This window comes from Diadema setosum, chromosome 7 (genome assembly GCF_964275005.1).
Source record: "Diadema setosum chromosome 7, eeDiaSeto1, whole genome shotgun sequence".
Classification (NCBI taxonomy): domain Eukaryota; kingdom Metazoa; phylum Echinodermata; class Echinoidea; order Diadematoida; family Diadematidae; genus Diadema; species Diadema setosum.
In genome coordinates this window covers 6224286-6296374 of record NC_092691.1, presented here as the reverse complement: position 1 = coordinate 6296374, position 72089 = coordinate 6224286, and the positions used below count along the sequence as shown (strand labels likewise).

The window sequence follows — 72089 nt, the reverse complement described above, 5'->3', positions numbered from 1 at the left end:
TGATTGCCTATCACTTGACCTTAGAATGTTCTTACTGTTCAAATTTGAAGCAATTCGGATGGAAAATAACACATTAATTCAAATATTCATAATGCATTGTGTAGGAAAATCTTGATTCTGAGAAAGAGGTCATCCAAGGTCAGTGACCTTTTTCAAACTTTGGTGTGCGCTTTTAACCATTTTATAGGTCGTACATATAAAAACGCATGCAGTCTTAATGATGCCACTTAAAATCCCTAAATCACAGCCACTCACAAATATTCTGAGATGTAGCTTTAAATGTTCTTACACCAATTAACCAAGCATAAAATGTGATGAAAAACAACAAGACCACATGTTCATGTGCATTAAAAGCCTCTAGAAATGCATGCCTCACCTTCATCTTCTGCACACACTTCCTCGGTAGCCATGGCACAGAATCATTTCTCCTCCCTCTTTTTCTTTGCCTCTGATTGTTGTGCCTGTTTGGCTGTCTTGATCCTCTGCGTGTAATTTCCTGAAAAAAATTAGAAGCATGCTCACCTGCTGGAAAATGCAATCTCGTAGAGATTTAGGTCCTTGAATGCAATTGTGTTGTCGACTATCACTGCATCATAGACTGCTACTTTAAGCCTCTCTCTTCCTACCTTAATGTTTGTTTTGGGCAATGTTGCAAGATCAAGCTGTAGAAACCTTTGTTTGTGTTTTGTGTTCCCCCATGAGCACAGCTAGGCTTCTAGCAATTTGTCTTTTGTCAGATTTTCATAGACCGACTTGATGGTGTCACATGTACATGTGCATATTGTTGCGTATTGGGATCGGATATATTTAAAAAGGTGTGTGAAGGAGTCCACGTGACACAGTGAATATATTTTGAAGTATCGCATTTATTGGAGGGATAACTTCTGCTTGTTCTGTCGCTTCAAGTGTTGAATCTCCAGTAAGTCTTGATGATCCTTGGCATGCTTCCAGAGCCTCTGCCTTCTATGGTGTTTGTATGAACTGTTTTGCGTTCTCCAGTCTGAAGGTCTTTGTAGACCTGGGTGAACGCATACTTGTGTTCCACTGAGAAGTGATGATAGCCCCTGTCATTTAGAGACTGGATACACCTGCCATCCGTCTGTGAATATGTTCATTCCCTTGGCAACATGTCGTTGGATGATAGGAATGAGGGTTATCCTCGTCGTGGTTGTCAACGAGATAGAGAATGAGTAGGTGAGATGACCTTTCCACGATCCCAAATATCCACACCTTTTGTCCACGAGGGTCCCCTTTGTGGTATTTGCATTGCCTGCCAAACATGCTTTTGATCTTGCCTTCGCTGAGAACATCTCTTAATCGTCGTGGTAGAGGTCATCGACAAATTTGCGGCACATGTCCCTCATGAAATTTGCCCAGTCCAAGGCTGTGTTCTTGTTGTCCATACCCGCTGCTATGGCACATCGGTGTAGAGAGGAGCCCAGCAATCACTCCCGGATGAATACCAAAATCTCCCTCACATCGAAATGACTTCCCTCGAAGACGAAGTACTGGTGGGCCGAATATGTCTTCTTGTGTTGCCATGTGATGGATCCACAGCACCTCCAGATGTACCCTCCCTGTTTGACTTTATTGTGCACTTTCTTGCAGGGACACTTGCAGAGAAGGCATCTCACAGAAGATGCAATCAAACTATTCTTCACCAGCCAGGTGTAGAGGACAGAGTCGTTTTGGTCCAACAAACGGAAAGAGCTGAACAGATTTTTTTAGTGTAATCGAAAGTACACTCGAAAGTGACCAGCAAGAGTTACTCCATTACTCCGTTACTCCATGAGCTGCCAAACTCAAATGACTAGATCTATACTGAATATGAACAGGATTTTTTTTTTTTTCTGGGGGGTGGGATATTCAACATCTAGCCAATCTCCTTCAAGATACTCACCTGTCCTTGAAATTGTAAAAACTTATTAGCATAATAACAAAGGCAGAACGTAGAAATATACTCTTGTTTGGGGGGTGGGGATATTCAACATCTAGCCAATCTCCTTCAAGATACTCACCTGTCCTTAAAATTGTAAAAACTTATTAGCATGATAACAAAGGCAGAAAGTAGAATATATACTCTTGCCCCACCAACGGATATTCCATTTTGTTACAAGGGTATAAACATACACTTAGCACTTACCAATCAGTCTTAAATACTAGTAATAACAAGGACGTCCATCCAGGTACTTGTATCGTTGATTAGAAATGTTCCATGCATAGATTGATAGATTTATCAATCTCAACTAGGACACTTGGTTCTCCGATCTGTTGTTGATGGTTCTTGAAATACTGGACGCAGACAGCAAGTAAAGACTGCTTCCCCTGCAGAAATTGTTTGAGATGCCAATTTCCTTCATGATTGTGTCCTGAGACAACCTTTGAGCACAACCACAGTTGCTCGACAATGTGTTTGCAAAGGCGACTTACCTGCCAGAGTTGAAGGCGCTGTCAATGGCGCTGATGTCTCTCCCCTCTACTGCCTTGGTGTTTGCTCGTGGGATTTGAAGTGATGTTTTTGTCATTTTTTGCACGGAGTTTGTGTCTGAATCATCAGATGGCAAAGCTGCAGCCAAGGGAATATGGAGCTCCATGTGCCCTTGGCTGTAGCTTCGCCATGCCATGCCCATGCCATGGTCACGAGACATCCCTCGATCGTGGCATAGACTATGCAATGCATGCCATGGCATGGGGCCTGATAACTTCACACAGCGCGGCGCTGTCGCGAACATGATTTTTGCCGTTAACTAAAAAAACAACAACAAACAAACAAAAATCAAGGTACATCTAGTCGTAGATTATTTTGATTAGATTTTTAAAAAAAAAAAATCTTACCGCCAGACTTGAGCACCTTGATGGCATATGGTTGATGCAGTCTTCTTATTGATCTTCAAGTGCACCCGCACGATGTAGACCAGTTCTTGCTCGAACTTGAAGTCAACGTTGTTGAGCTCACTCCTTCTCGCAGCGGGGTATTCGAGATTTATTGTCTCTGCAATATCCACACCATCATCACCAAAATCTGCGATTGCAAATTTCTGTTCCCTTGAGTTTGGCATTGTGTATCAATTTGCGACAGAAGCTAAAACAATGAAAATTTTACGGAAAGATACTATAGCTAGCTAGCGGCGCATTAGCATGCAGAGCTAGAGTGCTGAGCATGCAAACTGATCGAACATTTGGTATCAAATTGAAGAGTGCACATTAGCATTCAAATTGACATAGGTTTTTAACCCTGTTAAGCATTTTATGATGCAGTCGTATGTTAAAGAGGCAACCCACCCCTCATAATGTAATATCCAGCAGACACAGGAAGTTATTGGCTTTGGTTCGTGGTGCTGGAACTTGTGCCCTTTTCTCATTCCACAAAGTATGCCCTTTCTATGTGCTAATGAATATTTCAAATTTTTTATACAATAAACAATACCCAATGTTTCAGATGAATGGAAAACATATTTTTTGATTATTGTAATTCAATAAACACAATAGACCAGTACTTTTTATTTTTTTAATAAACATGCTAACAAAGATCGTGATTTTTCTTCCTGATCATGGAATCTCTGGGGTGGCCAATCCATGATTTTCAGGACTTGTTTGTCTTCTTTTTTCTTCAGGTAGTCTTTGCATAGTCTTGAGGAAGGTTTTGGGTCATTGTCCTGCTGGAAGGGCCGTGTGGCTTTAAGGAAACCACTTCTCAAAGAAAAAAAAACCATAAGAAAAGGCTTGCTTGGGCACTGAAGCACAAAGACTGGTCTTTGAAGCAGTGGCAGAAGGTTCTTTGGTCTGACTAGTCAAAGTTCGACTACTGCTCACTTGCCACGTTGGCTATTTCCAGTGCATCTTCTCCTATGATGTGGAGGAAAGTACATGTTTGCACTTTCTACCCTTTCTTGTCCAAACCACTCGATGTGTGGTACAACTCAAACTTCTGCTTTCACCTCTTCCAGTTCTACGCAACATTTTCCTTGCAGTGACAAGGCATCTTGTACCTTCATACCATCCATGACTAGCAATTACAGCTTTTCACTCCTGACACCGTGTAATGTCCTTGGTAGTGCTGTAAAAGAGAGAGAGACTTCAGGCTTGACTGTATGTGATGATGACTTAATTGCAAGTGAGACCACTTCTGGAAATAGCCAAAGTGGCAAGTGAGCAGTAGTTCTTGAAGGGACTTAAAACTGTAATGAGACCAGCTATAAGACTAGTACTCCATATTACAACTTTGTATGTTCAGATGTCCAGTATCAATAAGCCAGGCTTTGGCCACATACCCAGTACTGTAAAGTACATTCTAAGTCCCTTCAAGGACTACTGCTCACTTGCCACGTTGGCTGTTTCGAGAAGTGGTCTCACACACGATAAAGTCATCATCACATACAGTCAAGCTTGTGCATGAAGTCTCTCTCTCCAGTGTTATACACGGTATGTAGACCTTGCCTTACTGTTTACTATGGTAGCTAGCATGCTATGCAATGTATACCGGTAGTTCTTGTTCTGAGGTCCACAATTGTCTCACCACAGGATTAGTTTCTTGACGTCTCTGTTATGATGGTGTAAATGATGCTTGCGACGTCTTCTGCATTCCTACCTGCAATTGCGTCATGCCAAACAACATAAATTTTCCCCTTTCTTTTCCCAATTCTGGCAAAAGTTTCATTGAAAACAACTAGTCGACTATAGTGAACAAAGCCTCTTTTGTAAAGGGCATTCTAGGTAGTAGCAGTACCTTGTGCATATCCATTGCAAAACACATGGTGTCTTTGGGGAAATCCTGTGACAATAGTGAGGCCAAAAGTAAGTATGATGAAGACATGTGACATGTCTTCATCATACTTACTCTTGGCCTCACTAGCCTTTCGTTTGTGTCGAGTAAAGGATTGTTCTTCAGGTGGGGTTGGATCTTCTTTGTTTTTGTGACTTTCGGTTCCATGACACTTGCTCCGGCGACAATTGCTCCCATGAAATATCTGCATGCTAAGCAAAACCTAAATTCTACCCACAAACATAGCCCTAACCCTAATCCTAATCCTCACATCAAACTAAACCTAAAACTCTATTACAACCATAACCTTAACCCTAGGCCGTAGGAGAAAACAAGACCAGAGTAATTGTTGCAGGAGCAAATGTCATGTCACCGTGATTTTCACATTCTGAGCACTGCTCTTCTGTGGGCATACGTAGATGCTGATATATGCATCTCGCAAACAGTCTGTCTATTGGTCTCTCTCCTACGAAAGTTTGGGTGTTCTTCGTTGAACAGAGCATACATCTTAGTCACTTTGAGTTCCCAGGGCGAATAGCAAACATTGGGAGCATGTTCTCTCCGATAGTGGCTAATATCTTGGTGGAACGAGTTGATCCTACTTGCGCTTAAAGAATACAGTGTACCACTTATCGTAGGATCATATTTACAAGTAATTAACATAACGTCCCTAACCTGAGATAGGAAAGAATAAAGGATCTCTTACCTCATTATCCTAATATTCGTTCTGCTCGCAGCATTGCAGAATACCAATCACTATTAGGAGCGAGAGCTGTCCTAGGATCCTTACAGAATATCAACCCAGGAGGTTGAGCAGCTTCGTTATCTACTTTAGTGGCATTGATTTTACTGCCCTCATTCTCAATTGTTGGCAGCTCAGCCTCTGTGTTTTCTGGATTGGAGTCCATAAAACAGTGGTGCAGACAATAATTGCAAAAATAATAAAATGTAACAGTTTAAATACATTGTCTGTAAGGTGAAAAGGCTTGTTTTTGGATCATTACTATGTCATCGGCCTTTTTAGCGTGCATGCATGTACGTACATTGTATAGCGTTCGTGAACATACCCGATCATGCTTGGCAAGCTTTGCCACCCAGTATTAGCTGATTAAAAAAAAAGAAGAAATATCCTTTTTTACATATGAATGTTTTAACCAGATGGAAAATATATGTTTCTGCATAAAGATTTGTTTAAAATACAGTGTGGACCAGCCGATCGAGGAATCACTCCATGTATGATATTAGCTGGTTGTTTGTTGGAGGTGCATTACTAATTGGCTTCACATTTCTGTGGCAGAAATAATGTCTTCGTTGCAGGCTCAGGGAAAGTTTCAAGCAATTCTGGTTGACCAGGACTGTGAAATGCTGACAGATTATCACTCAACTTACCAGATTATCACCCAGTTTGTTTATGAATGTGTGCCCTAGTTACTGCCCACACAACACAGGACCAATACATATCACACATGTTCAAAAGTATACTCGTGCTACTGTGGCTCAGCTGATTGATCACACTAAATTTTGTTGTGAAAATAAAACAAATAGTCTGATTGGCTCATGGAGTTTATGGTAATATTGTTATGTTTTATTGGTTGTCCGATCCATAAGCCAATCACAGAAGAGTTTTCACACATGCAGCTACATGTGTAGCATCACCCATTACAGAGCAGCTGTCGGTCAAATTTGGGACCAATCTCGTGGGCCCAAGCATCCCAATGGCAGAATCAGACTGATGAGATCAGCTCGTGACACATACAGGCCCAAATTCACGAAGGTGGTACAAATTTAGAACATTGTTTACGCAAATTTCTTCTGTGTAAACATGATTGACAGATAGCGTACGCCAACGGACGTCCAGTAACAAATGCGTGTTGATACGCGCATGTCAAAGGTGGCCTATTTCATGCTTATTTTACACCATGGTCTTGGTTTAAACCACTTTGATTTTGGGCCATAGGGTTTAAGGAAGAGAGACAATAGGCCTACAAACAGGGCATTACTTGTTTTGTGCAGGAAAATATTTAAATGAACTGAATGAATTAAATGGTGATATTAGGGCTCTTTTATGAGTAGATCACGCAGTTAAGCAATCATCTTGAACACGGTAAAGATGTCATCATTGCAACTGATTGACAAATTGCTCTTCATTGACATAAATAAGTACATGTACTGAATTAACCAGCATTTAGTAGTAGCCACAATAGAAGAAATCATGGGCAAACATACTCTGGCAGGAAAGTCATCATTAATTGAGACTAAGTAAATTTGGTGTATGTGCAAACATTTTCTTTCTGTAAAGTGTAACCCATTTACATGTACTGCAGGCAGTATGTGTATGTACCACAGTGCACTATAACGAACACGGCTATAACAAAATTACGGTTATAATGAAATAAAAATTCAGGCTGCAACATTATGCGCTCTATGTATTTTTATTGTTTATTTGTTCAGTCACAACGAAATTTCGATATAACGAAAGGAAATTGCTGGTCCTGAGGACTTCGTTATAACAGGAGTCCATTGTATGTACATTGCACCACAGAAGAGCTAATATTGGGGAAAATTACAGTGAATGTACACGTATGTGTACACTTGTGCAATATGTAATAGCACTGTACACATATTATGCTGTTTGGTCTATCTCTTCATTAAAGTACAGCAGCTAGGAGACTTGACTGGTAAGTGCTATAATGATCTACATATGTAAAGCTACAAATCTAGATTTGCTTGTGTCATTTGTGTAATTGCTGAACTATAGCAATTGCTATCACTTTTAATTTTCAAACTGAGTTCTTAGAATAAACTACTAAAATCTTAAATAAAAAAAGTTTTAAATGTTTTTCAGTTGGTGTGTCGGAATACTTGTGAATGTCTTGTGGCTATGTTTGTTAGTGCCTGTAATGTATGTGATGGCGACTGTACACTTCGGCCCGAATTCACGAAGGTGGTACAAATGAAACCATGGTTTAAACCATGGACAAAAATCATGGAGTGCCAAGTGTCGCATGGAATATTTCATTACGAAATCAGTTATTTCGTTGATGAAATGATTATTTTGTAACGAAATGACAACATTTTATAAACATAATGAACATTTTGTCCACAAAATGATAATTTCGTTAATGAAACGGTCATTTTGTCGACGAAGTGACAATTTTTGTAACGAAATAATTATTCCGTGTGACACTTGGCGCTCTATGGTTTTTGTCCATGGTTTAAACCATGGTTTCATTTGTACCACCTTCGTGAATTCAGCCTTCGTGTTAGCTACACTGTACAATGTATTAATGAAGCAAAATCTGCAGAGGAGAATGTTCATGGTATTAGAAAGAGAGAGAGATAGAGAGAGATAGACAGCATGTATTAGCGCATTCTCTGAATCACTCATTCACATGTGTGCACACAAATGTGCACTCACACAAGCACAAACAAAGGAGGTTGGTGGTCAAAATTATGACACTAATGATAATACAGTATTCATCGCATAATCGGGACAGGTTGGGAGTAGCAAACACGGCCCCTTTAAGCGGGGTGCCCGATTTCGCGATGAGCACTTACCATACACTAACGGCATACGACATGTACATGTAGTGCGCGCACACACACACACACACACACACACACACGCACACATGCATACTGACGTACTGTATATGTACATGAATACACAACCACGCTACCCCTCGGCGCGACCCTCTAGCTCTCCCATTCTCGCAATGATGTAGAGTAATCGCAACCGGGTTCTTCTTCTGTCACCTCTCTTCAAACACAAAATATGTGGATTAAAAGCTAGCACTTTCTTAAACATTCGTTGAATTCTTGGACACGTAGGGCGTTCCGTATAAATACATATCCACAACCATGGGAAATGATTACCCAAAACTGATGTGGGAACGTCAATGAAAAGTCCTTCAATCATTCAATCATCACGGCTTGATTGTTTACTTGCCGCGATCACTGCACTGTACATGTGTTGTCAATATGTAGCGATCTAGCTCGCCATATATACACATGTACAGAGAAGCGAAGGCGGGCAGCGAGCTGAAATGTACGTGTACTGGATGGACGGAGGTCAAAACAAACCGGACCGAAGCTTGCTTTGTAAGTTCGATGTAAACGACAACTGATAGGGAATCTTTGAAATATTGTTGTGGTATTTTGGTAGATTTTTTGTGTAAAATATCAACAAAATCAAAGATCGCTTGAAGAAAAATTGTCCCGTTTATCAGAGGTCCCCGCCCGATTATCCAGTGAAAATAACATGCATTGGAAATGTTTCTGGGAAGCGTATGTCATTTAAGCGAGGTTCCCGATTATCAGATGCCCGATTATGCGATGAATCCTGTATTACAGTGACATACGTGATACTGCTGGGGAGACAAAACCTCGTACCTGTATCCCCCAAAATGTCAAATTTTCAGAAAAACAGAACAACAAGGCAGCCAAAGCAGTTTAACAAAGGGGATCACTTTAAATTTCTTTTGACATGACATGGTGGCTTCATTTTTTAGGGTAAGGCAACTATGGTTTGGACAGGACATCACTCAATTGATTATCTGTCATCTAGATAAAATAAAGTGATTTTCACCAAAGTATGATTTACTGTAAAAAGTTTTTCTCACCAAGTGAGGATAAATGAGAACTGTAATTGCAGCAAAATCACTCTCTGATAACAGTTATACAATACTTACAATGACAGAACATGGAAACATTGTGTATAAACATCTGACATATACATGTATTGGGATTGATTCTGATAATTGTCTCCAAAATGTGGAGAGTGGACTCTACTAATATTGCAGTCATCACTGTCATTTTAAGGACATTTACAATAGCTACATTTAAAGGACAAGTTCACCTTAGTATGCAAGCGGATTGAGTGAATGCAGCAATATCAGTAGGACACATCAGTGAAAGTTTGATGAAAATTGGACAGTTTGTTCAAAAGTTAGGAATTTGTAAAGTTTCATACAGTCACTGCTAGATGAGAAGAAAACTACACTTTGTAGTGTCACATACTTCAATGATTTTAAGAAAATATAAAGAGAATTCCACAAAATTTCGTTGAAAAAAAGTACAGATTCCCTCCCCTTGTCTTGTTACTAATGTATATCAAGGGTAATGTTTCCCTTGCCTTCTGTAAGAGGAGAGTCTAGTGCTCCTTTACTATGCAGGAAGAGCGCAAATATGTTGAATTTTCTTTATTTCATTCTCCACAAACTATCGTCTTCTTGTCCAGCGATGGCGGCACTGAAACTTCAAACATTTATAACTTGTAGGCCGATTGTTCGATTTTCCTCAAACTTTCATTGATGTGTTCTACTAATATTGTTGCATTCACTCAATTCATATCGAGGTGAACTTGTCCTTTAAAGTGCATTTCAGTATTAATACATGAAGTTTACCATGGTGCAATAAAATGCTTAATCTTTAAAATCTTCCCACACCAGAGGAAATAACTGGATAGTCTTTGGAGCCACACCTATCGTGCTAAATTGAAAATAATACTGATAATGATAATGGGGGGGGGGGGGGGAATACAATAATCCTTTCATGGTCATACTAACCCATACTTCAGTTGTGAATGAAAACAAAAATGGAGATACTAAAAGTAAAAAGTAAACACTGTTTTATTTGAAATACACATGTGGGATGGCATACATTTTACAAAATTCAGTACATGATTATGATGAAGTCACTTCACACAAAAATAAATGTTTTCATATTTTTAATAGAAGATGTACATATATGTGTATCAAGAAACATTGGAAAAGAATAAAATACAGTCAACCTCGCCTAAAGTCGAATGTATTTGGACTGAGGAAATAGTTTCGACTTATGAGGGGTTAAAATCAGTAGAATACGATGTATAAGGAGGAGGCTCGAAAATTCAACTTAGGCAATTATTTGACTTAAAGGTAGGGAATCCCATTTGCATGCCTTAAATGAAGAGTTGTATAAACACAGTGGTATGTTGAAGAGAGTATCATTTAAGAAACTCCCATAAAGTATTGAAAGTGGAAGGTAACATTTAGTACATTTTTATTGACCGTTAGATTTTGAATTGATTTTTTTTCGGGGCTCACCGCAAATTCCAGTACATTACTAGGCTACCTTTGCAGACCCATGCACTGCATGTGTGCCCATCATGTATATTTTGTGAATAAAGTTCATCAAAACTTACAAACATTTCTATATACATTCTTGCCACACACTCTATATGTTATTACATCAGCTCTTATACTTTTAGATTTGTGTTTATAGATAAAAAATACAGAAGACTGCAACAAAAAGGTGTAAGTGTGGCTGACACACAGAACTACTGAGTAGTTGAGTTTTATGCATTATTCAAATTGTAGATAACTGTTGACTTCCAAATTTCTAAGCAGTGGTCTAAACAAGTCCCCTGAGGTTCATATTTAATGTTTTGCTGCATTTTGGGAGTTCTGTAAAAGGTATCCCCTACCTTTAAGCAAGGTAGACTGTATTCCAATCCGACACTTACAAAAAATGTATTAAACAATTATATTGAAATAGGATATGCTACATAGTATTAAATTGCATAACACTTTGCAAAATAGACCCAGTTATGTTACTTTAACTATACATAATTACTCCAGAATCTCAGTGGGGGAGACAGAACAAAGTAAAGATTGAATGCAATTTTTTTTTCCCCTGTTGACTTTAAAATATTACAAATGAGATTTCTTAATATAAAAAGAGTAGGGGCATGCATTGGTTTGGATCACAATGGATTAAGTTGTGACACTCCGTTGAACATTTACGCTAAAGTTCCATCACTGCATCTTCTTTGTGTGGAATTGTGCTGTATTTGCAATTGTCTCATATTGAATTCCAGAGAAGACAGCTTGCACAACACCCGATTCACATTAAACTAGTACTAGTAAAATTCTACCACAGATCAAAAGAATATGTATTTGTGAATCTAGCGAATGCATTGACAAACTGAAATGTGCTTGCAACTAAAAGTGGAAACACATTAAGATAATAATTCTTATGAGAACTTCTTGTCTTTTGTATTGCAAGATCACGAGACGAAGCACTCATACAGATGATTACAAAAAATCTCTCTTAATCATCTTATTGAATAGTGATTGTAAAGTTTTGAGTTACAAACCTTTCAGAAGCTCAATTGTAAAACACCTCCATATCTCGATTTGCTTATTGAGATTCTAGCATCAGGATTAGAATAGGTTGCTTTCAAGGGCAAGGAATATCTTGGTTACAATCACAATTCTTCTATTGCAGAGATTATAATGATGACAAAAGAGATTTTTCTACCATCAGATCTGTAAGAGGACGTGTCATCCAAAATTCAGCAGATACAATGTATCATCATGTAATGCCTGCAGATGCCATTTGTTCTTGTTTTTGTTTTTTGAAAATCACACCATAACAGGCATTGACATGCAAGAAACAGTGAACAAAAAATGTTTTTTGTTTTTGTTTATTTTTGTTTTTGTTTTTTCAGAAAGATCATTTCACACAGAAAATCAACAAGTGATAGAACCAAGTTAGGAAACACAAAATATTGCTACAATGAGTGCAGGGGCAAAGCAGAGTAGAAAAAAAAAAAAATTGGAGGGAAGAAAAAGAGCAAAGACATGGGGGGGGGGGGGCTTCATTTTACATTCCTGAACACAGTCCATTTTGCATTGCATACTATTCAGCTGGAACTGGAATCCAAATTAAAGACAATATTTCAGTTAATCTATCGGCACTGTTACACATACATACACACATTCTCACAGAGAGATCCAAGATTTCAAGATTACTTTTTTAGTATGATCACTGAAGAAGCAGTATATGATTTTTTCTATTTTAAGTTAGCCATACTACAAGAAAAATCCCACCTCAGAAAAAGACTTACAAACAAATGTAATGCCCATAAGTATACAAATCTAATCGTCCACTATAAAAGTAATATCCCTAGCATTGAGTCTAATAAGTGAAATATGGAACTACAACATATTTGAAAATAAAATATGCTTTACCCGGTACTCTTCCACCTCATCTCGATCATATACAGCTCGTAGTAGCTCTCACATAGACTTGGAAAGGAAGAGTGATTCCGATGCAATCTACATAATGCAATTTCATAACTCATTCCCATATTTCTTTCAAAGAAAGGCCCCTGACTATGTGTACACTGTCACTCTGGACTGTTTTGTTTTGAAGCAGCACCATATGACAAAAAGGCGAGTACAACATGTATAATCACGGAGCTCGGTATAACTTCTGAAACATCCACACTGCACAAAGCTTTCCATGAAACTTGCTTTTCCTCAGAAGCTAGCTAATTAGTCTTTGACATGGCTCCATATTCATACATGTAATTCATATTTTCACTGTGCCACAACCTGGACTGATTAAAAACTTGCATGCACAAATACAATGTATTACACACCAGCACAGAAAAGGGGCACGTGTGACTAATACAGAAATAACAACTATGATGTACTTTTAATTACTCCTTTTAATCACTAAAAACAAACAAAATTCATGGTGGGTATCTAATATTGTAAACTTTGTGCTTCGTTTTCATGCTCTGAAAACTTTACTTATCGCCAAGTTTTGATTCAAGATTACATTATGTTAGATATTTGATATGTGCAAGCACAACTCGAGTACTGGTATCAAAAATATGTCCAAGAATCACAATTATCTTGACTCTTCTGTACTCACAAAGCTAAATACATGTAATGCAATTCAAAATCAAAAGGTGATCAACCAGCCAGCAGCCAATGGAAACAGCAGAAAAATAAAAATAAGATGAGCCCCTTCCAACAATCCACCTATCCCTTACATCAATCTGCATAGACCCAAATTTTACGATTACGAAAAAAACAAACAAACAACCATAGCAAGCCAATACTGTAAAAGTGGAAATTTTCGCGGTGTTGAAATTTTCGCGCATTTCGCGCAACCAGAAACTAGCGCGAAAATAAAAACGCGAATATTTTTGCTTGCCATACGTTCCTGTGCGTGATGTCTTAATTCCGCGGAATTAAAAACACGCGAAACTCTTCTGACCCGGCCTAGCGCGAAAAATTAGTCGCGCGAAAATATCCACTTTTACTGTAATCCAACCAAACTCCAGTTCCCACTTCCAAGGAGCACTTGTATACATTGCCCTGCACATGCCATGTGGTCATATACAGTTTTTTGGTGCCATTTTTTTAACTTATTCTATTTGCATTGAAAACATGCAGACAGACTCTAAAAATGATAAACATATCCTCTTGCATGACTTATTTCATTCATGTTTGGTCTACCCAACAGCATTCTCCACTACCCACACCAGAAGATGCAATATTGATTTCTATGAATTATTCCCTAGAATCCTTCTGCTGAAAATAAATGTGGGTAAGATGATTACACACTGTAGAAACCTCATATTTCGCAAGTCTAATTTTTCATGAATCAGGACTTGAGGATTTGAGTGGTTAAAGGTGCATGGTCCCAGTGTTTTAGTCAAATGCGTACGCGGGCGCACGGCGCAAGTTTCCTATAGAGACCTACGCTATTGACTCCTCTTTAGCGCTTATGCTTTGGCCCACTTTCCCGCGAGTCCGAAGAAGTCCGATTCACTGTAGTCAGTGGTTGGATCACAGTTCGGCTCATGATTCGGCTGAGGGGGATGACAGCTTTAGCAAACTTCTTTTGTGATGTCATAATAAAAAGCACATATGCACGCACCCTGGCATTACTACAGACTGCGCGATGCGCAGAGAAGACAACAAAGGCAAAGTTACTTAGCAACACCTACGCACTTTATTCTTGATGACAGCTCCTAGCTCAACTTCGGTAATCTTCGTATCAATGCAAACGGTGATCGGCAGTATCATCAACAGCACCCTCTACACTACCGGGACTATGCCCCTTTAAACTTAAGATAGCGAAACTGAGCAATGAACAGAGAAATGTATGTCTGCAGTATGTCAGTATCACATGCAGTACTTGCAAATTCTGAAATAGAGGGTTCTCCGATGATCAATCCTGTATTATCTATTATTTTCTAATATGATATTCAATAGACCCCATTTGTACAGACTACCACTTGTCATAAAGATTAGCAACTAAAGATGAATAAAAAATCTGATAACTGCTACATAGAACCGACTCTATTTTTTTTTTTTTTTTATAGCAGAGCAGACAAGCGAATAGAATTCCATGGATTTGATGAGTGCGCAACACAAAGCTCAAAACTGTTCCAAGTATAATAGACCAGCATATTTTTAAAATTTACCATCTGAGGAAAATGAAAAACAAAAAAAAATAATACGTTAATATACAAAATTCAAAAGATATATAGATTAGTATACAAATGCGTGAATAGAGAATATAGAAATTTGTAGACATATACATGCACATATCAGACGGCTGTGTAAAAATGTGAAGATTTCTGTATTCCCTGAGACAAACTGATACACACTTTAATTTGTTGTGGGTGGATTGGAACTGTAAAAAAAAAAAAAAAAGAGAAAACAAAAATGACAAAACAATGCCTCCTGTGACACTTTGTGGTGGAGACCTTAACAACCCAAAATACGGTAACCCCAAAATTTGGAAGGACACTTGTCACATAAATGCACCAATGGTTAAGACTCTGTGGTTGAAAGTCACTGAACACCTGTACTGTGAGATTATACGATATACACATACATATTTACAGACATTGAAACAAAGCTAAAAATACACATGATTGAAGATAATCTTGCTGACAATAATGATGGTGATTCCAGACCTTCCAACCTTTCTGACTGAAAAATAGGGATGATTTGGTTCAGAAGTAGAAAAGAAAGAGCAGCTCCCATAGGAGTGTGTAGTAAACTTATCAAGAAAAATAGGAAACTTCTGTTGAAACAAGAGCTGGGAATGGTCAAAATTCAGATTCTTTCCTCCAAATTGAGTATGGATGGGAGGTCCTGTCAGTGATTCAAACAATGTGAAACAAAGGAACAGTATAATTTTCACATCTTGTGATAATTTCTTGATGATCACAGATGAGTAGTTATCCAAACTTTGATATTAGAGACAGTTTCTCACAAATAGAAAAATTAAAAATGAAACAGAAAGAAAGGAAAAGTATTTCTCTACAAGCATAGCTTACAGACTGAACAACATCTAATCACAAAGCTCCTTAATTTAGTATCAGAAATTACTCCTCTGTTGTTGCAGTTTTTTTTTCTTTGACCAGCAGCCTATGTCCAAGTGCTCCACACAAAGAATTTTTAAGGCTATAGCTGTTCAAGTACCACAACACAACAAAAACAATGCAGTAAATTCTTCTTTATACCTTTCTTGTCACAAATTGAGAATAAGAACATTTGAATGCTTAATGGTATACGTATACGCGTATAGTGTAGACATAAATAGTACCAACTTAACTGACGGCAGCATGATGACTCAACACAGCAGCTTTTCTTCACTAAAGTTGAAATGATATTTGACTTTGGAAAGACAACTTTATCACAGCATGCATCGATCAATCACCCTGTTCCACCTGGGATTTTTCCTCTATTTTTTCCCCTTCTTTTTGAGCAATTTCGACATTTATAGGATGCAGGCAGTGTTCTTCATCTTGCCAAAACAGTCCAAAAGACAATACTGTAAAAGTACTATTTTTTTGCTTGACAGCGACATCAGGGCATGCACAATAATGATATATGCCCTTCATCACACCGTCTTAAAATCTGAACCACAACCACTGTACTGCCCGTGCCCATTCATGCTGATGGAATTTGACACGAAATAGCAGCATACTTTTTGACTGCGTTCTGTTAGGAATACTACCATTCCCAAGGACGACCCTGGAGCTATAAACTCTTCTGATGACAGAAAGTGAATTATAACCAGGGTGAGGTCTTCATAGTTTGTACGCTCCACGCCCTATTCTGTCCATCAAGTCGGGGTCCATGGCAGCGTAGGTGGCTTTCGCCTTATCCACCACGTACAGCCGGTCGGCTATGTCACCTGGGTTGAAACCCTGGCTCACGAGGGCTCTCTTCTTGTGCTTGAAAGTTGTCGTGATGTCCATCTCGGACATGATGCGGACGAACTTGGGACAGGCGTAGTCTGGCAGGTGGTTGATGGCGTGGTCATAGAGTTGTTTGGGGTTGAAGTCTTCCCCATCCTGGAGGACGATGGCTGCCATGCCAGCCCTTCCTTCACACCCTACATGAAAAGAAATGAAAAGGACCAAGCTGGTAAGGCTCTTGATTAAAACACCTGCAATCACTAGCAATGAATATTCTACTGCAACTTCAAAGACATAATAATTATACAAGTCTACTGACACTTGCACATACTCGTCTTTGAAGTTAATCGCTTTGGCAGCCAAGTACAAAATGTCGCTTAAAACAAATTACAATCAAGAGGTGTTGCAGTGGTATGAATTAGTCATGAGTATTTCCATGATAACTAAACAGTTCTTTTTATGAAGGGACTTAATGAAAAAAAAAAGGCATGCTGCACTTATAGACCGTTTCAATTTCGATGACCTATTCACCTACCGCCGCTAGCGGCGCTATAACGGCCGCCATTACTGGGGGCCAACGGGGTCTCCCAGCGAGCTAGCTACCCAGCGAGTTGCACTTGCAGCTAGCAGCCCAGCGTACCCATCGCGCATAGTTAGCCGGGCGCGGCCGCATGCACCGCCGGCGGCCGCTGGGTCGGCGACCGCCGCGCTAAAATTGTGATTGTTTTACTCACTGTGGAAAAGTCATTCAGCGGCATTTAATGCCTTTCTTTTGGACAAATTGAGTAATTCAGACATATCGATCTAAAATGAAAGCTTCAAAGGATCAGAAAAAAAAACCCACATATTGTGCAGTTGTTTGGGTGCACAAATAACAGGCGAAAAACCGGAAATGGAAGCTGCACGTCAGTGTGTGAAATTCAGACACCACTGACGCATGATGAATATATACACTTACGTGAAACACAGCGGTATAAAGAATGCACAGATTTTCGAAACAAACTTTGGCCTATGCCTAATAGATTCTCTATTTAATATAGAGTAAATCACTGCATATTCATATTCGTAAAATAAAGTTGTTCATTTTAGAAGAAAAGTTCAGATGAAAGATTTTGATAATTCATTAATTATTATATTTTTTTTTTAACGCTTGGTGCAATACTTACAAAAGTTAGAATACACTTCCTGGCTACTATTATACTATATGACATTTCATTTCAAAGCCTACACTACAGCCAAATGAATGTTTCAAGATGTGTAAAAAAAAAATCTTATACTGTAATTTTTAACTTCTTCACTAAACGTTCAGCATTAAATTGACCATATTCAATTTGGGCCTGGAACTCTGAATTTGATTAAGTTTTGATAAAGTGATACTTATAGATTTTAAACTGCTATGAATGGTGGCAAACATCCGTTTCATAAGCATAATTCATATTAAGAAAGTTTGATTTGAAAATCACTTTTGTAGATTATAATTTTAGGCGTTAGCTCGATGTTAAATGCAAGGTTACTTTGACCTTAAACAGTAGAATTTTTGGTTGTTGACATCAGGCGACGTAAATTAACTTCTTAAGTTTATACGGCTTAGAAACGCCTAGATTTGCCTTCAGTTTGGTTTACTTAGTTAGACTTGCCGGAAGTTTATTTAGTGACAACCGAAAATGATATAGGATGTAGCTTGGATCTAGAAGTCAATAGGTCTAGACGGGTCTAGATCTAGTCTGGACTGTTGGCTAGAATTCTAAACAAGATCTAAAAAACGTTAGACAGACTCTACCCCGCTGGTCCGAGAAAAGCCTAACACTGATATTATTAGTTGCTTTGATAGCGCCATATCTACTATCTAGCTCAATTTTCTGATTCATTATTTGTATTTAATTATATCAGTTAACTGCTCAACAGTCTAGGCTTACTATCTAGACGTCTGTCTGCGCCTAGCCATAGTTCTCCCCAGGTGTTTTTATCCTCTTACACAAATGTGAATAGATCTATAAGGGGCTTACACGCAAGTACCCAGGTCATCGCAAAAGAAATAGAGTCTACAAACACTCACGGATGGTACCGATATTTACCTTGAAGTTCAACTTTGGGCTACAGCCGTATATGCCATCTACCCATTCGCTCATAGTCAGTATAAGTTGTTTAATTTTATTAATTAGCTAACGAAAAAAAAAGTAGACTTTATAGTTGTCACAAATCCAGATGCGTCGATCGCTGCCAGCGCCACAGATAGGTAGCTGGCCGGCTGGCGCCGGGTGGTAAAAGCACTGGCTGCCGCTGGCACCCTTGCCACGCACGCACGGCGCTTGCCGACCCGGCCTGGTTGGCCCCCAGTTATGGCGTCGCCTTAAGAGGGCGCACTTCCATGAACAGTCACTTGAATCGGTCTATACATGTAGCTAAACAACTCACCATCTTTTGACTTTACTGTCCTCACTATGCACACTTTTCTGGTGATAAATTTGGACTCACTGACTTTAACTGTTATAACAACTTTTCTTCTTTCATTATGAACCTGTTCCTCCAGAAATTCTCCAACTGAAGAACCTAGTCAATGCCCCAAACAATAATCTTTATGCCCCTGGTACACATCATGCCTGACGAACTCTGTACCACATCCTACCTGACTCCTTACTTGACCACCCTGGAATATATCATACATGACAGAGGCAGTACAACCTCCCAACTGACGACACCATACTTGACTAATCTGGTACACATTAAGCGGTACACATTAAGCTAGACTCACTCAATTCCTGTCTTCAAAGAAAATGTACTTATTCACATAGATATTTCTTTATTTCTTCTCCTCCACTTTAATATAAAATAACATTTTATGACAAATCAGACTTCAAACCTATTCAGATTTCATTTGAATAACCAAGGACTACCAGGGTATCTCTCCTCTCACTTGACAATATGGGTATGCATCACACTTAACCCTTTGATAATGGGGCGCCATGCCAGCCATGTAGTAAGTTTTACAGAAAATGCAATGTCTTGGAGACAACAAATTAAAGGGATGGTACAGTATTGGTGGAGCTGAGAATTGGGCTTTTAAGTTTTTGCAAGATACCAAGAAAGCACTTATGAAGTAGTACAGGGCATACCATTTTAAGAGGAATTCAAAGTTTATTTGATGAAAATCGGGTTTGGAATGACTGAAACATCAAAAAACAAAGTAAAACAAAGCGATCTTAATAAAGTGTGGGACCCACACTTTATTGGAATTGCTCTGTTTTGGATATCTCAGCCATTTCATAACCAATTTTCATCAAATAAACATTTAATTCCTCATGGAATTACATGCTCTTTCATATTTCATATCAAGAGGTTTCTCATTATCTCACCCAAAAATCATGGAAACCTGAAATTAGGTCTCAACGAAAACTATACGATCCCTTTAACTATAAAAAAATGCAAAATTTCAAACAAAATGGATGACACTCTGCAATCGTTACAAGATTTTACAGCAATACTAGTACTTTATACAGGTCATTCATGTTTTATTTTGACTATTCAATTACATAATACGACCAGCATACGGTACCTTTCTTGACTATTACCTGGGACTTTCATTCTGTATAGTGCTCACTTGACTAACCCAGCACTTCCAACTCGCTCATCATGCGACTATCCTAGTACTACATGTACCTCCTTTTGCTGTCTCTCATGAACAGATCTGGGACTCTCGGTACCACATACCCTTCACCTGACTAACACACACGGTGATCTTGACAACTGACACCTCACTTGACTAACCTGGTACTTCCACCCCGTACACATTGCACTCCATTACGGCAGGCAGTCTGCTCATCGCGTTGGAGACTTCAGTCGTTGAAACATTCTCTCCTTTCCACCTGTGTCAAGCAGAAGGACAGGAAGCAGGAGGGCGACAGAAAGTCAGATGGATAGATGGATACAACAAGGGCAATATAATGTACATAAATCTTTTTGGTTCTGATTTTCCTTGGATATGCTACACTTTGTACAATATAGTGTACAAATGTGGTCAATTTACCCATTGCTTTTTTAATGCAATATCAATTACGTCCATATGACTTACACTATAGTTTCCACTTAATTACCTTTATCAAACATAACAGTTCACTCACAAATGTAAATATTTGAAATATCTTGCATTCATATAATCATGGTAATTACATGTTTATGATTGCATACAATTTTGTTGGAAATGAAAAAAAAATAATGAAATGCCATACAATTTAATTCAATTTTAAAAATGCTTGTTAATGTGGAAAAAAGGGAAGTGTACATGTATGATTTACAATGTACAATTGTACCTCAGCTTTTCACAATGTGTACTTCAACAATATTACTTGAGAGAATGATTGTAATGCACAATTTGTATTTCTGTGGACATTTTAAGCCGTTGCAGATGAGTCGGGAGTATACTCGGGCAAGTGTCTATGGTAAATGCGTGTTGTAGCAAAATAAGCCCATCTTCATCGGGTTAATATTGAAATAAATGCCTGTACATACACTAGAGAAATAACATAAGATGAAAAGGTAAATTGACAAGAAATAAAAAAAGGAGGCTAAATTAGAATAACATTGAGTCAGGACGAGGCTTCAATCACAATGTGTATCGTGACAGCTTTGATTGCTTTGTACACATAATGCTCACAAAGTGGAAACTGAAATCTGTGCAAGGACAGATTCACAACTTCTGGCACTCTATACTCATTCAAATGTGTTATCACTTCCTGCATACATTTGTACTTCCTGCCAACTACATACGGGTCGCATGAACGGTTGTTGGGGTGGCAACATTGGAATGTCTGTTCCTGTTTGCACGGGCCTTCCAATACATTTGATGACATTCAGAGTTTTGTGCAATATCAAAACTCGAGACTCGCTGTATTCACAATGGCAACAAGGACAAACTGACCACAAGAATGACTTTGAGTACTGCGGATCATCTAACCGGTCACGGACCCAGCCTGTTTGCCACGGCTTGGCTGGCCTAAAAACAACTGCAGAGAGCACTGCCTTGCAGTAAATGCAATAATTGCAACTCATCTAACCTTGCATAATCAGGAAAGTTCACATGCTCTAGATTCATCTAGATTTATCATTAAAAACAAAACAAAACAGATAAGATTGTTGTGGAGGGGTACATTTGATCTTTTTCAACCTTTGCTTTTATCAGTACTGAAGAACTGAATCAATTCATTTCTCAAACATTGTTCCAAAGTCAATACACACTATCAAAAAACAAAACAAAACAAAACAAACAGTAAAAAGTGCACTCACCAACATTTGAAATGCACAATTGTCAGTGGAATCTATTTGCTGCAGAAGCACTACATGTATAAAGGGTCTATGCCTATTGAGGCTCTAACTCATACCAAGCAACAACAACAAAAAAAAAACAAACAAACAAAAAACTTCCCTTATTTTGCTCTGGCTCTGATACCCCCATTTACAGTAAGGTTGTTTTTGCCATCCTATACTTTATTGAACAATGAGATACCAACCCCATCCAACCCTCACAGTGTACAAGTTTACCTACGACCATTTGAACAAAGGCATCAGCAGTGTCCGATCTCTAGGATAGAGAGCCATTCAGAATTGTCTGTGCCATTCAGCCGTTTAGCAGTGAAGCATGTGAAGTATTCACAAGGTTCCACGGTGTATTTGGTAGTTGTTTGCAGGTCAAAACCTTGACCATCTTTTCTCAATAAAACTTCAGTGCATTTTCCCGTGATTTTAATTCATTGATTGAGAATGAAAGCAACGAACGACTGAGAAAAGCATATGAAGTATTCACAAGATTCTATACCCGGTAGTGTATTTGATATTTGTTTGCAGGGCAAAACCTTGACCATCTTTTCTCAATAAAACTAAAGTGTTATTTTCATCCTGATTCGAGCTGATTGAGAATGAAAGGTTTCACATGATCTACATATAATATTGATACAATGGACCAATATCACTGAACCATGAGACAACCTACTGATATGATGGACCCATATCAATACAAACCACATGATAAACTATCAATACAATGGTCCTATGAAGGACTGAACCTAGTGATAAGATACTACAGTGGTGGAGGTGGGGGGTTGGTATACAAATGATGCACAGGATAGAGTGCGTTAGTGGAGGCGTATAGTGCAGTCGAGGGTATTTACAATTGTGAAACATGCACGAGGCAAAGCCGAGTGCAAGTTGCACTACATTGTAAATACCCAAGAGTGAGCTACGCCTCCACTAATGCCACGAAATAATCCTGTGCATCATTTGTTTTATAAAATGGGTCGAAAATTCGAAAACTAACAGCATTTTCCAGCGTTTTTCACGTACCTTTGTGGGTCAAGATGTCAGAAGATGTTCGTCCCAAACATTTACGCACGTTGCACTCGGAAATCCCGCACATACAGTATAAGTATGATGGGGGGTTGGGTTTCCGGACACTTAATTTCCTGCATGAAAACTTACTTATTTTACATAGAATATGCACCCTTTACCTTAAAGACTTGATATAGACTCCTCATATAGGCCTACTAGACAACATACTCTGAAAACGGCGTGAGAATTAACCTGCTAAATCGTTGGATTTTGCCCTTCAAAGTGACTCCATGTACGCGTCCGGTCCCACAACGCTTGGTCTACTGTACTGTACAAAGTGTACGTATATAAGAGTATACAGTGTACGTATGCCACACGTTATGCACAAGAGAAAGAAAGGCTGGCCGGCCGGCAGCCTGGAGAAGTTGTTTACAGGATTGACAGCGCGTACTGTATGTATGCATGCAATTCAAAGGAGCCGCCACGCGCACAGACGATCGGCAATAGGATTTAACCACGGTGAATTTAACATGCAGTGCGATGGGACTAGAATAACCAAAGCACACGTGACTCATTTCAGCGCTTCCTATTGGCTACATTCTTGAACCCATTTTATAATAGTTATTATCTTTGAAAGAAAATGTCAGTGCTATAACATTACTACTAACACGTAACACCTACAGGTACACTAGTTAGCTGTACAGTTTATGTGAGTGAGTCCCCCCCCCCCCCCCCCCCATCACCTCCTGTGTTTTGGGGTCTTTAGTTTTGCTACATCATTAAGTATAGCTTTATGGAACCGCATGAGTTTAAAACACATCATTCGTGCCTGAGAGTAGGTCAATAAAATCTATAAAAATACAGCAATTCTCCACAAATGCTGATGTAAGGGTAAGACCTCACTGATCTCTCTGTAAAAAAATTAGAGGCAATCCTGGGAATAGTCTTATTTTCTTGCTATCCTTCGCTGTTGGGTTGCAATGAACCCCATCCCAAATCTCCTGAGCTATCAAAATAAAATATGGCAAGACTGTGCAGAGACTAAGCAACAATGACTCCAATAGATCAAAGGCACCGACTTGACTCCATATGGGGAATCAAGCAGCAGTAATGAGAGGAATTTATTGAGAGGGAACGGCAGTCACGTGCAGCAGAAAGAGTTTGAACAATCACCAGGCAAACAATCCCTTTCAATGGGACCACTCGGGATAAGATAAGAGGTCTGCATGCTGGTAGGAAATGTTCAGTACATGATGGGCAGAATTGAATCACACTTCAGCATGAGCGTAACATGTTCCAGAGTTCGATGCACCTTCACCTTGTCTAAAGTTTAGATTGTTGACAGTCTGGAGTTCTGTGACCTACACTGTGATCATGCCATATTTGCTGGAATATTAACAAATAAAAAAAAAAAAATGCCTTGCGAAGTACAAAGTTCTGCACACACAGAAGTCCTACAACAGAGACCCCACTCACATCCACAAAACAATGCTTACAGTATGAAATGCTGGCTCGAGTACGAATGAGACCAAGAAAATAATATTATGAACTGATAAGGGCTGTTAAGCAACAATGTCAAGGCCGATCAACTGCATTATACAATGTACTGTAAATGGTTTCTGTAGTCTCTGCAGAAAGGCATTCATCTAGTGCAATGAATGTTAGTAGCATGAAACAGCAAGGAACATTCAAACAGACACTGTTTGACATTTGTTAAAAAGCTATTATATGATATATTCATGATATAGACTATATCAATGGCAGGAGGGTAGTCTTAAAAGACTAATAAAGTGATAATAAAAGTAATTGGCTGAGGTGACGATTCAGCTTTTAACTTTTTGCGAGATACTTAGAAATCGTTTTATAAAATGTTCAAGCGCAAAAAATTCTCCAAAGGAATTCAATTTGTTTTGTTTCTGTTTTTGGATACCTCAACTATTTCAAAACCAATTTTCATCAAAACATTGAATTCCTCTTTGAATGATGTGCATTGTCAAATTTCATAAGATGTTTCTCATTATCTTAAAAAAAAAAATCATCAAAAACACAGGAAACATGAAGTCCCATCTCAACTGAAACTGTACCATCCTTTTAAGAGGCATAGATACATAATAAAAGACAACAACATACTCTGGGCTTTTGCTTTACTGCTTTCCTCAATACACTTGCAAAATTATGGCACCTCTTTCATCTCACTGATTATGTAAGTGCCTTTTTACTTGCACAAAATTTTGCCTTCCGATGATATCTAACTGATGACTGTATGCAAGTATGACAGTAAAGAGAATGGATACGAAAAGATATTGTAAAAGTGGAATTTTTTGCGCAGGTAATTTTTCACGCTCCACCTCGTAAGATGAATTTCTCTTGTTTTTAATTCCTCAAAATCAAAACATGCGGTTTTTCACGTGTAACATTTTTTTTTTTTTTTTGCACTAGCCTCTTGTAACGTGAAATGAGCAAAACATTTCCTTTTAAACAGCAGCCAATTTTCATAGCTTAGGCCAACATGGTCTTTAGTCGAGAGAGGAAAGCTCTGGGCAGGAGTTTCACCTGAAGGTGTCCCCCAAGCGGTCCTTGAAGTAGACGTAGCCATCCACGCCAAACATCATGAGGTCACCGCTGTTGAAGTAAAGGTCACCAGGCTTGCAGACATCGCGGACCAGCTTGTTCTCTGTCTGCTTCGCGGCCCCGCGGTAGCCCAGAAACTTGTTGAGCTTGTCCTGTTTGAAGAGCAGAAGTCCCACCTCACCTACAATGTAGGAATAGAGTGGATGGAGTAGAAAGCATTAAACAGTAACCTTTTACAGGTCACTGCCATGACTTGATTCCCCACAAGGAGACTTACAAACACAGTTACGGGGGCGATAAACTAACATTCACATCACATTCTTTGTGTGGGTCAAGGCAGAGATATAACCATGGATGCTGCTTTGTTTAAATTGTTGGACACTGCTTTTATGTTGAAGGACCCTAGTCATTTTTTGCTTGAGGCAAGTTCTATGAGTATGATCGTCTTTGCTTAAACATAACAGTGTCAATGACAGCTTCATGTATAGGGCTCCAATGTAGATTTGCCATAGTATAAAAGGAAGACTACAATAATCACTTGAATATAGGTTGTACATATTATGAGTATGCCTGGCAACGCTGTACAATACATAGGATTGCACTTTTGAAGATACAATATCATCCTCCTAGAGAAGAGCCTGTAAATTGACGCAGTTGTCATAGAAACAGGAGGGTAAAAATACCATCAATTTTCTATTCAAGGATCCTATCATTGATTTCACATGTGATTAGCTTGTCCGTGCTGTCTCGGAGGGATTGCAGCATAAGGACAACTGCTGTGAAATCAATTGCACAACCATTCTCAGGCACCATTCCAGATGGCATATTGTACATGTAACTAAAAACTGGCCTCTTGTTTGGTCATTATATTTATGGTGGATATCATATTTCTTGATTTTGTGAAAATATCCAGCTAGCACTCTTTTCAGTAGCAGCATGTTGGAATAAGATGCTTCAATAGTAAAGTACGTTGTGCACAGTAGACATGTAGGAGACCTCACTATTAAAAATCTTTCAGGATGTGCACTTGAATATAAAAGGTGGGTACAGTAGGTACAGAGAATGTAGGCAGGCATGTACAGAGTGTACATCCCTGGAAACATACTAAAATACTGGTTTTGACATAAAATGCAACTGTACTCAGCTGAAAAAAAAGATAGAAATGTTGCTTCATGTATGGCTAAATCGTTTCGGAGAGCAAGTATTTGGGAATTTGAGCATTTTATTTGAACTTTGACCCTTACCACTCGATCCCATGATCTACATTTTTCTTCAAATAATCACTAGCTGGTAATATCTAATTTTCATGCTAATACTTAGAGCTATTTTCAAACTATAGGGAAAAACAGTAGTATTCTTAAACATTGCCACTTCACCTTTAACCCCATGGCCCGAATCTTTCCAAACAGAATCACTGTGTAATTAAGCATGTTTACCTAGTTTCATGAAGGCATGGAGAAAACAGTACAATTTCACCATCAAATAATACCTCCAATTTTAGACTTTAAACCTGACTTTTGATCTTTGACCTTTGACCCCATGACCCAATAATTTTCAAGAGAGTCATTGTCAGGCACTACATGCATACATGCTTAACTACGTACTATTAAACGTTTTATGAACATACCTTGAGCCATTTTCAGGTTTTAAAACTTATTAAAGCAGGTTCACTTTGACCTTGCCTCAAAACTCCCCCCCCCCAAAAAAAACAAACAAACAAACAAAAAAAACAAAAAAATCTCTCTCTATCTGGTAATACGTGTACTCACTAAAGTTCTGTTAAAATACCTTCGGCTTCAGGCATTGCAGAAATATGGGGGATATGGGGTGAAATTTACAGAACTTGACCTAAACCTCGACCCTTGACCTTGAGAATATGCACCCAAAAAGTTGATAGGCACAGCCTATCTAGCCACTCATCCATACATTGTATATATGCTAAGTTTCCTTTGGATACCTAAAACAGTTCTTCAGTTACGCTCTCCACAAAATCGATTACAGACAGACGGAAGGACTGAAGGATGGATGAACAGGACAACCAACAAAAAACATAATGCCTCTGGCAACACTTAGTGGCAGCGGCATGAAAAAACATTGATGTACACTACAAACATTATGCACAACTTAGATTAATCACTTACGGATATACCGGGACCCTGCCCTTAGGCTATATGTTTTTATTGGAAAAACATGATGGCTTGAATCATGTGATGTATTAAATTATACAGGAAAACATCAATCTGGAAGTGGATTCTCTTGTGTTGGAAGTTTGTAGTGAGATAATTTGAGAGATTACGCCTCATGAACCTACATTGTACACTCTACAGCAAGACAGTATGGGATAGGCAATGTGTCTACTATTATCATTTGCATTGATTCTAAATCCTCCTCTTTGACAAAAAGGCCACAGGATTTGAAAAAAAAAAATACTAGTGAGAAGATAGTGTAGGAGACAGCACATCTTAACACTGTCTGGTTCATCAACATACATATGTCATTAGATGTGGCAGGAAGGTAAAACCATTTATCAAACACACACAGAAAATAAAATCCAGGGAAAGCATTCCATCTCATAACTTACTAACACCCACAACGGATTTAAGACGACACATATCCTGACTGGGTAAATTGCATGTTCTGAGAATTGAGCACTAGTCCCTGTGCACCATCTGTTTCTACTGCAGTCAGGGACTTGCCACCAATTTAATACCCTTCAGTGCTGTTGGTATGGCCTCCTCTGAATTTCCTATCCACTGGTATCACTTCATCTAGAGTTCACAGGAATGTGACCTTGAACGATATGTTCACACAACGTCTGTACTCTTTTCAAATTTTAAATTTGTACAACATGTAAGGCCAAGTAAAAAAAGAAACCAGTTTCTCGATCGTCCTTGCGCGCATCGATTTTGGCCGCCGCATCAATTTTTTTACTATTTACTATTTTCAAAATGGCGCTGAAAATACCAAGAAATTCATAATTCTCGTTCCAGCCCGCTCCCCGCCCGCATCGATTTTCAGTTGCCGAATCGACTTTTTTGATATTTACTATTTTTTCGGCCGCCGAAAAAAGAAATTGACAATAATATTCACCTACCAATGGTGATGTCTCATTTCTAATTACGCCTTACGTCCTCTACTTAGCTGTAATACAGCTGTAGCTTCTGTAGTGCGTATGTAATAACGCATGCATTTCACACTGCTCCACAAAGCAGTCGAACTGTAGTTGGATGGGCGGGCCGCGGGCGGGCCTGGGCTGTGATGTACAGCGCACTCGGTACGTCGTGAACGCGATAGCGGCAACATTTTTGCGAACAATCGCTGATATTCCACGCGTATTTCCCGCACTGTTCGTATTTTTCCCCGTTTCTCATATTTTAGGCGGATGAATTGTACTGTACAAATGCTTGTGAGGATTGTACGGAGTTTGTATACATTTTCCTGTCATTGTGACTATGTGCATGTGCGTGCAGTGTCGGAAGGTACGGTAATGCAGTGGCCGTGCCGCACCGTTTATTGGCAAAGTGTGCGTGTCTGTAGCTGTGTAGAGGCCCGTACACTCTGCTCTGTAACGTTGCATCTGACGGCGATGTATTGTTATATTTTGAAGATAAAATGAATGCGCTTTTCCAGCAAATGTAGAATTATTAAATGGGTGTACCTACAAAATAAACAACTTTTCCACGGATTCTGGTTTGTCTCGTATTTCTGCGAGATACTTTTCTTTACAATGTAAATTCACGGACACGGCCGTGAGTCGCATCATCTGTAGTGTGCTATACAATCATTCATCATCCAAATGATGAGTGATTATCAAATGTCTTTTTAGAACATGAAGAAACATCTTTAAATGTTTAATGCTATAATGCCATATCAGTATCATTTTGACACACATCTGCAATTGTACAACCCAGTTTCCAGTTGAATGTGCTACAATTGTACTGTGAAGAAATGCAGATACATACCAGCTGTGTGGACACAAAAAGTCACAAACACCAATGATAAATAAAGCAGTGTTTTGAATATCATGGAATTTATTTCAGTCGTACATTTGTTGAAAGACGTATTTTATACCTGTTTCAATTAATAGCACAATACATCAGAATTGCAAGTACACTGGTATCAGAAATGCCATTACAACACTAATACCAGTTTTAAGATGGTCATTTTCCCTTGACATCTGTAGTGGAAAGAAAAAGCAAATGTATTTCTGCATGCATGAAGTTTCATTTCAAGTATGGTTTGTTTGAAAATGCACAGAGTGCAGGCAAGACATACACTTGGGACCTGGTCTCTCATAACACAGCTACCAGAGTGATATTTCATTTCATAAATTGGATATAGAAAATAGTAAAACCCTCTCTCGTTACCTTTCTCAGAATTACCGGACGAGAAACACATATTACTTTCATTTTGACAATCCTCGAAAAAATAGTAAGATATCAAATAGTAAGGACCTCCCTCATCGCCTTGCTCAAAAAACCCGGACGAGAAACTACTTTCATTTTTTACTTGGCCTAATTTCAAACTACAACGCATGTCTACATGACACCCAATCTTAAAGACTGAATTTTTTGAGTGAGAGTCCCACTTGCTGATTTAACCACAGTACAGAACCTGAAGAAATTCATGCATGCAGCAGTAGCAATAAACCCAATAATGCGGGACAACACAGTAGCGTACAACACGCACTCGAGGTTGACTCAGATGCGGAGGGGCACTAGGGCTCACAAAGAGGTCATGCTAACTTTTGAGTTTGTTGATTATCATGTCCAGAAGATGCTACACTACAAGCCCGGACTCCCGAGTCTCGTGGAACCCTATAAAGGTGTCTTATGATTCTAATCAACTACTGTATACGCCATATATTTAGCGAGTCTAAATTTTTGTGAATCAGGACTTCCCAACGATTTAACGAGTGGTTAAATTCGTGATACTGGAGTTTGTACTGTATGTTACATTCATAGTGGGATTACATGTAGAGTGAATATTTTTGTGAGTCTTTAATTTTGCGAATAGCACCTGACTCGCAAAATTTGCGAAAATAAAAACCATGCAAAATATTCGGTGTATACAGTAATCTGTAGAATTGCTTTAGCGGACTAAAATATGAGCTCATTGTCAAAGAATGAAACTTGGAGCTAATCTCTAAGTTTAGAAATGTTGTGTGAACATAACCAATGACTGGCTGGGATTATCAACAGCTTCTGGGTGCAAGCGTAGGACAACGGACACGTTTCATAAAAACAACATGTGATTACAGGAACAGCTGCGTACCATGTGTAATCAACAGAGATAGCACTACAAAATCTGACTGGTATTGTCTGTCACACCTACCTCTACTACACATTTACACAAATACACTCATCACTCTACACTGCAACCTATAGCCACTATCTTGCTTCCCATCCCCCCCCCCCCCCCACACAAGTTGAACGTAATGTAACTGATACTACAAAAACAATACACATCCTGGTCCATCATATGAGTCAAGCGGAAAGCATGCAGCAGAAGCAGGACATTTGGCTCAATCATATAGGAAAAAAGAAAGAAGACAAACGATGTGCCTAGATATGTTGCTATGGCGACTAGTAGGCCTCCTGTATAGTACATGGTATCATTCTCCTACTACATGTACAACTGCAGGTCTACAGTGCATCTTGCCATTGTGAGAAGACACATTCACATCATTGGCAAATGATCACTACCTACAATGTACCTACCTTGCTTGACCTACACTGTCTGTATGACCCTGACTTTTTACAGAGCACCCACTATTGATAAGTGCAGCTTTGTCCACTCACACGTATATTTACAAAGTATAAATTATGCCCCGGTTTCCTCTGGATTATAACTCGAACAGTTCTTGGGTTTACGTAGTCCACAAAATTTATTAAGGACAGATGGAAAGAAGGACAGACAAACGGACAACTGGAAAACATTATGCCTCAGGCTAGATTTTGTGGTAGAGGCATAAACATGAAACAGAGCAGGGAAAAAAAATCAAAACAGAAAAGTCTGATTTTATATCATTCTTTTTATTACAAAGTATCTCCTTGTTTTCTACAATGTACACATATGTACACATATCTCATAGTGGCATTCCATTCAAATGCAAATTTTCCTCCGCCTTTATGACTGTTGACCATCTACAAGTGTACTTCCATCGGCAACATGTGTGAGGAAAGGCTGGTATGTTTTCCATTGAGGAACCCCAATTGTCACTGTAATATTTGGAAGACATGGTATCCAAACAAAGGGAGACAGAATTTTGCTACTTCATGAATAAGCTAGAACCAGTATTAAACATTTTTTTTTTTGAGAATGAGCTCCCTCCACTCCCCCCCCCCCCCCAAGAAGGAAACAGCAGTTTGCTCATTGCATGTTATTTGGCACTTTGTTATACGCTGTTATTTTCGCATAGATATTTTTGCGAATGAGGAGGTCACAGACATTTGCGGGAGATGTTGTTTTCACGAATTGACACAAAAAACTGTGATTCGCGGAATTTGAGAATACTATTAAACCCTCATGAAAATAACAGCCCGTAACAGTAAATCTCTGATTTCAGTTTGTGAGAACACTATATAAACATGCCTCTTCATGGCCTAAATCCCATACTTTTTCCTGTACGTACAAGAATTATCGGTTTCAAGATGACAACGAACATAATATGAAGTGTGTGTATGTGTGTGTGTGAACAGACTTCCTACTGAGCATCCTCTGTAAATCAAAGCAGAATCATATCAAAAGGAATGTTCTGTCCTTGAGACAGCTAATTTACTCACCCCTCGGAACTGGAATGCACCGACCATCTGCTCCACGGACAGGCTGTGCTGTGGCAAAATCACACTCCACTATAACACAGTTACCAGCCAGCTTCTGCAAGGAAGAAAGGATGAAATACTCTAAACATTTAATTTCTCATGCAAAGCACACAGTCCTTTGACTTGTTACTGACATAAAGGGTGATATCATTCCCCCTGCTTTCTGAAAAAGGTACACTGTAAGTCAATTACTCTTTTACTTTGCTTGAACAAAATGTGATTTTGTGGAACAAACTTCATTGAAAAAAAAACAAACAATTGTTTGCAGTAACATCATGATGTATTGTAGTGTTCTTATCCACAGATGGTGGCATCAAAACTTTAGAAATTCATTTACACTTGAAAAGATTGTCTGATTTTCCTCAAACTTCACTGATCATGTGTTGTACTATTCATATTGCTGCATTTACTCAGTCCATTTGGGAAAGTTCATTTGGGGAAACTTCCCCTTTAAGAGAGCAGGAAGAGAAAACATGACCCTACAAACCTACATAGAGAAATCAATAATATTTTATCAAGGTCCAATCCCATGGAATATAAACTAAAAAACCCAATGTCTATGCAGTAGTTTAGAAGTAACTCTAGATGCACTTCTGTAAATAGTACCCTGGTTTTGAATCTATATTCTGCCAGTACTCAACTCTTTTCCTTCTTTAACCCGTTATTTGTACCATGTGTATTCTAGAAATCTTGTACCCCTAGTTTAAGTTGGGAAAGTCTTGGGTACATTTACTTTGGGCCCTTTTCCAATCATGCCTGACAGTCTTTTATTGGTCCCCACAATGAATATGTTCATACTATGACTTGAAACAGTAATGGTTATTGTTTTTAATGTAGGAATAAATGCAATGAAATAAAAAATTAATGATTTCCAACATGTCTTTAGGGTCTACAGTCTCTAAGCTGCAGCCATTCTCGTACCTCTGCGAGCCAGGAGTACCTGCCGACCGACCCCACTTTCCCGTCCGTATTGATGAAGCCGCCAGAAGCCTCCGTCGCCGTGTACCACTCCACGATCCTCTGAATGTTGAACCGCCTCCTGAACTCCTCCCAGATGTCTGAGCCGAGACCGTTGCCGTAAGCCAGCCGCAGCATGTGGTCATACTGCCCATCGTTTGCTTTCTATGGATTAAGAGTTTGCCAAAATTTTCTCAATTTCTTCGTTGAACCTATTTTGTAAAGTCTAGGGGGATAGCTACAGAAATTATCACCTAGTCATCGACTAACAGTAACAACTCAAAATTTCAAATTTGTGATTTACATTTGACAGAAATTTACAGGAAGTTTTGAAATTCACGCACGAAGTCACAAAGAAAATTCACAAAGTAAAGTCACAAATTTACAACAAAGAAATTCAGGGTGAAAAAGAAACAGAAACTCTGAAATCTTCTTATAAAATATTGCACTGGAATTTTTAGCAATTAAGAGTCTTTCCAAACCAAGCAAACAATCATGTAGAAACAAAAGAGGGCTTACAATTGTACCTGAAAGATTTCTTTCCTTTTTTTTATTCTACCTCATGAAACAAGAAGAATATAATAGAAATACATAATACAGAAATATACACTGTAGGAGCTACGCATTGTAAATGTGTGTTCCATTAAAAATCAACAAAGTTCATTGCCACCATAATAATCCCTGCACCTGCTAAGATAAAAAAAAAAAATACAACAGTGGTTTAAATTGATTTAAACACAAACATAAAGTCTGCATACCAAACTTTGTAGCAAATACAGTGTAGTAGTATCTTTAGAAGTTCACACGAACTTTTATTCCATGCATATCACTCATAAGATCAGCGGATATCACAAAAATAGTTACGCTTTATTATGTATTATACGCTTAATTGGTACACTGTATGCTGATGGATGGTACAAGGTGATGTACAAAAGTACATGTATGCAGGTCAAATTTTGGATGAAAGGTTGTGCAAGTAGACTTTGCATGTGTTGAACTTGTGCGGATGGGTAACAAGAACATCAATGCTACTTTATATCAATGTCAGTTTAATGTTCACATCTGTTATCTCATGATGTAATTTCTGTCAACACTTATCAATCTATCAGTGTTCAGTCTATGTAAATGCATATCTATATTGTAATGGAAACAAACCTTTGCATGACCTCAATGGAGTATGATGCCCTGTGTACACACATTTATCAAACTAATGTGGTACAAGGGAACATGGTACAGTGCAAGCCCTTTGTACAGTTTGAAAGCCTTAAAGGGACTGTACAGTACTGGTTGAGGTGGGGATTCAGGTTTATAACATTCCTAAGTGGGATAATGAATAACCTCTCCTGAAATATGAAAGAGCATGTAATTTTAAGAAGGATTCAACATTTATTTGATGAAAATTGGTTTTCAAATGACTGAGATATCAAAAAAGTGATATTAATAAAAGGCGACAGGCCAGGCCTTTTGTTAGGATCTTTTTGTTTCACCTTGTTTTTGGATATCTCAGCCATTTCAAAACCGATTTTTATCAAATAAACTTTTGATACCCCTTTAGAATTGCATGCTCTTTGACATCTCATAGAGTGGTTTCTGAATATCTCGCTAAACGTTAAAAGCTAAATCCTCACCTCAACCAGAACTGTACACACCCTTTACTGTTAATACAAAGCAGGTGTTATACGTCAACTGTGCCATTTCCATGTGAATGTATGTTATGTAAATGTTATTGTCACTTTCATTTGGCTTAACAGATAATAATACATGATAGATAATAACAAGAATAAATCACTGACTATATTAAAAAGAACACACAAACCACAGCAAGCAATGTGGTTTTGCTGAAAAGAGTTTCAAAAGGGATCATTACAACTCAAGTGAAATAGACTTTAGCTTTCATACAGAAAAAAAGAAATAATCTCAAGAATTTATCTTACCTCGGGTTGAGCAAGGAGATACCTGCAGAGCTCTCCGATGTACAGGAAGACTGTAGCCTTGTGCTTGTGGACGTCATCCCAAAAACGTGAGGCAGAGAACTTTGGGGCCAGTGCAACAGTGCATCCTGGGAAGGATATGAATTTGAACATCTATCACTAAGCATCCTTTTTTCCCTGACACAAAAACTACAATTACCGGTAAAAAAAAAAAAATTAAATAGAAGACATCAAATGCTCAATATGAAGTTAATACAAGGTTGCAATCATTTTGCAGTACGGATTCTCCGTGGAAAGCTGCAGCTAATGCATTATGAATAGAAATGAATACGTCTAAAGCAATAACATAAAATCTACCTCATATATTCACACTAAGTATGCTTTTTAATACTGTACTACTACTTTTATATAATGTGTACAAATGACAACTATCACTTCTTCACACACTTTCATCTGAGATCCTCAAAAAAGTTTCATTTCAAGTCTACTTGAATTTAATCTGTTTAAAGTCAGCTTGTCCTCAAAAGGCTGAAGAACATCAACTTTCAACAGCACATAACTTCTTTAGTTCCTCTTCTACATTTTTTAAAAAAATTCAATTTAGTCAATTATTTTATTTATTTATTTTTTTTCTTGCTGCAGTTCAGTATATTTCCAGTTGCCTGAGCAATACAAATAGAGCAGTCTGGTGATTGTCACGCACTGACCGTGAAAATTGATGGTGTGATAACTCTGCATTGATAGCATATTCTATTCTATTCTGGTGATTTGGAAATCATAACGGTGAACTTGCGATGAGTGTGCGATAGGGGGCTGCCATTGAAGTGCAACTGAGACCACTAAAGTTTGCTTACAAGTGCTCATGACAACTTTGAAATCAAGAGCTACTGCCTTCAAATATTCTGCTTTTAGTATTTGTAATATAATGTCACACAATTTTCCAAACAGTGATATGATTATATGGAATACATGTAGCGTGGTTAGACATAGATGATTTTAAAAAAATTCATATTTTATACAAAAACTCCATTTCCAACAAAATTAAATACCATAACTAACAATGTGAATACCTTTATTGCAGTACTTTTGCTCTGCTTGTGATTTAGACATTAAACCATTTGATCATCAATATTGTGCACTCTTTATCAGCTTTTCACTAGTTCTAAAAAAAAAATAATAAAAAAAATCTTGTTCAGAGTTATAGGAACATCCAGGATATCTGCCAGTAGCCTTCCATTCTGATCAACATTAGCCAAACACAAATTTTCAAGCATAGCTCACCTGCCAAAATGCCTACTAAGCTGGGATGTACCTTTTCTAATGCCCTATCCTTGACCCCGACGTAGGACATAAAGTTTAGTGGTACCTGAGAGGATTTAAAACATTATGACTGCCCATTCCAAATGTTACAGCATACTATTTCGATCAAGGGTACACAATACTACCAGCACGATCATGATCACATGTTTGAAAATAGTTATAACTGAACTCAAGTCACTCTTCAAGATGTTGGCTTCTGGTCTGTATTAAATTTTACACTTCATGGTGGACTTGGCAGCACAGCTTTCTTTCTTTTTTCTTTCTTTTTTTTTTTGCCTCCACACTCTCTCTCTTTTCCATGACATTTCCATTCTCACATTGAACTATACCTGCAAAAATTTTCTTCAGCATTTTTATTTCTTGCCTATATTTTAGCCAGCCTCAAAGGGACCACTTGGCATCATGACTTGTGATGCACACCAGTTTACTTCTCATAGGTCTACCTATATAGCATGTATGACAAATAGTGAAATTGCACTACAAAAGTACACTGTATTTCTGCATGTTCAGTGTGTACATTTTAATTTCACCAATGAAGTAGTTTTGAACAAAGATTTCGAGGGGTGAAACTTCCCGAGGTACAAAATGCCACAGGTAAATATATTAAAGGTTGAAAATGCCATTGAAATGTTAACAATATCACTTCTAGGTAAAATGTCAGTGCTTTAATCATAAAAATGCCAGAGGATGAATACCCTCACAGCTGAATAAAAAAGATTGGAGAGATACTGATGACAGAAAAGTGCTACAATGTTGGCATAAAAACAAGGTTGATATTAAATGTTCAGTTTTCTATGACTAACCCCTTGCATTTCATATCCAGCACCCTGTGAAATATGGTGCAATCTCCCCTCATCCCACCCCCAAAAAGTGGGAGATTCTGAGAAACACCCTACTGGTCTCTTTAAATCTCTTAAACTTCACATTCTTCTTTAGAGAATGTTCTTTATAATACAGCATGTGTGTATTGTCTCACATCAAATCACATAACAAGTGATTTAGTTGCATGACATACTTTGCAATCCAAACAAAAATTTTACGTTTACAAACTACTTTCAAGAGCTTTGCACCAAAAATAACTTTTTGACTCCTTGCAGAAAGCTCAATTCCTTTGCAAACAAAGCCTGGTAGAATGGAAGAATAAATACAACACATCATTTTATCATGTTCAATGCCATGTAAATGCTGACAACAGCCGGTCTGAAAGTAAGACTCTATTTTCTTAAAAAGCTACATGTAGTATACCATGAAATCTTTATTAGCTCCACAATAATGGGCTGAAATGTTCCATAAGCATAAACCCTTATTAAAGATACGTTACAGAAGGCCGCCTTTGCAATGAAGTATGTTGGTAGAGAAGATAAACACTGTGAAAAAGTGCTCAGTCAGGTTCAACAAAGCCCAGCCAATACCACATCCCACACCTTAATCATAAAAGTGTTTTCCATTGAGAATATATGTGTGTAGACACCGGCTCGATCTGCCAACAACATAGAGTATGTGTAGCTATGCTAAATCACCTATCACTATGAAACAGTAATGAGTATTATAATTACATGCAGTAATCCATACAGTCAGAACTGCAATACAGTCTCTTAGATTAGATTATTTAACAAATGTAAACAGAGAAAAACTGACCAAAAATGAATTTATTATTGGAAAAATGAGCACAGAAAATGGGATTCCATCCCGATGGAATGCCATTTTCTTTGCTCATTTTTCCAAAATAGATGATAGATTATTGTCTGTTCAGAGACAATCTTAATAGCAACTGTTTGGTCTGAGCGAAAACATCCATATTGATGAAAACTGTCTAACGGTCAGGTCAGAACCGTTGGGGGGGGGGGGGGGGGGAGGGCTAATGTGACCAACTTGTCATTGGGTGTCAATTTGTCAATTTGGGTGTCACTGGTCGAGGTGAGGATTTAGCTTTTAACGTTTTGCGAGATATTCAGAAACCACTCTCTGAGATGTCAAAGAGCATGCAATTCTAAGGGGTATCAAAAGTTCATTTGATGAAAATCAGTTTTGAAATCGCTGAGATATCCAAAAACAAGGTGAGACAAAGAGATCCTAATAAAAGGTGTGGCCTGTCGCCTTTTATTATTATCACTTTTTTTATATCTTGGCCATTTGAAAACCAATTTTCATCAAATAAACATTAAATCATTGTATTCCTTAAAATTACATGCTCTGTCATATTTCATGAGACTTAGAGAGGTTTCTCATTATCTCACTTAGGAATGTGCAAAACATGAATCCCCACCTCAACCAGTACTGTACAGTCCCTGTAATACCTCTCACACAAATTTTTTTTCACACGCCCCTTTCAAGGTAGTCAATCGGGTGATCACTGGGAGATTCAATGGGTAATCAAATGGGGAACACCCGCGATAAATTTCTTTCATACCAGTACTCGTGAGTGAGCTTCCGCTTGTATTTCTCTTGCCCGCTCGTCTGCAGTGCAAGAATGTACACATTATGGCGTTACATGCGAAAAGCGGTCCTCAAGACGCCATTGGTATGCTGATCTTGCTTTTCATCCGAGAGTTTCCCCACAATGCGGGTGCCCCCATGAGATCTCGGGGACACCTGCACGTTTACAGAGCTACCAAGTCTCACGCATTCTGCGTGAGACTCAAGCATTTAGGGCCTGTCTCACGATCTCATGCAGGGCACCCATTTTTCTCACGCATCGGGTGAAGTCTGCAATTTGTGCCAAAAATAAGGAGCATAGCTCAAAGGATTCAAGTGATAGTTGCAATTGAAGGTATATTTCCCTTTTGTCTTTCAAAGTTAGTAAAAAATAGTCACTTAAGTATGCACCAGATTGCATCATTAAGAGCTAATAATTCAAAAAAGCTCCATACCATGGGAGGGGTGACACCCTCGAGCGCCGAAACGCCGAGTAATGAAAATCTCACTCATAAAAACTTTTTGAACTTGACATCTCTGCGTTTACCAGGAACAGTTCAACAAGGGTGTGCTTTCTGAAAAGTTGTGTGGCATTTACTCAAGTATTTACAAATGATGCCTTTCATGCTACAGCATCATCCAAAGGATCGTGGGTAAGCTCGGGTGAAATATATGCCGAGTGTGACGGAGGCATATTAAGGCATGGACCTGGGTAGGGATTTGGTAGCACACTAACAGTTTTGTTTGCCCAGTCAACCACCATGATCCCCTAAAACAAACACGCATTAACTACTGAGCAAGCCTCCCCTTGACTATAAAGCCACCAGTTATTATATCTGACTAGTGCCACATTATCAGTAATCAATCTGGGCATGCTACAATGTATATAAAATGTAAGATTCCCGCTTGACATGAGGGGATAAAATGACATTAAAAGCTCATTTATATCAGAGTCTACCTTATAATGCAATACATGTGGCATTTCATTGAGTGTGAATGACTGACTGCCTGCATGTTCTAAAATAAAAACATGAAAACATGATTGTTTGCACACTTGATTCTGGTCAATAAACAGCATTACAAATCATTGATATAGGCTCTGGAAAACAATATCACTGTGATAGCTAGATTTGAATTCCATTCAACACTCCAGTTGACTTTGAACAAAAGATAAAACAACATCAAGCTATTCAACATAATAGCTTGAAATCCTAATCAGACATGATGTAAAAAAGTTCTCGAATTTTTCCTCTGTTCTTTGAAAAAAAAATCAATAAATTGGCTGCCACCACACATACAAATTAGAATCCCCAAGCAAGCATGTCATTACCTGACTATATCACTGATTTTTATAAAGACACATTAATTCAAAATCATGCTTTAGTTGAGAATCTAGCAACTTTAAACCTATTTCTGACAGTGTACCTTTTAATAGCTTCTCAGTTATCACAGCTAGGTAATTGCAACATAATTTAAAAAAAAAAAAGTTGCGAAGGATAAAACTTTCACATTCATTTTCATTTCATGTCAAAGAGCAACTTTTGGGGAGATTTGCATTGAGATGATATCATCACATCATCTACGGTTATGTAAAATTAGATGCAGTTTGCTACTAAAATCACCATTTCTTGAAAACATGTGAACTTAAAAAAAAAAAAATCTACCTTTTCTCTATGCATGTATGGCAAATTTGATGGAGCTTTCACAGCTTAGTGGTCTGACACGAACATGGCATCCAACTTGTAGAGCTTGTTATTTATGAGATGACACAAAATCAAAGTTTTGAATTGAAATGCAAAATGAGACAAATGAGGATTTCTTGCAAAATATTGTACAGTCTGTGTGCTGTTGGCTTGGCAGTCTGCCACTATGCAAATGATGCAAATACATTTTAGCTTAGTTGCAGGGAGGCATTAGGATTATTATTGAATAAGAAGTCACCTGACACACCCACAAAAACGCGACTTTCTAGCTGCATTGAACATTCTCATTGCATTTACATTCACAAGAAACAAATGCACTGAGGGAAAAAAGACACAATCTGGTCCAAAAACTTTATGGCAAAGTTCCAGGTAGTTTTTTGGCATGCATACATAGTACAGACCAATTGCATAGTTGCCTATCAGGAACAGGGAGGGGCTGTATGTTGGGGGATTGTGTGACAGTTAAAGGGGACCTCTGGAAGATTTTCAAACTTTTACATTTGAACAACTATTTTGCAAATAAGTTTTACTGAGTACAAAGTTTCAGAATTTATAGCAGTTGCCTACATGTAGTTTGAGAAATAACAATGTTTTCATAATCTATAACAAACTGCACAATGAACAAGGATGATGACATGGCAGCCTCACCATAAGAATGCATGAGTTGGGGCTCAAGGAAGCAGAACAAATAAAGAAGTCATGCATCTTTAGATTCTACACTTTATAAAGTGAACTTGTTAAGCGAGAAGTATTGTAATGGAATTACACTGCTAGATTTCTGAAATATAATGTGAGCCTCCCTTGTCATCAACAATATTCAGTGTAATTGGTTTAACAATTTTCAGAGTATTGGTTTCTCTGCTCAAGGACCACAATAAATTCCACAAATCTATTGATTTATGTACTACTACATGATGTGAAATTATGAAAATCATCTGGAATGCCCCAATCACTTCTACAAAGGTACCATGATATCAATTTGAATGCTTTCATTTCTCAGTCCTTGATGTTGCTCTATAGATTGCAGGGGAGGGGATGTGACCTCGGATCTCACATATAGATGGCAGGGGAGGGGATGTGACCTCGGATCTCAGAGGTCGGCCACACAAGGGTTTGATTACAATCATGGGAGGTATCTAATATCAAGATAAATCCATTACCAAGGCTACTACTGACCCAACTCCAAATCTTAATAGGAAACTGTGAGTGGGTCCAGACTTGCAGGTTCAAGGGCTCCAGAGCTTTATGATGACAGTGTCTACGATCTGCACTTGAAGCATAGATGTTTACTGTTTTAAAACATGATATTTTCGCGAATTGGAGCCGACATCCTTTTTTTGTGGCATGAAATCTTCGCGAGTTGGCTCTAACAGTCAATGCATATAGTGTAGACAAGAACATTTGCGTGCATGTTAATTTCGCGAATCTTGACTCTTGCAAAATTCGCGAAATTAAAATGCACACGAAAATTCCTCTTTTTACAGTAAATGTGAAGTTTTGTTTGCACATTACACACATCAGGGAAGTGGTCCCTCCCTGCACACACCTGCCAAGGAGGTATAATTATGTCACACACCCTCGTTGCACATACATTGTACTTTCACATGATTATTCAATAAAATACTAATTATTTATAGATGCTGCACAGACCTCAGCTTTGAACTGGCTAATCAAGTGCTTCTTTAATAAAAACACATACAGTCATGTACATGTATGAATGTATGCAACGACAATTGATTGACATTGTGACAAATGTCTATCACTTGGGGGGGGGGGGGGGTGGGCGGGCAGGCACATGAATCGCCAGACTGCACATGCCTGTCAAACAATGACAGAAGTGTGATACCTGGCACCTGTGTGTGCAGCAATAGCACGGCAAGTGGGATTTTAAAAAAGTGAGCATTTCTTTGCTCACCGTTCACAAACACTGCACAGGCAAATTATCGTGATGGTTTCCCCTAAAATTCAAGCTTGATTAATTTGTGCCTCGTGATGCACATCGCAAGAGTTGACAATTCAAAAGAGGTCCCCACAAGAGACTTGGCAACGGTTTTTGCATGCCACTGCAAAACTTGATTTTCAAAGACCGTAAACATCAAGCTGTGTGAATGGGACTACAGAACGTCCGTGACTTAAATCTTCAAAACATCCTTATACCCTTGAAAGCCTAGGAACTTCCTTCACACACCATTTCAAGGAATCACTTTGTGGTTATTAGTCACCCATTTAAGGAGCTTTAATACCGACGTAACTGGTAATCAGGGATAATCCACAGGCAATTCTGAACTGATGCTTTGACATTTCTTCTTTGCTTGTAATTACCCAAGATCAAATTTACGAAAGCCAAATCAGGAAATGCGATCTGTGTAGGCTACATGTGTATAAACAGATTACAAGTGAGCAAAATGTTTCGTAAATCTTTGAAAGACGATGAGTGAATGCTTGAATCACAATTGGGACCCACAGCAGAGTGAGAGGTATGAAGTACACTGTACCTTACTGCAAATATCAACCAAATGTATGCTAATATTTCTGCAAGCTGTACTTTTCCTGAACATATCAATGGACTTGTGAAATACATTCTACAGAGGAGGTGTGTGTGTGTGTGTGTGTGTGTGTGCGTGAAGGTGTATATCACACACAAAGGAGTACTTGGGGATTACAGGTTTGCATGAAATGTAATAAAAGTGTAATACATTGTAAGTGTATGTTGTACATCTAATTCAGTTTCTGGCTAGATCAAAATTAACAAAACCAAGAAAAGAAACCACATACAGGAAAGGATAAATCTACAGGAAGAGAGCTGAAAAGAAGAACTCAACAACTACAAACTGATATGATGCCAATGATTTTCCACAAAACTGTCTGAAAGTGACTTTATGTATGGGTTCAACACAAAGAAGAATTCAATGCATCCTTAGATGCTAACCTTACAAATGTAAAAAGCAAATTAGTATCTATAGACAGTAATGGAGTAGGCCTACTCTGATGGCTGAAAAGGTAAAGTGAAAAGGTATTTTGCTTTTCCTGCATCACAAATGCATAGTAATACAATAAAAAAAAATAAAAAAACACCCAGAATTGTCCCACGAAACAGGCATTTTTTTTTTCTGAAAAAACAAAACAAAACAAGGCAAGTGCCAAATTGTGTCTCACCCATTCGCTTAGAAGAAATTAATGTTTTTCTAACTCCTGGAAGTTCATTGACCCGCCAATGACCTCTGACCTCGTGATGGCCTTCAACTCCCCAAGGGACATCTACCATCCAAGTTTGGTCACAAACGGACAGAGGGATCAAAAGTTCTGAGCCATAATCGAAACGCGCTGTAAAAACATAACATTGGGCCCTAAAAGTTTGTTGACCCCTGTCTGTGACCTTTGACCTTGTGATGGCCTTCAACTCCCCAAGGGACATCTACCATCCAAGTTTGGTCACAAACGGACATTGTTATACACCAAAAGTTATGAGCCATAATCCAAACGCGCCGTAAAAACCTAACATTGGGCCCACAAGTTCTTTGACCTCTGCCTGTGACCTTTGACCTTGAGGTAACCTTCATGTTTGGTAAAATGTGTAACCATTCTTCCCTCCAAGTTTGACTGAAATTGAAGTCCTCAGAAGAGAGTTATTCAAGTATTTGTAGCATCACGAACAGACGACGGATGGAGGCACAGATGCTGCAGGCGATCCCTATAGTCTCCCCACACCACTGGTGGGCTCGATAAAAAATGGGACAGGTGGCATTTCTGTGCATCTCTGGCTGCTATTCAGATCACATACCTGCATTGATTGCACTCAAGACACCATTGATGAGACCAGAGGAATGGTAGAGCGGTAGGCAGACATAGAGGACGTCGTCTGGGCGCAGGCCACCAATGATGTTCCACACCTGATAGGCCATCATGGACGTCCGGTGGGGCACCTGGACCGCCTTAGGCAAGCCTGGAGGGTAGTGAGTGAAATTTAGCAGGAAAGATTGAGGAAGAGCTTCGAACAGTGAACATTAAGCACACATGATAACATACTTTATAATATTAAAGGAATATGTTGCAATAGATCACAAGACTCGCTCCGTATAGGAAGGAATGAAAACTATTACAGTCAAACTCGGATACCTCGAATTCGTCGGGACAGAAGAAAATGGTTCGACGTACGCGAATTTCGAGGTACGCGTACGTCGAATTTTCTTCGACTTATCCGATGTTTATCGATTTTCGACGTTTATCGATGTTCAACATGGTGTCTGTTATAGTGCCTACTGATGTTTGCATGCTTGTCAATTTGAATTGAATCAACTTTTATATGAATGAATTGAGTGAAAATCGGAAATGAAATCAAAATTTCAGAAATAAAGATTTTGGTGGCCCGATCGCGCCACCAAAAAAAAAAAAAAAAAAAAAAAAGAATCGGATGTTTGCCTTTACTTTTGAAAATGAACAGCGGTAACAATCGGCTACGTAAGATGCTAAAATAAATGCCAGGGGTTTGCGTTTAATAGTGGAAATGAATGACGGTAATATTCGACTCGGTATGATACTAAAATAAATGTCGGATGTTTGCTCATACTTTTGGAAATGAATAACGATAAGACTCAGCTCCGTATGATGCTAAAACTAATGTTAGATATTTGATTTTGCGTTCGGAAATGAATAAGGATAACATTTGGCTCCGGAAGATGCTGAAATAAATGTCGAATTTTTGCTATGACGTTTGGAAATGAAAAACAATAACATTCAACTCCGTACGATGGTTGAATAAATGTTGGATATTTCCTTATACTTTCGAAAGTAAATAGCAATATCATTCAGCTCCGGAAGATGCTAAAATAGATGTCAGATGATCGTTTTTATGTTCGGAAGAAAATAGCAGTAATATTCTGCTCCATCATGTCCATATGATGCTAAAATAACTGTCTGATGTTTGCTTTTAAATTTCGAAATGAATAACAGTAACATTCAGCTGCGTTTAATGGTAAAATTAATGTTTGATGTTTGCTTTGACGTTCGGAAAAGAGTAACAATAATACTCAACTCCTGACAATGATGAAATAAATGCTGGATGTTTGCATTTACGTTCGAAAGTAAATTGCAATAACATTTAGCTCCGGAAGATGCTAAAATAAATGTTGAATATTTGCTTTGATGTTCTGAAGTGAATAACAATAACATTCAACTCCGTACGCTGATAAAATAAATGCCGGATGTGTGCTTTTACGTTCGAAAGTAAATGTCAATAGCATTCAGCTCCGGAAGATGCTAAAATACATGTCGAATGATTGCTTTTACGTTTGGCATGTTTGGAAGTGAACAGCAGTAACATTCTGCCCCATACGATGATAAAAAAATATTGGATATTTGCTACGGTACATTTCGAAATAAATATCAGTAACATTCAGCCATACGTTTCATGGTCCAAAATGTCTGATGTCTGCCTTGACGTTCAAAAATGAAAAACAGTAACATTCGGCTCCGTGCGATGATAAAATAATTGTCAGATGATTCATTTCACTTTCGGAAGTGGACAGCAGTAACATTCGGCTCCGTTCGATAATGAAATAAATGTCGGATGTTTGAAATGAATAACGGTAATATTCTGCTCCGTACGATGCAAAAATGAATAACAGATTGTTGCTTTAACATTTGGAAATGATTAATGGTATTAATCCGCTCAGTTAGATGCTAAGACAAATAGCGGATGCTTGCTTTCACGTTTGGAAATGGATTAGGATAGTATTCAGCTCCGTAAGATTCTAAAATGAATGTCGGTTGTTTGCTTTTACATTTAAAAATGAATAACGGTAACTTTCGGCTTTTTACAATGCTAAAACAAATGTCGGATGCTAACAAATGTCAGCAAATGCTCCCATTTTCTCATTTCAAACGTAAGTTTTGACCTCCTCAATATAATGGGCAACAACTTTTTAAATAATCTCTATGCCTATTTGTCAAATCTTTAACCACAGAGTAAGATGATTGAATTTTCTATTCATTTGTTTTGGACATGGGCATCTGTATCACTTCAATAATGCTTAATATTGATTTGTCTATGTTTAGTAGGACCGATTTAGTTTTTCTAATGTTTTTCCTGATTTTTTTTGTTTTTTTTTTGTTACCAGATTTTACTTTCGACCACCAGAAAATAAAAATCAATGATATTGGTGGCCCGATAAAACTTAGTGCGGAGCCCTGTGTATTCTATTCTTCATTGTGATCGGCCTATACTTCCAGATTTTCATAATCGCATTGCTGGAAAAAAAAAAAGTTTCAGTGCTTGCGTTCTCGGGGAAGTAAACTTCGTGAAAGGCAAAAAAAAAAAATAGTTTAAAAAAAGGCACTACGAGGGAGATTGATGTTTTGACAGTGGAGCGTGATTAATGGCAAAGATATAATTGTCAACGTAAGCAGGTGTGCCCCGACGGTTGAGAAATCTACGCGCACGGTATGACTGTCTCGATCAAAAATCAAAACACAGTGGTTAAAGAAAAGCAAATGATGGGGCAGCGCGTAGTGCTATCGTAAAGCACTCCATTGGCACGGGTGCTATGTGCATACCATGTACGTGTGTTGGTAGGTGTTGGGGATTTTCCTTGTCAGCTGTGTATCGGGTATTTCTTCTTGGGCACGCGATTGTTCTGGTCTCAGAATATTTACAATTGAGTGTGAAAACATTTTTGTGACATGTCTTCGCTGTCCACGCGCGCTTAATCGGAGATGCTGAGTGATGTTTGCAATTTCGATTCGAGCAACATGCTTGGAAAAACAATAAGTTAATTAAGATCGGGACATTAGATTTCCCTTCGAGGTAACCGAACTTCGAGTTATCTTTTTCGAGCTACGCGAATTTTAATACACGGAAACTTCATCGGAACAATCGGGACTTTCATTTTGCCCCCGAGGTAATATTCGGCTTATCCGACGTCGAGGTATCCGAGTTTGACTGTACATGTAGATCCATTGAAAAATGCATTAGATGAGAAGAACACACCAGTACACAAATACAGTAACATAACTAAACAGGTTTCCTCTGCTATACAACTGAGAACATAAACAATACCTCATGGGATGTAATTTGAGATTATCAATCATAAAATCACAGAGATTTTGGGAGTGTATTAATACATTGTATGTATGCCACCAACAAAAGCAATGTAATAGTCTAAGTTTTGAAGGTACCAGCATCACAGTATTTTCATCACAATCATGGAATCATTTTGTGCATTGCACCACAATTTACATACCACAGCATTTTAACAAAAACAAATGCCAGTGTGTCACATGCAGTGGCCTTTTTAAATCCATAGCAGACACATATCTGTGTCAAGCTGTACAATTTTTGACCTACATAGAATTTAATGACAGAACATTGCATGGTAGATGCCAGTGAAGGACATTGAGCACCGGAACACCTGAATTGCAGCAATATGACCAAACATCCATGGGATATGAATGGATTTTAATAAAATGTGTAATCACATAATAAAGTATTCTAAAGTGAATAACGTCTATGTGTGGAATAATACAAATGTTTGCATATCGATATTGCCTGGAATCTCTTTTGCTTTTAGCCTTCACCTTGTTTTCTCTGAGGCTCTCACGAATACAAAGTGAAACAATTATTCCACAGTCTCAAAACAGATATCACAGAAAACTAAAAAAGACAAGTTTGTGTAACGATGAATATTCTCAACCCTCAACATTGCTTTACACAAGTGCCCTTGTACAGTATTTTGAAAGAAAACAACATAGTGTCTCTCAAATGCTATTCAACACTGCTTGAAACCAAATCAAGTTGAGAGAGATACACCCACATCACAGGCCACCATGGTACTTCTCCCATTTATTGTGATGGTGGTGTTTACAGAAGACTTTGTCACAATGCAACACCTATTTTTCATCAAAATAACTATGTCAAGGTGGGCCTTAAGTGCTTGGAAAATTTTGATTTTTTTTTTTTTCCTTCTCTGAAAACGGTGTTTAAAGGGTATGGTTTGTGATGCATGTGACAGCTATTAAAGAGATGAATTCAGTGATTACTCTTCGACTTTTAGGATATTTAATATGTTTATCGGCTTCAAGGAAAATTCATGTACCTCCATGAGATCATCTATTATGGTCACAAGACTACAGGTGTTGAACTAGTATTAAAAATCAGTATTTTACCATGTGTGACAAGCCAATCATAGTTTGCATATTATTCAAATTTATTGATTTTTCACTCTTACATAAACTGTTAAATCAATTCCTGGGCTTTTACTGATACAATAGCTCTTCTTATGCACACACAGTGTATTTGTGCAAACCTCAGATGACGAAGGGGGAGGGGGTCTTATACATTGTACTGCGTATTCTATCAAAAGCTCTAGGATTTATAAACAGACATGTTGTAATTTAAGAGAGTTGACTCCCGCAATACTCGTCATACATGACTTGTATGCTTGTTTGGACCAAACCACCATTTTAAAGGCATAATGCTATTAAAGTATAGCTAAGTAAACAGTACAATTGTAGTTATGATAAAAATGTTTCCACACTAAACCGTCTACAGTAATGGTTAAATGAGAAAAATAGTGATACACATTGTACATCCATTGTACAAATGTACACACAAACTGTATCTCCTTTCATACTTCAGGCTTTATTGCAAAAATTTCAATGTGGTACCCAAGGACGTTTTGTGATAGAACTGACCTACAATGTACACATGTGCATCAAAAGTGATATCTTGAACATATTTTAAATCACTTCTCCCAAAGGTAAACAGGACCTTTAAGCGGACAGCTGACTAATACCACGAGAACATTGAACATTTCAACATCTCAACACTGGTGTCTCGCTGGTTTCACTGTCAAACTGCTTTGTTACTTCAGGCCTACCTTACAAAACACACCTGCAATTACACTGTATGAACTTTTGCTCTGATACCATCACTGTATTCTCTTTGTAGCACAACACACAAGGGTAATCGGCATGCAGCAATACAAACATGCTACGGACAATTGTAGGTGAAGAAACTTTCAGCCACTTGTGTCACTTTATTTGGCTCCCTTTGACATTCAGGGAGTGATCACATGACAGTAACTAACCTAGTTATTCTTCACTGTTTGCCTGTAGCCCATGCACTCCATTGTTAAAATGTGCAGTGCCGGCGGAAAGTGGCAGAGAGTGGGAGGAAATCTCTTACACAAGGCATAATACGTCACCTGGGACAGTTTGTCCAAACATTCAACAACAGAAGAAACAAACATACAGACACACACACAAACACAAATACACTTTGTACATAAAGGTACACACACATGGTATTTACATTTTAAAGGCAAGCACACAGAACACACAAATCAAAGCAACACATTCAGTCAAGGTTGGCAGAAAATTGATGGACTAGACAAACTGACTGACATTTGGACAGATGGATGTCATAGACAGACAGATAACCAGAGAAAACATGTTTCCATACATCATGCAAGGTTTGAACAGGGAGGTGGTTTAATTCCCACCTCCCTGGTTTGAAGTTACTCTACGACAATCAAACACACAAAGAATGATATATTCATTGGTAGAGAATGATATTGGTAGAGAATGATATATTCATTGGTAGAGCATGCTCTTTTTAATTTGTACGAGGTGAAATTACTCCCACATTTTCCTGACTTTGCCCCACATTCAGTCAAAATACTGCAACTAGAAATGTCGCTTTGGCGACTGGTATGCCTCCGCCATAATGCATGATTTTCCCAATAGGTCTAGTATAGTACATGTGGACACTGTGTGATTACATTTTCACAAAATTGGCAAAATATTGGAATGACAAGTTTGTCACAAATGTGTTGAATGTTCACCTTCCTTGACGTAGGTTTAATTGGATGAATAGGAGAGCATGTATCTAGGGATTTAAGGACTTTAACTTGACTTTGAACCATTCATACATTTAGGCATTGAGTAATTTTCAAGGTACAGGTGTGGAGAAAAAGTGCAATTTCTGAATTGAATAGTAAATTGTTACCATTTTCATCTGGCCCTTGACCCTAAAATTCATGAGATAATTACTTTCAGGTAGAACATGCATAATATGTACTAAGTTTCAAGGTAACTTGAGCCACTTCCGAGATATGGAGGAAAAAGTTAGTTCAGCACTTTCAATTGATCTTTGACATTTTGACCTTTGAGGCAAAAAGAGAAAAAAAAAAAAACTTTCCAGAGAATTTCTATTAGGTTACACACGCATACACCAAGTGTAAAAAAATAATCCTGCTAGCATTGCATAAATATGAGGGTAATAGTAAAATTTTGAAGTCTTGCACTTGACCTTTGACACCTGACCTTTGACCCCATGAACCCTACATTCTCTAGATAATCACTTCCAGTCAGTACATGTATATACTATGTTCCATAAAGATACCTTGAACAATTTTCCAAGGTACAGAGAAAAAAAAAGAAGTTTTAATATTTCTACTTGACCTTTTGACCTTTGACCTTTGACCTCATGACCCAAACTTTCACCAGAGAATCTTAATTGGGTAATACATGTATACACTAAGTTCCAAGAAAATATCTTCAGGCATTCAATAGATATGGTGGAAATAGTGAAATTTTATGTATTTGACCCTGACTTTTTGACCTTTGACCTTTGACCTCATGACCCAAACTTTCACCAGAGAATCTTAATTGGATAATACATGTATACACTAAGTTTCAAGAAAATATCTTCAGGCATTCACTAGATATGGTGGAAATAGTGAAATTTTATGTATTTGACCCTGACCTTTTGACCTTTGACCTTTGACCTCATGACCCAAACTTTCACCAGAGAATCTTGATTGGGTAATACATGTATACACTAAGTTTCAAGAAAATATCTTCAGGCATTCAATAGATATGGTGGAAATAGTGAAATTTTATGTATTTGACCTTGACCTTTGACCTTTGACCTTGAGCATGTGCACCCAAAAGTTGATAGGCACAACTTCACCCCCTAATACACATACATGCCAAGTTTCATTAGGATACCTCAACAGGTTTCGATAGTTACCTTGTCCACAAAATTTATTACGGACGGACGGAAGGACGGACGGACGGACGGACGGACGGAAGGACGGACGGACGGACGGACGGACGGAAGGACGGACGGACGGACGGACGGACAACCCGAAAACATAATGCCTCCGGCACCACTTCGTGGCGGAGGCATAAAAACACCATGCCCTTTTTGCTACTATTCTACTCATTTTAATATCAAATTTGATGAATCACTAGGAAAAGTTCAATATTGATTTATCACAAGTACAGAAAGTAAAAAATCAGTCCAGAAAGTTTTTGTCTGTATAAAATTGTTATCAAAAATATTCCTCAGTACCCATCCCAGATTGTCTGTCGTGGATCTTGCTTTAGGGCATTGAAGGCTCTCAGAGAATTGAGGGAGGAATGCGTTAACAGGCGACACTGGGGCAGAACTTCTACCTCGTGTGTGCCTACTGATCTTGAAATCTATTGCTCTTTCTGATCCCATCATAGCTTGTACATCCCCAAAACTAAGAGACTTAACCCTAAAAAGACTGGGGGGGGGGGGGGTGGGGCCTAAAAGGCCCCCCCTCGACATTTCGCGCGATAACTCTGCAACGCGCAATGCTCTCGCCGCGATGCTCTATGACTTTTTTCTTTCGAGTTTCCCGCACATTTTGACACCAAATTTGTTACGCCCGGGGGTACGGTTCTGAAGTTACATAACTTTTTGTACATGCACGTGAGGCCGAAAATGGCTCAAAAATGTGATTTTGTGTACAAAGTCAATGCAAATTGAGTTTTTTCACATGGTTCATATAAATATGCTTATTTTTACTCTCAATGGCTAAAATTAATTTGTTTTAGGAGTATTATGCTTCAAAAAGTGTCTGCCACAAATTTTGTTAAAAAAAAACAACAAAAACAAAAGGTCGAAAAAACAAAGAAATACATAAGAAATTAATAAAACAATAAAATAAATAAGAAATTGATTTTGATACCGAGTTTTTTTTCAAGTACATTTGCTAAGAATGCCACAAAGAATAATTAGACCAAAAATGAGCACTTTTGGAGCTTTATTTACTGATTTAGATCAAAGAGTCTGATTTCTCGCATAAATCAGCACAATTAATCAAAATAAAATAAAAGAAGACTATTTCGTAAAATTAAAATATACGATCTTGTAGATTACATCGCACACTACCATTGTGCAAATTTCTGCGGCAATCGCGCGATCCACGGCCGAGATCTTAAGGGGGGGCCCTTTAGGCCCCCCCCCCCCCCCCAGTCTTTCGAGCTACCAAAATAGCCCAGTCTTTTTAGGGTTAAAAGGGATGGCTAGTACACAGTAACTGATCAGTGGGAATCAGTGGGAATGCTGGGGATGATTGTTCCAATCCTTGTGGGATTCATTTAAGAGTACATTACATATCTTTATTGTTGTGTGAAAATTATTTGCTTCAGAATAGTCTCATATTCAAGTACCGGTAATGTGCAGAATAAATGTTTCCAGGTTAGCATGCCTGTACAGTGACGGGGCATTAAACTGCACATTACTTGAATATGAGACCGTTCTGAAGCAAAAAATTTTCACACAACAATAGATATAATGTACTCTTAAATGAATCTGACAAGGATTGGAACAATCATCCCCCAGAATTCCCACTGATTTCCACTGATCAGTTACTAGACATCCCCTAAAGGCAGTTCACTCCTGGCAGCTAACAATGAGAAGGGGAAGGATGCTCATTGTGTTATAAAATACACACCTGATAAGATTTCGTTGTTAGCATTGGTCCAGTACATGCCTGTTTGCATTATCATGACCATTTTCACCTTTGGCCATTCCAAACAGGTGAAGTGTGTAACAAGTGGAACTTGCCATATGTAGCAACAATTTTTTTTTCTTCTTTTGGATTGACCCACTGGAATGCAAATTATAAAGACTACAAGTGTATGTCCAATCTACAGGGGTCAGAGAGTAATTCTGAGACATGAGGTGATTCTCACAAACATCCTACGAAGCTTGCACTATGTGTTTGTTCTTTTTAGTCTACCACATTATGCAATGAGCATATAAGTGAAAAATTCCAAGAGTCACTTTTATACTCACACCCAACTGACAAAGCCTAATCATTTGTCCATTTTGTTGATCAATATCATCATCACTTTTCACTTTAAGTGTTAACTTCAACCATGGTCTACCTGTGGAATTAAAGGGATGGTAAGTTTTGGTATTCGAAAGATGGGGCTTCTGCCGGTATACAACTTTTTTTGTGAGATTGAATGAGAAACTCTAATCAATCTTATGAGATATGAAAGAGCATACTATACTACGAGGAATTCAAAGTTTATTTGATGAAAATTGATTTTGAAATGGCTAAGATATCCAAAAACAAGGAGGCCTAATAAAAGGTGGGACGCACCTTTTATTAGGGCCACTTTATTTTACCTTGTTTTTGGATACCTAAGCCATTTCAAAACCGATTTTCATTGAATCTTTGAATACCTTTCAGGGGCGGAGCCAGGAATTCTGTAAAGGGGGGGGGGGGGGACAAAATTTTTGCTGCTATTTCCTGGTTTCAACTCATATTATCCTTTTTATTCCTTTTGTTTTACCAACAAATAAAGAGGGGGCGCATACCCTTTGTGCCCCCTCCCCACCTGGATCTGCCTGCTCTTCTATATAAAGTGGTTACTAATTATCTTGAAAAAGTTAAGATTTGAATCTCCCACCTCAACAAGCACTACACCAAATATATGAAGCAACAAGTCCAAATTGCATTTTCTCTGCAACATAAAACTTCACTGAGTTAAATCGATCACCAAGTTTGTCAAAATCTTACCGGTGGTTCCAGAGGTAAAGATGAGGGAAGAGATATCTTGAGGGGTGACTTTTGGTAACTGGTCCGAAGGGAGGGGGTTCCCTGGTACCTGACTGGTGTCCATGGTGGACACTCTGTCCGGGAGCACATGACCATTAGGGGTGTCACCGAGGACCCAGACCGTGACCTCAAGCTGCTGAAGGTCAGGCAGAAGCTCTGCTATCACATCCAGAAAAGCTGAGAAAAAAGAAGATACATACATGTACACATGCATTATCAAGGCAATGTTCTCATCAGATTACATTATAAGTAAAGCTGATCAATTGTCATATCTACAACACAAGGAGTTTACATTATAAAAAATGCGATGTGAGTGTCATTCTACATCACATCTACGCATTGGATTTGTAGGTTGACTGCAATTGAATGAGATGAAATAAGATGTACTACATCAACATGAACACGCTGAAGTGTGCGATTTACTTTCTTATGAAAAGAACATATATCCAAAACTTGTTACAGAAACATACACTTTACACTGCAGGTTTTTCAGTAATGGTTGAATCAAGGTAATAGAGCAATTCTTTAACTTTTGGATACATAGATTTTACCTTTCTAAGTTTTCCCAAACCTTGATATGTTTCACTAAGGACAAAGTTTCTGCACTCACTCAGTCAAATTTGTGACCCTTTTTCATTTAAGGTAGAATATTGGAATATGTATATAAAAAAAAAAAAAAAAAAAACATATTTACATTAGTTTATGAAAAATGAAAGGTCTCCCTGCAATTTAGCAACATTACATACAATTTTTGTGTATCCCGCTACTGAACCATCCATTAAAAAATCACAGATACAATTATCACACACAGTGGTGGAGCTAGGACTAGGAGGGTCAAAGTCTGACACTGTAGTGACAGCAGGTCTTGTCGCGATGTCGAGTCTAAAGGTAAAAGTTATGAAATTATAAAGTAAAGGTGGCATTATCGCGAAATAGGTCCACACTCCATTCACCGCCATTCATTTTGTCATAGCAGGGGACTTCTTTCAACCTCCACAGACTTTGCACATAGTGGAGGCGCACACGCAGAACGAGGGGATATCACGATTTGCCCGTAAAGGTTAAACTTAAAGCATAAAATAATAATGTAATAGTTAAGTAAATTATAGATTAATACAATATGATGTAGACTCTAATGTTACTAGTAGTTTCTAGACCCATGACCAGACCATCCCATATTGGCCATTACATGTAAATTTACCTTTCGATGTTATCAAAACTTTCACATTGCTGATTTTGATGCAGTGAAGCAAGCTCTGTGATTTTAGATTGTGATTGAGAAGACTAGTACTGATGCCCAACTTTGCAAATCCAAGCCACAGAAACACAAACATCGGTTCGTTTCGTAATAAAATCGCCGCAGTATCTCCATGCTGCAAGTCCGTGTGTGTTTTCACCCAGCGGGAGACCCGATTCGACTCTGCCTCGACCTCGGCGTACGTGTAGCGCTCGTCTTGGTACAAAACGCACGTGCGACTTGGATGTTCGACAACTCCATCGTGAAGGGCAACTAGTACAGTTCTGTTCCTGCTCGCATTTATTCGGTAGGTTAGTAACGCCTTCGCGAGTCCAGACAGATCCTTGAAATCCTTGATAAAGGTGGCAATGGACTTTCTCTTTATCCCAGCAACAATAAGACTTAAAACGAGCGCAGAAGCCCCGAGGACTTCCCAATGTCCCATGGTGAAGATGTGCCACGACGCGACACGAATGACTTGACTCCGCCCGTTCTTGACACGCGCTCAGCATGCAGGTAACGTCTAAAAGACACAGATATATAGTTCTGTGCTAAAAGATCTACTGCGTCTGTGAGTGTGTGTACATAAAAAAGAAGCCTCCCAACTTTATGGTTTCCAGTGGCTAGGCAGGTTGATCGCCAACAGTGGATTACTTGAAGCCAGAAAAGCAGATGCTTATCATGGAGACGAATACAACTCTGGAAGCACAACGACTGACGGCATCAACAACAGAAAAGAGACATGCTGTGTAACAGTATCATGAGACAGCCAAAATCAATCTGTCGTCCCCGCCCCCACCCAGACGCTCCGGCATGCCCTCCGTTTGCCTACAATCGTTTGATGAATGAGAAAATACTACGGATACACGTCACGGTCGGTCAGCTGTAACGTTAGAGTACTAAAATCTGTGTCGTCGGCCACATCAACCAACTGCGCACGTTCACACAGTACAAGTTCATCGTAATCAACGGGATGCTACTACACTGTACTTTCTCGTAACACCTTCTACACTTTACTGACTGGTTGACATGTGAAGGTTATAAAATTGTGAACTGCCCTATCAATAGTTATTCTACCGCACAGTTAAATCGTTGGTTATTATTTCATTTTATTTATTCCTCAGCAGACGGAGAATCAGGTTACTTTTTTTTTTCAATATTGGGCTTTGAAATGAAGACTATCCCATGTAAACACCGTGAGCCGATCTTTTGAGTTTTCGATGGTAGAAGTGCGTGTTATGAAACAGGTCGCGAACTTGTAGTCTAGATTCACAACCGTTTTGCTGACGGACTTCGAACTCGTAGTACGGTGTGAAGATAAGTGTTTACATAAAATACCTGGTTCGGATTGAGGCGAGGTCTGATCTTTCCGGGTCGATGTGTCGGCCCGTCACAAGTTTTGATTTTGCTTTTCAATTCAGTTCATTTCAAGTCGTTTGTTCATCTTATTTTCTGACAAAACAGTATGACAGTATTGAATTTTACAATACAGTACAAGAATAACCAATCATATTTGTGAAAATAAAAAAAGAGAAATTGAATGAAAAGCCAAAAGGCCTTGTAGAGTATTTAAGTTCCCTATATCAATACCATGTACGTGTATAATATGCACTCCGCTTCACAGCGGAATTTTTATATTGTAGGCCTATTGGATGTTTTGTGATACAACTGACCTTATACACATGTGCATGCATGTGATAACTTGAACACTTTTTCAATCACTGCTCCCAGTGGTAAAAAACACCTTCCCCTTCCAGAGGAATGACATTATGTATACCTATAATGACTAAGGATTTGCAACAACCCAAAAAGTCATAAAGGACAATTCCACTTCTTTATGGAAAGCGCACACTCCCTCAACTTGTTCATGCCATAATAATATTCATGTTAAGGGTATTCCCCTGTTTTCTGAAGTAGGAATTAAAGTCAAGACATTTTTGTGTTCTCTATACTGTACGAAAATGATATTATGATTTTTCTTCATAAGTTCTTTATATATATCGTTGTCCATACATGATGTCAAAGAGTGTGAATAGTCTTCTCTTCCGGCGATGGCCGCATCACCAAAACTTTCAAAATTAAAAACCTTTGAATGGATTTTCCACTAACTTTGCTAATAATTATGTTGTATTAGGCCTATATACCGCATTCCTTTAATATTTATGTATCTGGGTTACAATATACTTTTAAGTCAAATGAAAAAAAAAATGTTGTTAATATAATAGGCCTCCTATGCATATAGTATTCAAACTGGTTAGTCGTTGTCTCAAGTTAATATAATCTACGTCCATCTAGGATAGATTTGAAAACGAGGAGACAAAATACCTAGGCCTATTGAAAAAAAAAGGAAATGATTCGGCGTTCCTGTCTTATAACCCCAATTTCACTCCACTTTTAATTCGACTTAAATGAATAGAGAATTAAAGTCTGATGAGACAAACAGAATGACAGAAGATTCTTTGAACTGCATGAACCTGAAATATTTAAAGGACAAGTTCACCTTCATTAACATAAGGATTGAGAGAATGTAGCAATATTAGTAGAACACATGATTGAAAGTTTTAGGAAAATCGGACAATCCGTTCAAAAGTTATGAATTTTTAAAGTTTTTGTGCAGTCACCGCTGGATGAGAAGACTACTGCAGTGTATGATGTCACATGCGTACAACAATATAAGGAAAATATAAAGAGAATTTCACAGAATTTCATCTTTTGAAAAAAGTACACATTCCCTTGACTCGTTACTGACATACTCTCTAAAAAAAAAAATCGACTGAAAATTTTCACTCTTGAAAGAGTGAATACAAAAAAGAGTGAATTCAGAGTGAAACTGGAGTGAACTTTGAGTGAAAATGTTCATTTTCACTCGTTTTAGAGTGACGTCAGGGATCACTCCAAAATCTTCGACTGATCCCTGAGGTCACTCCAAAATGAGTGAAAATTAACATTTTCACACAAAATTCATTCCAATTTCACAAATTCACTCTTTTTTGTATTCACTCCTTCAAGAGTGAATATTTTCACTCGATTTTTTTAGAGAGTATGTTATGGGAAATATTATTCCCATTGCCTTTAGAAAGAGGCAAGTCAAGTGCTCTTTTATTATGTTAAAAAAGTGAAAATATGTTGAATTTTCTTTACATTTTCTTTATACTGTTGTACTCATATGACATCACGAGCCTTAGTAGTCTCCTCATCCAGCGGTTCCAACACAAAAGTTTTAAAAATTCATAACTTTTGCATCGATTGTCCAATTTTCCTCAGACTTTCACTGATGTGTTCTACTATTGCTGCATTATCTCAATCCTTATGTTAATGAAGGTGAACTTGTCCTTTAAAGACTGCCGTCATCGTTCCCGATGTTCCCAATATAGTCAATCTGAACAATGATAACGCCACAGATTACCTGTGATATAATGTGGGGATGACATGTAGTGGATGAGGTCTAATTGATCTAATTACTGAAGGACATCCCTTCAGCACCCCTTCACAATTTCAGTATCCCTCATACCTCATACCACACATACCTCCACAATATAATTTCAATTGTAAGTTTATAACAGACAGTGCAGCATTATGATATACTTATTTCAAATCAATCTGGTTTCAGAAAGAAAGATACCGTGTCAAACTGTTCCACTGATATTCCATCGATTATGATTATTCTACCGATTTCAGTATAAATAGTATTAATACAAATAATGACGAAATCACGAGTGCTTTTTCTAATAAAGAACACGTTGTATGTATTTATATATTCTGTGATTTGAGTAAAGCATTAACACTTTTGACCACGCTATTTTACTCTCCAAACTCAGTCTTTATGGTATTTAGGGTTAAAATTTTTGTAATTTTGATTTTTAACCAATAAAAGCAATATGTTCCTTATCATGGGTTTGATTCCGATCCTCTTCTAATCAAATGCGGCGTTCCTCAAGGCTCAACCTTGGGCCCGCTTTTATTCCTTCTTTATATACCAATGATATCGTTAATACATCCTCCCTTTTTTCCTTCCTTCTATTTGCTGATGACACTAAAAATCATATCTTATTCTCATAAAGATCTCAAGATTTTCAACGATGCTTTAATGTTGAAATTAGTAAAGTATCTGTTGCTTTATAAGTCTAATCAACTTTCTTTGAAGACAAGAAAGACTCACTATTTTGACTATCATTTTCGTAAATACAGGTAGGCCGATACATAAAGATTGATGACACTATTAGAAATGAAAACAAATTCAAATTTTTGGGAGTATCTACAGACGAAACTTTGACTTGATGACCACTATTGCATTATTATAACGTGTTTTCTACAAACATTGGGATTTTCGAATTTGAAGTTTTTCCTCCCCCATTCAACTTTATTTTTACTACAAAATTCCTTAATTTTCCCCATTATAATACACTTTTTTTCAATATGGGCAAATTGTGGCTCTACCAAAATTAATCTATAAATTACAAAAGAAATTCATATGTATATATTTGTACTGAATCATATTTTTTTAGCTCATAATTCGTAAACTTAAGACACTAAAGATTTCTTTCTTGAATATCATTCAAGTATAGCAGTCATTATGTTTAACTTATGATCAACTTCCATAATCTTTCAGAAACAGGTTTAAGTGTAACACTTCTGTCAATTTGTACTTTACTTGTATATGTAGAAATTAACATTTCTCGAATCCCAAATTATCAGTGACACACAAAACCTTAGACATTCGGGTCCGGATATTTTGAATAATGATCTTCCGGACAACATAAGGTCTTGCTCAACTACAGTATTTATTCCTTAAAAGCTGTATACACTTAAGCGATATTTCATACAATCATAAATGTTCCCCACTTATTACGTTAAGATAACGTATATTTGTGGGTAATGATTGTTAATTTTTTTAATCTCCATTTTTCTTCATTAAATTGCAATCTGCACCCACACCTGCAACTGCCATGCACTCACCTGATCGCTTAATTTTCTCCAAGAGAGTAGTGTTGCCAGATAGTCTTTTTATGAGGCCCCATCCATTTCAAGCTTAATCAGTCACGATGGCTGTCTCCTGCATTCAATTATCTGTGATATTTATACCGAAAAAAACTCTTATTTTATGTTTCTGTATTATGTATACTGCTCAGTGCAATTGCCTATGTGTATCTATTTGTGTATCGTTTCAAAGAACTGCACTGCTGTCTTGTTATCCTTTGTCTTTGCGCATTTGAAATTTGTATTCAATTTGTATTTGATTGAATGCGGAAATAAATCAAATAAAAAACAATTTCAATGGTTAATGCTAATGTCAAATCTATGTCCATTTCAAGCGTTTGTCATTTTTTAGTTGTTTTTTTTTTCATTCTGTGCTCTCTCAAATTCACATTTATAGTGAATTAACTTTCACGTGGGTTGTAAGACCGACACTGATGAGATACATTTCATGCAACATTTAAACGTAAAGGTTTCTACAAACCTTAAGCAATGCTATTTGTGGGCAAGCATGTTGCTTTTATATGTCGCTCCTTATTTTGGACGTTCTCATGCCAAGTGAAGTGATCACGCCATTTCTCCTCGATGTGTTTTATTTTTCGATCCGCGATCGCTGGACCGAAGATCGGGGACAAAGATCAGTGCAGCCCCAGATCCCTGCAGAGAGCGTCGAGTTATTCCTCTTTCATATAAACTCTTCTACCTTTCTTGACCAAAAGTTCCTTTTGAAAAGTATTGTTGCGTCATTCCACTCAACGTTATGTCCCGTGTTAAGGGCGTATCTGCCTATTAAACGTGAGCTGAATGGGATGGGTTGTTTTAACCCGTTGAGGACAGACAGATTTTGCTACAACACGCATTTCCCATAGACACTTACCCGAGCTTACTTGGAACTTGTTCTCAACGGGTTAAAGGACAAGTTCACCTTAACATAAAGATTGAGAAAATGTAGCAATATTAGTAGAACACATCATTTGAAAGTTTGAGGAAAATCGGACAATCCGTTCAAAAGTTATGAATTTTTGAAGTTTTTGTGCAGTAGCCGCTGGATGATAAGACTACTGCAGTGTACGATGTCACATGCGTACAACAATAATATTATAAGGGAAATACAAAGAGAATTTCACAAAATTTCATCTTTTGAAAAAAGTACACATTCCCTTGACTCGTTACCGACATTTATGGGTAATATCATTCTCCCTACCTTTAGAAAGAAGCAAGTCAAATGCTCTTTTATTATGCGAAAAAAAAAATGAAAATATGTTGCATTTTCTTTACATTTCCTTTATACTGTTGTACTCATATGACATCACAAGCTGTAGTAGTCTCCTCGTCCAGCAGTTCCAACACAAAATTTTTAAAAATTCATAACTTTTGCATCGATTGTCCAATTTTCCTCAAACTTTCAATTATATGTTCTACTAATATTACCCCATTCTCTCAATCCTTATGTTTATGAAGGTGCACTTGTCCTTTAACAATCAAAGGACTCTTTGAATTATTGTGCTCCTTCAGTAGATCCTTGAGAGCTCCGCATGTTTACTCAACATATTGGAATAATCTAAGCATTCCATGTACAGGATTTATGTAAGCATGTTTTGAATTAATCTATATCGATGTATGAAATGGACACAGGGCTTAAAATGTGCATTCGGTGACTTCCATAGCTCTATTTTCTTCGGGGCGTAGGAAACAATATACTTTTCCTATTTGTTGACGCGGTGTAAACACCTTCGTCGACTTTTTAATGGTTCTGATTACCAAACTTGTTGAGCGCCATCTACCGCTCAATCGTTAGTTAGTTTCGGGTAGGACTCGCACCAATAATGTTACGACGCGAACATAAATCTCGGGGGGGGGGGGGGGTATTTAAGATATAAACAAAACATGCCTGCTGAAACATTTATATTAGGTGTGGATGATATTATCAACATTTACTAACATAAGACCAAGAAACAAAACAGTACGTCAGATTCAGGAAACACGTGATTTTCTATTTTAATGTACAACAATACAGTGACCTTCCAAGAAGGCCTTCTATTCCACATTCTGGTAAGAGTCAAGCTGAAAACATCCCTTGTAAAATCAGGACTGAAGTGAAACCAATTTGTCTACATATGCTATGGAACATGAAAGACACTAAAGGTACCATTTGCACATGAAGCAAAAACCAAGCTTTGGTGCTTCAAAATAATTCTAAAATGTCAGTAATGGATAGAAAGCAAGCAATGTAAAAAATTTATTATCAGTATAAATCAATGCTACGTATTAATGATATACACAATGTGAACACAGTAATTAAGACGCTAAAATAAGTATTATTTACCATTTGCAGATGAAACAAAAAACCCAGCATTTAATTCTAATACGTCAGTAAAGGATAAAAACAACCAACGTGAAAATGTTAATCAGTATAATCAATGTTAAGTATTGCTAAATGTACGAAACGTGAACAAGAAAGACACTTAAACGGGTCTTATTTTCCACTATATTTGCAGATGAAACAAAAACCCAGCATTAGTGCTTCAAAATGGTTATAATGTCAGTAAGGCATAGAAACGACCAATGTGAAATAATGAATGTTAAGTATTGTTACATGTACAAAATGTGAACAATATAGTTATAATAGAATCGTGTTTCTAGAATTAATCGACTATACAGTTATGCTTTACTGAACTTGCACTTTATTCTGTTTCATTTAAAAAACATATCATTAACCTTGTACAATAACAAATTGAGGACAGGAAACGAGTATATGAACATGCGCACATAACATATGATAACTATAAATGAAACATGGAAACTACAAAAGACCAGAGTCTTGTCAGGGTAGTTCCCAATACAGAAAGAATAAGAAGAAACAATATTGCTTTACGATCAAGACATGAGAAAAATAGTGATAGCTCCTTCTATTCTAAGCTTTACTTTAAGCTCAAATCTTATATGGTAGGATGTTTTGTAATGAACAACTGACCTATACACAACAATGCATAATTGTGATGTCTCGAACATTTTTAAATCACTGCTCACAATGTATTAACACTTTTATATTCTCTAGAATTCTTAAGAATATAGTTTCTTTAGATTATAATTTGGTGTTTTTCAGTTAAGTATTATGAAAAAATGTTGTGTAATGTTTATTTGCGAATTGTTGGTAAAATGTGAGGAAATATTTTGTGCAATATATTTGCCTTTTGATTGTGATTTCCTTTAGTCTGGATGTTTTGCAAGATAACTCAATGTGTGCTATACATATGTTGGAGATATTACAATGTGATTTGCAACGTATATTAGCAATACGATTTTGCAAGGTTTTACCATATAAACCATGATAATAATAATGATACTAATACTAATACTAATACTGATACCAATACCAATACTAATACTAATAATACTACACTAATACCAATACCAATACCAATGCAATACCAATACCAATACCAATACCAATACCAATACCAATACCAATATCAATACCAGTACCAATACTAATACTTATATCAATACCAATACCAACACCAATACCAATACTAATACCAATACCAATACCAATACCAATACCAACACCAACACCAACGCCAATACCAATTACCAATACCAATACCAATACCAATACCAATACCAATACCAATACCAATACCAATACCAATACCAATAGTAATACTAATACTTATAATAATAAAAACACGTGCGTATGGAGAATATCTACAGGTGCAGTGAGACCAGGGGGCCCGTTTCATAAAACTTGTCATCATAGTCCGGCAGCCATGGGGGTAAGGTTGCATTGGAATGTTGTAGTTTTTTTTTTTTTTTTTAATTGATATTGACTGTTAAGACCTTCCCTTTTAACAATCCACATGCTGGAGCTCTGTCAGCATTGAGCAATTTGCGGCCATCTTGAAAATGCTATTTACTTTCTTTTAACCCCCCTAGTACATAAAAAATGGGCATTGAATGTTTTTAGGGATGGAGAATTCAAATCTGAGGTTAGTTTCAGGATATTACTATGTTTTGATGTCTTAAAATAAAATGGCGGCCATTTTTCAAGATGACCGCCATATAAACATACACATGTAGACTACGTAGAATCGCGCAAAGACCTGACTTATCATAATATAGGTGCATAATGTAACAAATTTATGAAGATTAAGGCCTGTAAAGCTTAGGTTCATTGATGAAAATAATACAGGTTACCTGTTATAACGAAGTCGCGATTCGCATACAACGAAATTTGCTTATAACGAAGTATTTTATGTGATCCCAAGCATTTTGTCGTAACAGGATTCGACTGTAGTATTACAGGGGCCGCGGAACCGGGGGGGGGGGGGGCTGCAGCCACCCCCCCCCCCACACACACACACTTTTGGTTCGTGAAAAAAAAAAGAAAAAAAAAAGGAAAAAATCGGGGAAAAATCAAAATACCCATGAATATGAATATCCCAAGATTCCGCCCTTACATAAAGTTCCCGTCTAAGCACCAGCATAGCAAAAGCGGGGGAGGGGGGATGGGGCAGTCGCCCCCTTAAGATTCTGAATAATTCTGAGTGCACAAGACTTATCACTTACATTCCGAAAAAATCAAAAGTTCCGTCATGTACAAGGGGAATATCCCCTTTTAATCAACCCTTTCCTCTCTCGGTTCCCCCAATCATTTTTTTTTTAAATACTTTCCCAAATATTCCATCAAATATGCGTATACGAAATATAGATCTCAATTTCAATTTCAAAAAGGCAAAAGCTCCCTGTACGGGGAGGGTGAGGATATCACTCTCCCACGCTTTCTCACACCCCCCCCCCTCCGTGCAAACAAGTCGACTATGGCTACACTTCGAGTTTTCCAAACATATACGTGTACCACAAAATGTGTACACAAAAACGTTTAACTGCAATCAGAAAATACAGAATCTCCCTCATGTAGGAGAGAGAATAGGGCCACTTCTCTATCATTGACAAATTTTCAGATATGCCAACAGAAGTGTGCGCCAGATTGTTGAATTTCTGTTCTAAAAATGGAAAAAAAAAAAAAACTCCCTCGAATACGGGAGAGGTATCTTGCCACCCTCCTGTTGATTGGTCCCCTCTATAGACTAAGTACACTTTGGGGAATGGCAATTTCCGAATTTCCCACAAAAAGTGTGCTTCAGATCGCTTTATTTCAGTTTTAAAAACTCAATAGCTCCATCGAGTGGGAGGGGGCATCCCCTTCCCACACCCTCCCCCTCTAGACTTTGTACATACACACAGGTGATGCACATGTGGAATAATAGCTAAATCCCGTGATTTTGCTATTAACACTTCCCTGAAAAAAGCCCTAATTGTTTCCATTATTTTTCTATATTTTTTTTTTTGGGGGGGGGGAGCTAGAAAAAACTCCAAGTATTGCAACAAAAGTTTGCACCAGATCGCTGAATTTCAGGTCTGAAAATGTAAAATCACCTCAGTGTGGAAGGAGAAATATCCCTTTTACACCCTCGACGTGTGCAAGCCTTTTCTGTTTGATTGCTTTACAAGAGACAGCGTTCATGAAATTCATTAATTAATACAAGAAGTTTATTCAAATGCTACCACTAATGTCTTTATAGGCAAGTTGTTCAATAATAATCCATATCTAAATATCCTGCTATCTATATACCTTAATACCACGTGTGGCCGTTTCAAGTCCATAAGACGCGCAAAAACACGCATCAAATTGCGCCATTTACAACATAAAAATGCAAAAAGTTCTCACCCTGGGAAGAGGACACACCCTCCCCCTCTTTTCGCTCGGCTCGCTCGGCTCGGTCGCTTCGCTCCCTCATAATACAGCCGCCCCCCCTCCCAAGAAGGGGGGTGGGGGGTGGCATGACCTTGACCCCCCCCCCCAAACTGAAAAACGTTTTCAAGGTATTTTTTTGATATGATTTTTAAAAATACTTCTTGATTGTTTTGAAAGTGATCTCTTTTGGGTGATACAATATAATGATCAAACTGGAACCCTAATGACGGTTGAAGATCTTTTTTTTACATCACCCTGCTGTTGGAGGATCTGTCCTTGCTGAAGAGTCGTGTGAAACAATTCAACAATCCTACCTGACTGAAGTGCTTGTTCCCTTGTAGTGTCACCATTGGTTATACTGCTACAGGCAAAGGTGATAAAACAGATCTTCTGTTCTAGCAAGAACCAAATATTTAAGTTTGTCTACTACTTTATTTGGTTCAGATGTATGGATCATGTTCCTGAATATCAGTCTTTTTCCTGAAGATACTGTTAATGCATCTATTTCATCTGTTTCTTCTGGATGGCTGGTAATATCTCTTGCCTCTCTCGTTTGGTCATTGTGACAAGAATAATGAGCCGTTACAGAACAGAAGTATTCAAAAAAATCATATCAAAAAGATACCTTGAAATTGTGTGTATACCAATGTATACAGAAAAGCAACATGACTATTTTGAAATACTTCTGATAATACTACAGTCGAATCCTGTTATAACGAAATGCTTGGGATCACATAAAATACTTCGTTATAAGCGAATTTCATTGTATGCGAATCGGTTGTATTTACAGAGAATCGGGACTTCAGCTAGCATTGCTTCGTTGTAAGCGGTCATTCGTTATAAGCGACTTCGTTATAACAGGATTAACCTGTATTGTTTTTATCAATGAATCTAAGCTTTAGGTCCTAATCTTCATATATATATATATATATATATATATATATATATATATATATATATATTTACATTATGCACCTCCCTTGTCCAAAAAAAAAGGGGAAAACTTAAATGATAAGTCAGGTCTTTGCGCGATTCTACATAATTAGTCTACACTACAGCATGTTGATGGCGGCCATCTTGGAAAATGGACGCCATTTTATTTTAAGACATCAAAACATAGTAATATCCTGAAACTAACCTCAGATTTGAATTCTCCATCCCTAAAAACCTTTAATGCCCATTTTGGATGTGCTAGGAGGGTTAAAAGTAAGTAAATAGCATTTTCAAGATGGCGCCGGCGGCCATCTTGGATTTCCGCGTATATCTCAAATTGCTCAATGCTGACAGAGCTCCAGCATGTGGATTGATAAAATAGAAGGTCTAAACATTCAATATCACTTAAAAAAAAAACTATAACTTTCCAATGCAACCTTAGCCCCAAAATCAGGGTTTGGCTGCCGGACTATCAGTGACAACTGCCACATTTCTATGACAAATTTGCTCTCAGCCAATCAGATGTAAGGATTTCAGTAGCTTGTCACATCTATGACAACTTGTCACTGATGACAAGTTTTATGAAACGGGCCCCAGTATATACGCTATCACGTGTAATTTACCTGCGTGGTTGTTTCTGTAGTGGGTGATACAATTAACTGGACAGTGCCTAAGTGTCAGGAATGGTCATGCAGGATGATGATGATGAAGGATGACACAAATACCTTTCAAATCGATAATTCCTGAGCAGTTTCGAAATAGTTATATTACCTGTAGCTCCACTGAAGTGAATATAGCCCCGCCGTGTTCAAAATGATAGAGTATACATGCAAACCATCACACAGTGTAGCAGCGAGAGTTTTGATGAACTCTATCAAAGATCAAGGGTGTTACGAAACTGTGAAAGTTTCACACATACTCAGTAATTTATATCCTCCCAGAACAATCTATCAAACAAAGGGAAAGTCCATCCAATCTTACTATGTTTGAAGACAGACAAATCACACAAGGAGATCAGTGGAAATTGGGGGAAAATTGGACATGCACACAAAAAAGCTATGAACTGATAAAGTTTAGAAAGTAAGACGATCTGTAACTTTTATGTAACGTATAGGCGTTGAGCAGCTCTCTTATATTCGTCTTGTACAAAAAAAAAGTTCACTGTCATTTCTCAAATATTTTTGAGGTAACAGAACTTATCAGTTGAGGACGACATACTGGTCGTATGCCAAGAACAGATCTCAAAGAAAAAAATCTCGTGATAAAAATGAACATTTGTGATTTTTTGTGTGCAATGGCGAGCTATAACTGCCCAACATCGAAAGTCACATAGAGTTGCCAAGTTATCTTGCACTCTACACTTTAACAGTTCATACCTTTTTTTTTTTGGGGGGGGGGGGGGGCGTGCCTATTCCCCCCCCATGTTCCCCGATCTACTTTTATGATTGTTCTGTTTTCATGCAAAACATTGTAATATCAGGATAGAATGGCCCCACAAGCAACCTATTCTTTTTCACACGTGTAATATCTTTTTTTTCTTTTTTTTTAAACCCATTTTCAATCCAAGAAGAAATGAATCATACTCCCGACACTGTAACGTTTTGTAGAGTTATGCTTCCTTGGTGTTTTTGGTTACATTGTCCACGAGGAGACTGCAAAATACAAGCTTGGCTTTTCAGCACGTCTCCTACATTTCCTGCAACTGTGATTTTTAATTATTCAATTTCATCTGTGATGCGTAGTATTGTTAATTTCACGTATTTTTCTTCGTTACTATACATTGTATTGATATTGTGTTATTTTGTGTATGTAAATCTTTTGCATGGTTGGAGATGAAATGCATAAAATGAGGTAGTGATGACGAGAGAGAGGTTGCTGAATGATTGATAAGGAATAATTCAATATCAAGATATCGACATCAAGAATTATATTTTTTGTTTAATTCTATGTTATTGCAGTTTTACTGAAATTGCTGGTTTGCTTGTTTTAAATGTTCTCGTACTTTTTTAAGGACCGTGCTCTTCAACTACTGTACATCTGCTACTATACTTATACTTACTGCTACTGCTGCTTCTAGGCCCTACTTCTAGTGTGCGCAGCAATGTATAGGTGGTAACTTAAAGGGATGGTACAGTATTTTGCGAGATACCAAGAAAACACTTATGATGTAGTACAGAGCATACCATTTTAAGAGGAATTCAAAGTTTATTTGATGGAAATCGGATTTGGAATGACTGAAACACCCAAAAACAAAGTAAAACAAAACGATCGTATGAAAGTGTGGATCCCACACTTTATTAGAATCGCTCTTTTTTTGGATATCTCAGCCATTTCAAAACCAATTTTCATCAAATAAACGTTGACTTCTTCATAGAATTACATGCTCTTTCATATTTCATGAGGTTTCTCATTATCTCACCCAAAAATGTTAGAAACCTGAAAAAACTGTACGATCCCTTTAATAGAGCCACAGACATTGACAGAACTTTTTTTTTTTTTTTTGGGGGGGGGGGAATGGGTCATCATTCCCCCACCCGGTCATGGAGTTTCGATTCTTTCTTTTTTAGCCCCCACCCCTCCCCCCCCCCAAAAAAAAAAAAAAAAAAAATGTGTGTGTGTGTGTGTGTGTGTGTGTGCGCGTGTGTGTTTGTTTATGTGAGGTGGCGGGGGGGGGGGGGGGAGAGGGGTGATGCCAGCCATGGGAGTTGCAGGCCCGCCTGTCCCCCTACCGTTCTGCAGCTCCTGGCTTGTGGGCCTGTAGATGTTCCAAGCCATATTTTTTTTCTCAAATAACCCGAAGAAGAGGAACCAGAAAATTTGCAGGGTCTCGCTATATAGTATACCTCCTGTATTATCTGCCAGCATAACTTACTAGTATTTCCTTTCATTTATGGCCAGAATAAAACATTTGTGGGAAAAATTTTCCCTGCGATGGAACCCTGTAGGTTTACACGTGTGTTGAGAAGTATAGGATAACCTGCATTTATTTCTCATACCGTCTCGCCTTGACACTCCATAAAGACATCATTTCCTACACAGTGCATGTACGAACATTCTACACGCAATGATTAATGACAGTTTTCATTCGGGGACGCATCGACACAAGGATATTCACTCCATTGCTTCTGAAAAGATCGCCAGAAGAATTACTGCTCCAGAGAAGACTCAAGGGCCCGAATTCACGAAGGTGGTACAAATGAAATCATGGTTTAAACCATGGACAAAAACTGTGTAGTGCCAAGTGTCGCACGGAATATTTCGTTACGAAATTGGTCATTTCGTCGACAAAATGACCGTTTCGTTAACGAAATTATCACTTCGTGGACGAAGTGTTCATTTAGTTACCAAAAGTTGTCATTTCGTTACAAAATAATCATTTCATTGACGAAATGACTGATTTCGTAACGAAATATTCCATGCGACACTTGGCGCTCCATAGATTTTGTCCGTGGTTTAAACCATGGTTTCATTTGTACCACCTTCGTGAATTCGGGCCCTGTCTAATGCAAAACCTGGTATGGGGTGGCTAGTTTAGCATGTTTAGTAGTCCTTTTGGATTGAGAAACAAAGGGGAAATAGTCAAGAAAACAATTAAGAAAAATGGTTATGATCGCGTGTATGAATTATTCTCAGAGGCTCTTTAATTGAGATTCAGAGTCTAACTTTCACTCCTCATTAATTTGGACAGAGTCTTGGAATTGAAACCAGTGCAGCAATATGCAGTGTTTGCTTTTTGTGGAAACAATAAGCGAGTCTCATGACAGTGCAATTCAAGTAAGACAACTAACAAGTGTTTTGGGAAATATACCAGCACGCCTATTATTTCATGTCTTTGTAATTCGCTTATTATTTCATAGAGTAACATATTCATCGCAGTAAAGACCAAGTGTTTGACTGGGCCCTAGTAACATATGCTTATATAGATATATACGCAATAAAACGTCTCGATATCAATACCACTTACAGTTTATGATAGAAGTAAAGTCAAAGACAGAGAAATTAAACAGATGATTTATTAGTCATAATTTGCATTGGAAGGCATAGGGCAATCATCAATTGTTTTAGTGTACTCTTGTCACTTTCATGACCATTTAGAGTGATGTAATCATCTGCAAAGGACCTTACAAAGAGCACTGATGCAAGTTTTTAGAACCATGCAGCGTTGTGATATTTATGACATTATGACCATGCCTTTTTCAATTGTCATTTCTCTAACTCTAACCACAGTCAAACGACTCCACTCACACAAGACAAATATATCAAGTATTTCCTGTACATGTCCCTGGTAAGTCACATGGGAAATTTGAATCATTATATAGAGAGCTGGATTGAGTGCTCGTTGAGAAAACGACAAGCTCAACAATTTGTAGAGGTTGAACAGAAGAACAGACTTGCACGTAAGAACAAAAAAAAAAAAAAAAAGAGGAGAACATTCAACAACGTTATTCACTTTAATTGTAGTCTTCTTGTGACAGTACATCCCATCCAATCTGAGAGCAATA

General features: G+C 38.0%; 1 protein-coding gene across 1 annotated transcript; it reads right to left on the bottom strand.

Annotated features, from left to right (window-relative positions):
• Positions 1-16157: 16157 nt before the first annotated feature.
• LOC140230440 (long-chain fatty acid transport protein 2-like) lies at positions 16158-56367 on the bottom strand. The gene is made up of 9 exons (XM_072310594.1): positions 55887-56367; positions 54647-54862; positions 44584-44745; positions 35368-35492; positions 33398-33598; positions 32438-32531; positions 25635-25833; positions 20529-20626; positions 16158-16960 (listed from the first exon to the last, which is right to left on the bottom strand). Exons 1-9 carry the CDS (start codon positions 56365-56367, stop codon positions 16653-16655), a joined length of 1884 nt encoding a protein of 627 aa, XP_072166695.1. The 3' UTR covers positions 16158-16652.
• Between the last annotated feature and the right edge of the window lie 15722 nt (positions 56368-72089).

Excerpts from the sequence above, each read along its gene's own strand:
- LOC140230440 (XM_072310594.1), bottom strand. The coding sequence starts at position 56,367 with ATGGGACATTGGGAAGTCCTCGGGGCTTCTGCGCTCGTTTTAAGTCTT. Across the intron at positions 54,863-55,886 it reads AGTTTTGATAACATCGAAAG|CTTTTCTGGATGTGATAGCA; the intron begins GTAAATTTACAT and ends CTTTTTTCTCAG. Across the intron at positions 32,532-33,397 it reads GGTACTCCTGGCTCGCAGAG|AAGCTGGCTGGTAACTGTGT; the intron begins GTACGAGAATGG and ends TCTTCCTTGCAG.